At 36.7% G+C, this 72089-nt stretch overlaps 2 protein-coding genes across 13 annotated transcripts; both read right to left on the minus strand.

Moving 5' to 3' along the window:
- Positions 1–1385: 1385 nt before the first annotated feature.
- LOC131164490 (uncharacterized) lies at positions 1386–30279 on the minus strand. 9 transcript variants are annotated; one of them, XM_058121726.1, is made up of 11 exons: positions 29929–30273; positions 29472–29622; positions 23780–23942; positions 21135–21193; positions 18035–18847; positions 4312–4449; positions 3025–3315; positions 2864–2920; positions 2165–2275; positions 1734–1791; positions 1386–1590 (listed from the first exon to the last, which is right to left on the minus strand). In XM_058121726.1, the coding sequence occupies exons 2-10, from the start codon at positions 29586–29588 to the stop codon at positions 1780–1782; spliced, it is 1761 nt and encodes a 586-aa protein (XP_057977709.1). In that variant the 5' UTR covers positions 29589–29622; positions 29929–30273; the 3' UTR covers positions 1386–1590; positions 1734–1779. The 9 variants fall into 9 exon arrangements, 8 of the variants coding, with proteins under 8 accessions (XP_057977709.1, XP_057977711.1, XP_057977708.1 ...); XR_009139268.1 differs by having other exon boundaries at positions 1734–2275; XM_058121728.1 differs by lacking the exon at positions 2165–2275.
- Positions 30280–35007: 4728 nt separating this feature from the next.
- On the minus strand, positions 35008–54628 carry LOC131164491 (uncharacterized). Of its 4 annotated transcripts, XR_009139269.1 has the most exons (10): positions 54256–54590; positions 53946–54032; positions 53795–53853; positions 38257–38352; positions 38044–38121; positions 37614–37676; positions 37174–37347; positions 36069–36164; positions 35138–35367; positions 35008–35037 (listed from the first exon to the last, which is right to left on the minus strand). XR_009139269.1 is itself a non-coding variant. In XM_058121731.1 (9 exons), the coding sequence occupies exons 1-9, from the start codon at positions 54431–54433 to the stop codon at positions 35293–35295; spliced, it is 906 nt and encodes a 301-aa protein (XP_057977714.1). In that variant the 5' UTR covers positions 54434–54628; the 3' UTR covers positions 35043–35292. The 4 variants fall into 4 exon arrangements, 3 of the variants coding, with proteins under 3 accessions (XP_057977714.1, XP_057977715.1, XP_057977716.1); XM_058121731.1 differs by lacking the exon at positions 35008–35037 and having other exon boundaries at positions 35043–35367; positions 54256–54628; XM_058121732.1 differs by lacking the exon at positions 35008–35037 and having other exon boundaries at positions 35043–35367; positions 38257–38310.
- Positions 54629–72089: the final 17461 nt, after the last annotated feature.

Raw genomic sequence — 72089 nt, forward strand, 5'->3', positions numbered from 1 at the left:
GGCAACTTTAGGTTTCATCCTAAGTACAAACCCTTTGTGTGATTTACGTTACCACATAATTTATTTTATTTAACTTAAACTTTTCATATAAGTTTAGACATTAAGTTGTGATTCAAAAAAAAAAGTGTATATTTAACATTAATGTTATCCATGTAACTTTCTAAAGTTAAAGTCTTCCACATAAGTCTAGGAATCAAATCATGTTCATTTTGTTGTTCTCTTTTTACTTCTTTCAATTTAAACATTTTAAATTGCCTTAAGCTTCCGAGTCATTGGTATATATACGATAATTTTTTGTGAATATGTTGTTTTTATTATTATATAATTTGTGCAAATTTGTTAATAATGTTTCATTAACATTTTATTAAGGTATATATATTTTAAATTGAGCGTTTGAATATTGTTCATTAATTGATTAAAATTTTAATTTGCCATATAAAGAAAAATAAAAAGAAAATTGAATTATTTAGCAAAACTTTTCTAAAGTTCATTAACTTTTTCAATATGTAACTTGGAGCTTAAGGTTTTTGTAAGATGTTTGTATTGGAGTACAATGTTTTATTTTTTACTTATTTTTTCTTAAATTATTAAAATAGAGACTTCGATCCAAATTTCCTACTACCTCAAAATAGTGTGAATTTGTAATGACAACCACTATCAATGTTTCTATCATAGCTTACATATTTGAAGAGATAATGGTTAATTAAGATTTTTATTATTTTTGTAGGTAGCCCATATTTGAATTTTACCATTTTGTTTTCATAAACTATGATGGAAATTCAAACAATGAGTTAATTACTCTTATATCCACTTCTATTTTTATGCATTTACCGCTATAAAAATAATGTCTGTCAACTTTCACTGCGTGGATGGTGTCATGACAAGAAAAATAAAATGTAGAAGACGAAAAAAAACACAAAAGGTCTTCATAAAATCAACTAGAAGTATTGAAAATGTATATTTTCATTATATTTTCTTTTAACATCAAATAGTATTAAAAATATTTTTTTGACCTATGATTAAAAAAAATTAAATATTAATCATATATAAAATCAAAATTCTATTCATTAATTTGCTAAATATTTATTTTCCTTCACTTTCCTTCATAATTAAACTTGAAAATTTGAATTTTTCATATTCCACTTTCATTTTCCTCATATTTGCAGCACTTGTTTTTTTTTTTTTTTTTTCTAATCTTTACAAATATTAATCTAAACATGAATTGTGCTAATTATAATACAATTCAGTCCAATAATATTAATTCAATCCCATAAAATTTAGCCACCACGCCAAATTATCATCATTTCCACCAACTGTGAGCACGAATCGGAGCTCCACAGCTCTATATAATCTAATTTTTAATTTGAAGAAATAAAAAAAATATAAAGATTGAAAGACATTTCAGTTTCATTAGGAGAACAGCTATGAGTAATTATAGAAGTGTACGGGAATACAAAAACCAAACCAAATTTGAAAACCCACACCCCCTCCTCTTGTTTTAGTAACTACTCCTACAAACACAAGTTTCCAACTATTTCATCATGGAAAGCAATCTCTCTCTCCCTTGCCAACCACATTTCACCACATGAACTACAGATAAGTGCATATAATAAGAAGTTAGCCTCGTGCCTAAGGAGGAAAAAAACACACAAAACAAAGACAGCATTGAATATCTTTTCTGATTTTTTTTTGTTGGGAAAGCAGATCCCAGAAGAACTGATAGGTTTAATTACCCGCAACTTTTGATTCTCAGATCAGTATATTTTTCCTTCCCAAGCTTTAGGCACAATCCTAAACAAAGAAACAAGAGAGGGCGTTCAAAATTGGCCTCTAGAATCTTGTGAAATTTACAAACATCAAGCACAGAAAAATTTATTTGGAACCATAAAACTACATTGACATTATGCTGGTTGGATGGTAAAAAATGCAGACATCAGCTAGGAAGTTCCTCGATTCGACTGTGTTAATGCTTACCAGTTTAATATCCACATGATGCGGCAACTGACTATACAACGAGGGTGTTTAAAAAGACTGAAATCATTAGACGACTCTGTAGGGTACACAGGTTTGGTGTTTCATTTTCAAATCTAGACAAAAGCTATATTTACAGTGTTACAGGTACCCTGATTTTTTTATGTACACTCTTCACAGTAGACCCACCCACCTTGTTTGAACTAAAATTTGGTGGAGCTTGTGCGTGCAGTTCCGCAAGCTCTCTTACTCGTAGCAAGATCGGTGCAGGGATGGGCACTGAAGAATGTTTCCGTGAATTCATCTGCTTTATTGGCAGGCAAAAGAAACTATAAATGATGAAATAACCATAAAAGCCAACAAAAACTACAATGATTTAATGCAACTGGATGAGAAACATCCAATCTTGTTCACATTGATCATTTTTCTTTTCATAGGTGATGAGACAATCAGAACCATCCTTTCAGCAGAAAAATGCATTGAACAGAAATTTGCGAGTTATCAAGTACATTACATATCTGGATGATTTAGTGAATTCTAACATGTATTTTCACTCCTAGTAGAAATAAGGATATGCTACATAAGTTGCATTGCATGGACACTAACCATAGAACTCAAAGCATGTGTATTAGAAGAGGATGCAAAAGCAAGTCATTGCAATTTCATTAGGCAATGACAATATGAAAAACAATGGCCTCTGATCAAGCAGCTTGTGTCAAGAATTTTTATTTTATAAGTTTATTGACAACAAATTCTATGTCTAACATCTATTACTAGGGAGTCAATTCATCATCCTGATATAGCAGATCCAATCATAAATGAAAACCTAAGAATGAGGAGAACCACAAATAGACCCAGACATGTACACATTGGCAAAAAAGAAATTGCTCACCCCTGTTTCTGCGGGTGCATGCGCAAAGCTAGCTCGCAGAAGATTCCTCCACTTGTCCTACAATATGATCATGCTTAACAAGCTGAAAACATTTGCAAAAGCAAGAACTAGTTCTTTATCTAAATTCTTTTTCCCAGCACCATTTCAAAGCCAGTGCATACCTTGAGATCAACTGATGTACGGTAAGTATAAGATGCAAAGGCAAGCCGTTTTATCTCAGACCATCTACCAGCTCCATACCTAGATACACCTTCAACAAGCTTCATAACCTCACCAATAGTCCAAGCTCGATGATGTTTCCTTCTCATTCCACCTTTTGCCGTTGGTACAGTTACAACATTATCATCTGAGTTATCCCCAGATGAATTCAAGCATTTTGCATCCATGTCATGCTCTCTGGAAATTATTCCTATTCCAGTTTCCTCCTTATTTATCACTGGTTCACCAATAGGCTGAAAAGGGTAGAGGAAGGGAGGCTTCCATTAGCAACGCAAAATCATTGCCAGGAGTTTACAAAACAACATAGGGATGGCATTATATATGTGACAGAGACACGGACACTGACAAGTCAAAACAAAAAATCTTAATTCGTGAAACCTCAGCATCCCCCATAATTCATACATTGAAGTCCTGAAACAACATATGTGCTGTGTTAACATATCTTATTTTCTACCCTGCTGAACCTGGCCCCAGATGACAAGAATTTTAAAAAAATAGGGAAAAGGAGAGTGGGGTTGTATTATGTAAATAATCAATGCAAAGAATATAGTCAGCAATCAAAGCCTATGAAAGTTTGCAATGTTATACATATGCAAAGGTGGGAGATCAGGAAGAAACTAAGCACGTTATAGGCTCACTATAGATGGCTATCACCCTAGATAAAGTCAAAATGCCAAATAGTGTTTATTGTGTTGACAGAATCTGTGCAGCAAATTCCTAGTAATTTGCTTTGAGTTGGATTATATGTGTATGTCCCCCTTTAATGAAGAATACTATCATGAACATGAATCTTAAAAGGAGAAAAACACATGCAGTTGCTTCTCTTTACTTAATTCAACTATGGGGACTACTCCATAAATATGCCCAATTCTTTAAATATGCTCAATTATTTTCCAGGTCTTACACTGTTACAAACCCAATGAATACACATGCTTCTAAGTTGCTAAAAATTAATGCTTTGCCTATAGGTTATGCACTATCAGAAATATATCCAGCCAGAATAAGTATATTGTGTTTATGCCTCCCAGTAACATCGGAGGAATGATGGCATCAGACTGTAGAGAAGACTTAAAATTTGCAAACTCTAGAAAATGAAAATACTTTTGGCCATTCATTAAAGTCAAGTCCAGGAGAATTTGCTCCCATAGGAAGGGTACCATAGCCAAAATGTCAAACTCAGACATCATGAGAAATTAAAAATTTGACATGGTGAACATAAGGTGGCTTACCACTTGATGAATATGTCTAGGAGTAGATGTAGCTTTCAAGACTCTGTTCCCAATTTCATCATCTGGTCGAGAACTACGCACACAAAGGGCCTTCTTTACCAGCTTAGCTGCCATGCCCATTCCACTTTGATGGAATTTCTATCAAATTTCAATTCAAACAAGTGAAAAATCAAATAAGATCAGTTATTGCATCAATTAAATAATTTCCAGTAGCACTCTTTGTCATAAGAAAGTAGTCATGCAATAAAACAAACTAATAAAATAAGAATTAAAATTTTGTATCAAACATAAATCTTAATAACAAAATTAGCTTTACACTTTCCCCATTCATATCAAGGATGGACATCATAATACACACATATACACACAAAGACACACACACAAAGAACTAAATTAAAAGAGAGACAAATAGTACAAAAGAAGAAGACAAGTTATCCTTTGCTAGATGGAAACAACAAGATAAAAGGAAAAAAAACATAACACAGCTGCACCAGAAAACAAATAAAGAATTACTCTCCAATCCCTCTACAAAACAGTTGATGAAATCTGTCTAAAGAAATCGTTTGCAGAACGCTAAGAGATGCTAAAAACACAAACCCATATCTATTCAACAAGAATAAAAAAAACCCTCAAGATTCTTGCATTACACTCCAACCAAATACACCAACTATAAACATAGCACTTCTTTTACAGAACTTTTCTTCCCTTTAATTTACCCACACACTTGGAAAAAATAGAAAAGGTAATGTCAAACGCTAAATCTGATGCTCCTCACAATACACAACAAGTTTTTCCATATTTCCCATGAAAAGAGGAAATGTAAGAACAAATGAGCAACATTCTCCCCATTCCAGTGGCAAAGCATGCACACACCAGGAGACAAAAGTTCTCTTTGGTCTTATTCTCTTTAAAAGAATATTAACGCTAGTTCTTTGAAGGACTACACGGCTTGATTAGAGGATAGCTTGGACTTCCAAATACAAGAGTTAAGGTGAAAGATGTACACTGGGATTATGATTTAGATGAGTACAAAAATACTTACAAGAAAAAGAGAACCCAGGAGAGTCCAAAGTCAACTCCCTACTATCACTCTCCATAGAAAGACAAAATGAATCAAGGGCATTCAACAAGAAGTAAGATCATAGGTCCCCCTCTCATTCATGTTTTTAGCAAAATGATAATTCCAAGAACTCAAAGTACCCTAACCAAGAAAGAACTCATTAACACGAAAATTGTGAAGAACAGAAAAACAATAAAGACAGGCCAATACTTGAACAAAAAGAGTACCCCAACCAAAGATCCCCTGGCAAGCAATCCCTCTCACCATTTCCTAATCTATACATGTGTGAAAGAAATTTGAGAAACAAATTTCCAAGGACTACATGGCTAACATTAGCACTACCTCTGCCAGTCTACCATCTCACCTCTAAGCTCAAGCACATATAGGCAAAGAATTATTTTGCACAAAGGAGATTAGTCTCTAAAAAGAGCTGCCGTACCCATTTTTCCACTAAAGAGATATTTTGGCACCAATTCCCTAGGCCAAAACCCCCTTCGTTCTATGACTTACTGGCTTACATACTACTTCCCAACTAACAAACTGATATCCCCAGCTATCACCAACCCCAGCCAAGAAAAAATCCTCTAATTAGTTTCTCTAACCTACGAGCAACAGACACTAGAATCCTAAACGAAGACAAATAATGCAATGGAATAGAAGCACATGGGTGTGGATACGAGGGATTTAACCCCTAAAGTGAAGTAAGCACCACCTCCAACCATGCAATCTTTAGAGACCTCAACTACTGGTCCTAAAAACGAATTAGAATTACCATCTTTGGGAACAGAAAAATACAGAAGAGGCCACTCCAAAAGTACCACACCTTGACGCATAGTGTGAAAGAACACTAGAATCAACATTAACCAACAATCTCACTCTTTATAAAAATTAACTCTCACTGCCAAAACCTTTTTAAAATTTGCACAATACTCAGCACATTAGAAAAACCATCCATATCCTTAGACAGGGGGAAAAGACCTGCTGCAAACTTTGAGAGAGATGCATATCATCCAACCCTACCCCACCCTAATCTCCATCACAACACAGCTAACAACTAATAAACTCAACTACCCATCATCCTACTCAACACATCCACAACCAAGGGAAGAAGAAAAGGAAGTAATAGGTCTCTTGCCAAACACTCCAAGAAGCTCTACCCAACTTATGCTTGCCTACTCCCAAGACCCTCTTTTTCTAACAGAACAGTCAAATCAAGAAACTTCCAACAGCTTGACCACAGGCCTTCTCAAAATATAACTTCAAGATCACACTTCCCTGCATGTTGTTCAAGCATCATCTGCAACCTCATTAGTTACAAAAGCATTCTGGATGCAACATATCAGCTTGCACAAAATACAATCTATTCTTAGTAAAAAATCTATAACTTTGAAATCTGTCCTTCAACGAAAGATAATAGGAATTAATTCTCCTCCCAAACACCCATTAGCACAAAATTCATTGAACAATTTTTTTTTTTCTTTTGGATAGGAAAGAAATTCATTAGATAAAGATAGAATTTACAAGCAGGAAATAGGACATCTCCTTAACAAAGTCTGATAATCCTCAGAAAAACCAAAAAAGAAAATTGCAAAAATAAAAAATGACAAAAGAAACTCAAGGCACCCCAAGAAGAGACTTCAAATCACACGGAACTTTTGAAACACACATTCCCTTGAAATTTCCATAGCCCATACACCATAAAGAAGCCATTAAAAGAATCTTTTCCTGCACTAACCAATATGGTAACTTCTTCTCAGCAAATATACGCACATTACATTCCTTCCAAGAGCCCCAGAACACTGCAAATATAGCACAATTCCATAATGAAATTCCTCCCTTCCTCCCAAACCCCACAAAAGAAATTGCCAAGAACTACTACACTGTTCTAGGACAAACCCAGCTTTCTTCAAAGTAATTGAATAACTAGTTCCAAACCTATGTTGCATAATCACAGTGCAGGAAAAGGTGTGAAACAGACTCTGAACAATTAATGCAAAGCATACAAATATCAGGAAGAAGAGCCTTTAAAGGTCTCCTAATCTACAACAAGTCATTAGCATTTATCCTATTAAGCACAACCAACCAAAGAAATGCTTTGAACCTAGGGGGAATTTTGGCCTCCCATATAACCTTGTAAAGAGGAAAAGAGAAATTTGTCCCAACCAAAAATTCAAAGAAAGATTAACAATAGACTCCCGAAGAATCTAACAACCAATATCGGCTATCATTTTCAGAAGATACCCTACAATTTATTCAACATAATCAATACAGTAGAAAACTCAATGAACACTCATACAAGTACACCCTTTACTACATTTCAACAACCTTAGAAGAAAGCTATTCTAAACTCATAAGACTTGAGAGCCTTAACCCCCTCCATAAACACAACCCTCCCACTTCCACTTCCTCGAAAGGCCTCCCCAACCATTAAGAACAAGCCTCAGAAATCGAGCACCAGTTCAGCCCTTCACTCATGGGTCTACCTACATCCTCCTCTGGTAAAGATTTCCATAAAAATCAGTGGTCTCCCCTGCAATGACCACATGATCCATAACACCACCACCCCTCTCCACCTCCAATTCCTCCCCCAGCTAGACACCCAAGGAAATAGTCTAGCATTCCAGTTCCTTTTCCTAATCAACTTATCAAACTCATTCAAAAACCGAACTCTTATTTTGCACAAATCCACAGGAAAAAAGCGCACCCCACCCCCACCCACCAAAAAAAAAACCTATCCAGCCTACCTATTTCCTACAAAATATCCCTCTTTTTAACTCTCACATCCCCAAACAATTCCCAATTCTGCGCCTTCAAATCCTTAACATACTTTAATTTCTTCATGAAACAATATCCCTCCCACCCCTCAACAACACACTTTTCCCACCAAGACTTTACCAAATCCACAAAATCAAAATAAGACAGCCACATATGTTCAAACCTAAAAGGTGCAGGCCCATTTAACAAGACTACACTCAATGACGAATCAGCAGTAAACAAGAATTTGTCAATCCAAGTGGTAATACACCAATCAACAGAAAACCAAGTAAACTCTGCATTGGAAAACAGGATTAACACAATGAAACTATCAAAAACTCTCATGCTACCCACTGCCCTAGAAATCCAATTTCTCCTGTGAAAATCTAATGGCATTGAAGTTACCACCAATGCACGAGTTCAAAGGAACATAAACTATACAATGTAGAAAGCTCCATCCAAAACAAGTGCCTAAATATTAGATAATTAGGATCATAGACCAAAGCAAACCATCCCAAGCCCCAACCTTTCACATCCAAAAGGACTGTTGAGAAGAATTGACACCTGTTACTCATTATTTGGGTCATTTAGCATTATTAATATGTATTACTGCTACATTAGTAAGCATGAGCTAGTAAAGGTATTATGGTCATTGCTATGTACTTGACATTTATTACAAGTAGAGGAAGAGAACCGTCATGTCCTCCAATTCACCCAATTCCTCAACATGGTATCACAGCAAGATGCCACCTAAACTTCAAGTGCATAACCACCACAAACCAAATCCTAAACCTCATAATCCTATGCAAACATATCACCATAAGGAGGATCACACCACCATATACTAAAAAAAAAATCCAAAAGTCGCCCGACAACACAACTCGCCAATAATGTTAGTTGACATTCACTGCCATTTCAGAATTTTGAGAATCCTTTTAGAATTTGCAAAACCCGACCCCATATATAGCCACAGAACCTGCCAATCTATAAGCCTGCAATATTTCCATAGCTGGAGGAGCCCTTGCGCTGGCCAAAAGCTAGCAGCTCCAACTCCACACACCAGCGCATGGGAATGTTTTGAGCAGTTTTTTTGGCTCAAATTTCTTCCCAAATGCTCTAAATAGTTCCATACTCCATAATATTAAGTTGTTGGTCATGTCTTTTGATCAAAGTTCCAACCTTTTTTGGCTGTCCAGTCATATGGGGTTTTGTTAAGGTTTGTTTGGTAATATTAATCTCTCGGGGCTTTTGCACTGTTATGCTTGTTTCATTCGTGTTTATTTCAATTGTTTACCTTGTTTGCGCTTGTTCAAGTTGTCCCCAATAGTTGTCCTTGTTCATTGTTGGTCTTGTTTCTAAGTGCAGGGGTGGAGTCCATGAATCCAAAAGTGTATTTCCTTCATTATTGCCAAAGATAACAAACGAGAAGTTGGATGGAAAGAATTATGTGCATCGTCAAAGGCTGTCAAGATCTATGTGACAAGCTTAGGTAAATCCTGACAACAAAAGGAAGGAAACATGAATTCAAGAAGAAGCATTGGTTCTCTCCCTATTGTGGAACTCAATGGAAACCCAGATTGCACACATGTGCATGCATCTAGAAGTATGCAAGGAGATTTAGGATTATGATAGGCTCTTATACTCAAGTAACATTACACATATGTACAATTTATCCTTGGAGTATTTTCACTTAAGGCAAGGAGATGACTATCACAAAGTACTTTGCAAAAATGAAGCGCATCCATAAGGAACAATACATTGTGCATCCCATGACCCTCAATCTCTGAGAGATGCAAAAACTGACGAAGTAGATGACAATTCTTTAAGTTCTAGCAGGTTTGAAACTATAGTTTGAGGCAGCCCGATTCCAGATCCTTAGTAGTGTAGAGTTGTCATCTTGTACTAATGTTTGTTTGCTCATCCTTCGTTCTTTCTACAACAAACATTCCTCCTTTTTGATCTTATAGCTCAGAGAAGACTACTTTCCTTGCACAAGGTGATTATGGTTTTCCACCAAGTAATGTAATCACAAAAGTTATCAAGGTGGTTTGTCATTGTGAAAAGGATGAATATGGTAGAGGCCCCCCTTGCAAGTACACTTACGGCTCGTTTGGTTCGGCAGAAAGCTATTCATTGGAATAAGATGGAATATAGTTTTTGGGAACGAAGGGAATAGTTATTCCTTATATATTCCTAATAATTTCATTCAACAAGCAATAAGAAAGGAATAGATGTCTCCATGATGACATTTGGGAATAGTTATTCCTTGTCTATTTCTTATTATGGACTCATAAAATATTTTACATTGTTATTTGCTTTATAGTAACAAAATAATTTCTTGTATTAGTATAACTAATTGTAACTAACCTACTAAAACTAATATTCTTAGGACCAGGCAATCTGCAAACCAAATGTAACCTTATTGCGGACAAAGAGGTAATATGATTGATCAGTGTTGGTTCATGGTAATCTCTCTTATTTTGTATATATTAAGTTTCCTTTTCAAACTTAACATTCTTCCCTTATCTGTTGTTTGAAGATGGGGAAAATGATTGACGGAGGATGTCATGTTGGTGGACTTTACCACTTTGAGTTGCTATATCCTTCTCCTACAAGCATAGCTGCTACTAAACAACTCCAAATCCAACCTTGTCATCCTTTATTATACAAGTTAAAAAAACTAGTTTCCACTTTTGACTTTTGTGTCTAGTTTTAAGCGTGTTTCTTGTCACTTGGGAAGCATCGTCATATTCCATTTGCTTCCCAAGTCAATAAACGGGCCGCAAGCCCTTTCATGTTAACCATTCTAGCAGATGGGGTCCTAGTTAGGTTGTGTTGGATTTACAATACTTTGTAACTTTTGTTGGATGACTTGGTTTTATTTAATGAAAGATCATTTTGAGTTGTTTCAAATATTTCATGCCTCTAGCTTTATAATAATGACTCAATTTGATTTTCCTTTTCAGGCTTATATGACTAAGTCTGATATCATTCATTAGTCATCTTGTGCCCAAACTCCAAAACAAAATAGAGTTGCAGAGAGGAAAAATAGGCATATCCTTGAAGTCAACTGTACCTTACATTATCATGTACATGTTCCTATAGTGTTTTGGAGTGGCATCGTGCTCACCCTCTCTAATCAATAGAATGCCACCCAATGTTCTTGATGGTAAAATTTGCTACTCCATTCTCTTCCCAGATGCTCTTTTTTGTTCTCTTTACCTCCTTGTGTATTTGGGTGTATGCCCTTTGTCTACCAATGAACCCCCGAGATGGGTAAGTTGGATCCTTGTGCTACAAAATGTATTTTTTTGGGCTGCTCATGTATTCAAAAAGGATATTGCAATTATACTCCTACCTTGCATCCTTTTTTTTTCTTTTTTTCTTTTTTTGTCTTTGCTGATTTTACCTTCTTTGAGTTTACACCAAACTACTCTAAGTCCTTGAGCACTTCTAACCTCGATGAGTCCCTTAATCCTCTACCTAAGCTTCCTAATTCTAGCTTATTATCTCTAACTAGTCATCCACCTACAACTTCATCTAGTTTGAGTCCCCATCACCTCAATAGTCCAACTGTGCAGGTAGGTGACTTAAGGGAGGAGTTTCTACTGCTACGCCTTTGATTTCCTCATCTTATGACCCCATTTTCCCAAGGCATTGATCTTCCCATTGCTGTCCAGAAATGTAAACACACCTGTACACAACATCCAATCTCTAACTTTTTCTACTATGATTTCATGTATTGTTTTGTAAAAACTATCTTTTGGTGCTCTTCCTAAATCTGTTTCTCAAGCCTTAGCCTATTTTGGATAGAAGACGGAAATGGTTGAAGAGACGCATGTACTACAAGATAATGATTTATGATTCTTAGGAATTGGTACCCCTTCCTCCTAGCAAGTCTATGATTGGTTGTTGCTGTGTATAGAACATGAAAGTCAATCCTAATGATTGAAGGCCCACCCTACTGCTAAGGGATACATTCAGGTGTATGGTTAGGATTATTAAGACATGTTCTCCCCTATCATGTGTGTATGGTTTAGATTATTGTGACACATTCTCCCCAATCACCAAACATGCCTCAATTTGTCTGTCCATCTCCTTAGCCACCAGGCTTCTACATTAGTTAGATGTGAAGAATGCCTTCATACAATGTGATCTTTAGGAGGAAGTCTATATGGAGCAACCACTTGGCTTTGTTGCTCAAAGGGAGTCAAATTTACTGTGTTGGCTCAAGAAATAATTGAATAGTTTAAAATAGTCTCCCCGATCATGGTTTGGTCAATTCAGTGCTATAGTACTTGACTTTTGGCCTCCATTCATGTGCAATAAGTCACTATATATTTTATTGTCATACTGCATCCAGTAGGATTCTACTTATTGTGTATGTAGATGATATTGTGATTGCTAGCAAAGACGATCAAGGTACTCAATGCCCAAAACATTTACATATTCAAATTCAAACCAAAGATTCAAGAACATTGAAATACTTCTGGAGTATAAATATAAAAGCATCCAGATATTATAGAGGAACCATTTGTCGCAGAGGAATTATGTTCTTTACCTATTAAATGAGGCTGGTTGTTAGGATCCAAATCCATTGATACACTCATGGATCCTAACAGCAAGTTAGTGCTAGACATGGGTCATTTGTCGGTCATCTCTGGATTCCGAAGATTTACTGGGATGTTGAACTATCTCACAATAACTCGACCATATATTTCATTTGCAACAAGTGTTGTGACCCAATTTTTAGATTCTCTGAAAATAATTTACATCTTGGGATACCTCAAAGTGCACCTCGGGGAAGTCTCTTATATCAACACTAAGGTAACACTTACATTTAGACGTATACATGCACAGAAGATTCACAACTAGGTCCTACATTTTTTTTATGATAATTTGTCTTTTTGGATGAGTAAGAAACAAATCGTGGTGGCTAGGTCAAGTGCTAAGTCATGCATAAGTCCATGGCTCACTGAAGTTGATCATCAATTTGTTCAAAAGAAACTTGCACACAACCTTTGAATTAAAACCTAATTTATTCACTAGATCCCTACGAGGTGCTCATATTAAATTCATTAATAATAAGCGAGGAGCATAAGATATATATGCTCCAATTTGAAGGGGAGTGTTACTAATTATTTTGGTCATTTAGCATTATTGATATGTGCTATTGCTATGTTAGTAAGCATGAGTTAGTAAGGATATTATGGTCACCATTACATAGTTGGCATATGTTATAAACAAACAGGAAAGAACTATCATTGTTTCAATTTACGTAATTCTTCAACAACCCTAAAATCCAATCGTCCTTGCCAACAAAACTAACCCCAAGCAATAAACATACCCTGAGCAAAACCACATGAAGGTAACCACTCCCAATCCTTAAAACCTAGAATGCCAAATGCTCCAAAACAACAAAGTGACAAATCGTTTAACTCCTCTAATTTAGATTTTAGACTTGGAAGTATCACTATTCGAGCTTTCACTGAAAACCAATAAGATTTAATTTGTTAATTTTTCTTTAAAATATTTTTCTTATCAGTATGGTTAATAAATTTTATTAATTGACTAACCAAATAAACCAATTTTCCCTATATATATGTATATACACCCAGAAGTGCTGAAGTGCATATGTCGTTATCGTCTTTGTGTTTTAACTCAAAGAAAGAGGATTATTATGGCAACTTGGGTTTTCATTTGAAGCCCTAGCCCCTCATTCTCACTCTATCAAGCCCTAACGAGCACAGACAAATCCTGCATCCTACCCCCTCACCCTTCTCCTCAGTTGGCAGCCGCAATCCCTCACTCCTTCCCTTTCATTGGTTGCAGCCCCAATCCTTCACCTATTAGTTCCAGCCACCACGCCCACCACACACTATAATCCATTATGACATCATCGAAACCACCATCAACCGTCAACAATCATTCGCATTACAAAATCGCCACTGTCACTACTTTCCAGCTATCTCTTTCATCTCCGCCAAGTGCTCCCTTCCATCACTTTGTGTTTCTATTGATCTATCGTATTAGAAGAAGAAGTGTTGGAAGATCTGAATTTTTAGGAGGAAGTGCTTGCAGATCTGACTTAAATTCCATGCTATTAGTGATGTTCACATTGTATACTTCATTAAAGTGTATAACAGATGAGCAAGAGTTTATTTGCATAGTTCTTTTTTTCTTTATTCATTTCTACTTTTGGCACAATAATTTACAAATTTTTTGTCCAGATTACAAAAGTAAAAAAAATTTAACACCCCGTGAACAAGGTTCCCACATCATTGAGGGTATGGGAAGGGCAAGACGTACACAATCTTACCTCTGCTTGGAGACACAGAGACTGTTTCTGTGATTTAAACTTGTATCCTTTAGGTTTTGATGCAACACCCTTACTGTTAGTCAAGGCTAACCCTCAATCCAAATTTAAACATTCTAGAGGCAAAATTAGTTCCATGGTATTAGTGATGTTCACATTCGTATACTTCATTAAAGTGTATAACAGATGAGCATGAGTTAATTTGCATATTTTTTCTGTTCTTTTTTTTATTTCTATCTTTGGCACAACAATCTACAAAAGTTATTGTTCATATTTCAACAGCTTAAAAAATGTGACACCAGGTACACAAGGACACACACATTGTTTCTCTGATTTGAACTTGTAGTTGTAACCTTCAGTTTTGGACGGAACACACTTACAGTTAGTCAAGGCTCGCACTCATTCCAACTTTCAACATTCTAGAGGCAAAATTAATTCAAAAGTGTATTGCATATGGATATGTGGCTTAAAAAGGGCATTTTTCAGCCTCTATTTCCTTGTCAGTTTAACCAATGTTTTCACCAAACCAACTAAAATAAAAAGGTTGCTCTTTGCTTATCTGTACAGTGTTTGGCTGGTTCAGCTAATGTTTGATGCTAACCAAACAATTTGGTTAATTTGGAAGCTTAATTGAAAATCAATAGCACACCCCTAATCAACCTTCCAAATTAACCAAAATTAGGGGTGGCTTTCAGCCTCTCACAAAAACCTCTTTAACCTTAACTTGAGACCTCCCAAAACCCATAAGAGTTTCTTGCCCACTCTCATTAGGATACCTTACCAACCCCCCCCCCCCCCCCCTCCTCCTTCTATCCTTATACTCCCACGGTTAACTGATGAGACAAGCTTCTGCAACTCTTCCTCTGTTCTGTTTCTCTAACGCAAGTCCTAAGACTCACTATAACACACATCTGACCATTAGGACTTACTAACCTTAACCCAACTTATCCAACAATTCCTGTGAATCCCAAGTGCCCTTTTGACCTCCTAGTGGTTCCATAGTCAAGCCATCTCCTCTTGATCCTAATTCACTTTGTCAATTCAGAAAATATGCCACTCTATCGACTTGAGCAGGCATAGGAAAGATATCTTTTCCAGCTTTAATACACCAGAGCACCTGAAATTGTTTCCTGGAAAATCAATGCCATTCTAGTGAGAGTTTGATAAACCATATAAAACTAAATCTGTCATCTGCCCATTACCATGACTACTCTGATCCTAGTCTTAATTCAGAAATCACAACCTCATCTAAGAAAAAAGTAGTTTTGGCAAAATAAGAGACGGGAGAGAAAGGACTGTGAATGTCTTCAAATCCATAACTTATCAAACAGACCTGCTTTATCCTCAGATTCCAAACCTTCCTCCCCATCTTCAGAAAGCAGGTAATCAATTCCATCATCAACAACATCCACCTTAACACCCATCCCATTCATTCTGGCTAGGAACTGCAGGCAGTTTTTCTTCATAACTACCAGAATTACAACATCCAACTCCCCCCTCCCCCCAAAAAAAAGAAAAGAAAAAGAGAACACTCATCGACACCTCCCCTCCCTACTTCAAATTACTTCTCCCAATCAGCTCTTTTTGGAATCACAAGCAAGATTCAAAGAATGTTTTCCAATCATACTCACAGCAAAGCTCAATATCACCTACTCTGGCTGGAGCTGTAAACTACCTGCACAAATATTCCCTTACTTTTCTGCCAAAACAGATTTTCCCCTTGGCTTTGAACCCAGCCCAGACCTTCAAATGTTCAAACCCCTTTCATCAATGCATTCGCCTTCATCCTCAAACCATATCATCTGATGCTGTAACCTCCATGCACAAACCCTCCCGCCACTGTCGTCCTAAACATCAGCTGGATTCACTTTTTCAGTACTTTCCAGACCCTCAGTCCTTCCCACACCCCATTTTTCACAGTGCTCATCCTTGTAAACGACTTGCACTGGATTCTACAAACTCTCCAGCTTCTCCCTTGCGCTGTGCATCCCAATCAGGCTTCTCCAAAGACAGACAACTGAACAACATCCTGGGCCTTTCTTTCCATCATGTTTCCTGACCCACACCTGCCAGCTCACCTGTTTCAGACTCTTTCACCCATAATCATGATCTGAGAATGCAGGCATAAAGCCTTTAAGCCTCAACAATGTAATGACTTGTTGGACAGCTTCTGGCCCATCTATTGCATGATTATGCATTCCTTTTCCATTCAAATTTAAATTTGATACAGTGCAGATTTTGAAGAATCAAGCCCCTCAGATCCACAGCACCATGAAAAAAAAAAACTCCACTAACTCAAAACTACCCACTCCAATAACCCTCACCGTAAGAACTCTGTTGTTCACCAGAACCAGCACCATTCTTCAGTAGATAAACAAATCTTGGCCTCTCATTCATGATGAATCTCACCAAAACAGGCTCCTGATTACCAGCAGCTGTAACATCTCCTTCATCCTGCACTTTCACTGCATTCTCAGAAAGACAATCTCCAGTCTTCTCAGTTCTCAACTCAGGCACTATAGTTCGTCTGTCCATTTGGCATTGGGCAGAAAATATTGACTATAATCTCCCTCCGTCAATGCTTCCAATGTCTGTAAGGACATTCACCATCGTATCATCTCCACCATCTAGGATACTAATAGTGTTCCTGTATGAAGGACCATCTCCATAACAGGAAAACGACCCATTGGGTTCACCAAGAGTCTCCTAAGTAACAAGTAACCTGAGGCCTTAAAAGATTTCACTCGAGGATGAGTCTCTTTTCCAAACCAAAATAACTTCAATTGCCCAGCAATCATTCTAAAAGGACTCTCTTGCAGGGAAAGAAGAGCTGATTGCCTTCAAGCAACATCAGAAATCTGAAGCAATAATATTGAATTACTCACTAACTCTAGTTGAGAATCTTCCTACCTCGACTAATCCCACAAAAACATCCTGGACTGTTTGAGTAAGGATAGCACATTGTCACTCCCAAGCTTTCATCGTCTCAGATCACCACCACTTGTACTCAACATAAGGGGTGTGATGAATCCTTATTTCCAATAGTAAATGAATTACTTAAATATTTTTCTATGGAAAACGTACTTGATGCAATGAAGTGAAAGAGTGTCAAAACCTCTGTTCATACTGCAGCCAATGATGTCATTGTAATAAACTCGCAATACCGGTCATGGCCATTGAAACCAGATGCTAAAAACTCTACGACTTTTTCAGGAGAGTTTTTGAACCCTGACCTGAACATCCCCTTCTTCAAACATTTTCAAACTTCCCACCAAATGAAGTTTAGACTTTAGATGTCTCAAAAGATCAACTAAGTAATTGTTATTCATGCACACATGTGAGTGTGCCTAAAAAGGTTCCAATAAATTCACATGCACGTTTAAAATTGACAATAAATTAACATAAACACAGTAACTGACCCCTCCCCCACCCCCCCCCCCACACAAAAGAAAACATGCATTACAACACCACCTTTGAAGGAATAAAAAACAGAAGGTTGCGAATGCTAATTTAATACAACAATGCATTGCAACTCAAAAACTAGAGAAACAAAACAAAATTTAATCTGAGAACAACATTACTATTTAATATACCGTGAATGCCATGAAATTTTTCCTCGGACGGCTTCTTCGGGCACGAGAAACATATGGCACCTGAACTCCAGATCCTCCTAAAGAATCCAGCCTGGTGACAACAGCTCTCGTATCTGAAGGGGCAATCTGAACAGGTCTGACACAAGATCTTGAAGACAATGGACCAAGCCCAGTGTTTTTAATTGAAGGTATAAATCTTCCACTATACTCCCCAGATTCCACCTCTGAAAGTTCTTCAATATACCGCCTTGTTGGCTTACGAACTCTTTTGGCTGCTCTCTGCTCATTGTGGAGAGCTTCACTTTCATGATCATGAGCTATAATTGGACTTCTAAATCTCTTGGCAGAATGCATTTGATGATCTTCTGTACTGTTATTGTAACTGACTGATGAATCCCTGTAATCATCTATTGCTCCAACTACAGAGTCCACATTTAAAGGTTGATCCACTATCTTACAGTTTTCTTCTTCACCCTTCTTCACTAATTTGTTATCTCTAATTATAAATGTTGTGGTTGAAACATCACAAGAATTTGTGAGACCCATAGCAATCCTCCTCTTCAACCACAGCTTGTCCTTGACAGAAGTTTCTCGCCCAAATGTTGCTTTAAATGTTGCATGAAGTTCTCTGATTGACAGGTTATCCAAGTTTATTTCCCCTTTTAGCTTGGAGAAATCAGGCTTCAGAGTTGTACTGACAGCAGAAGCCAACAATCCAGTTTTCATTGGCCCCTCCAGAGAGTTCAAGCATTCCCCAACAATCTGAGCCTCATTAATACAGCTCTCATTTAAACTTGATGAAGGAACACTTTCCTGCAAGGGAATTTCAGACAAGCTTCTCATCAATATAATACAACGTAACTTGCTGATCAGAACACTAGCTGTTTAAAATAACATAATCAGAAGTATGTTCAGAAAAAAATAGTTTAATTTAATGGTAGTCATTGAAAAAGTGCACAAGTTTATTTCAACAGCAGTCATTGAAAAAGTGCACACCAAATGCCAATCTTTTTTCTCAAAAAAAAAAAATATCAATTAAATAAACCAACTTAAAATTTAGTTTCTAAGCTTCAATAAAGGGGAAAGAGAGGGGAAAATGTAAAAATAGGAACTAAATAACCTGTTTTAGTCATTCACCCAGTATGTCACTGTAATGGCCTGCAACATTCCGTAATGGCCATTATGGTTGTGAATTGGTGTATTCACAACCTCCGAGATATATAACAATAACAGTCTCGGAAGCCACCGATACCATTATGTAGCATCCCTAACAGCTGTTACACACCAACTTTTAATACTATGGAAACAAATCATTAGGGGGAAGAAATTTCTCATGAAATCCATTCCAAAAAATAGCAAACCACCATGGTGAATGTTCGGACATCCAAACAACAATATAATGACCATTACCAAGCAAGACAAGAAGCAATGCCCAACAACTCAAGCAACACATTTCAAAATTCTAGCCAACTCAAATACTATTAGACAAAAAACTTTGGCATACTACCATCAATGAATCCCACATAAATATAGATAGGAATCCAAAATTTGTAAATTATCATTGTCATTTAAAGCCCATTCCTAGATCCTAACACTGTGATTCCAGGAATTGTAGAAAATTTTGTAACTAACTTGTATGTCAAGAGGGAAAAATTTTAGGATAAGAAGGATTAAACTTTTTGGAAGGAGGGCATTAAACCATCATGGCTTAGTATAGGTTGGCCCCAGTACGTGATACTGGTGATACAAGTCAACATCAGTTAAAAAATACAATATGTGGAATAGAACTTCAAAAAATATAAAAGAAAACATCTGAATAATAAAAATATATATTGCCACGACCAAGCAGTCATGACAAATTTGAATTTACAACCAAGTGCTTCATATGAAGTAGCTTACGCAGTTACACTTCACTGCTTAGAGTTTTATTATTACAACTGCACTAAACTAAGACTGCACATCCCTACAACAGCTTCATCCAGACCAAGGCTGTAAAATGAGATCCTTATAAACTAGAAAACAGGCCATCTGGGGTGAAACAACTGCACTGAAAAAAGGACAGGATCTCTATGAAGAGCACATCAAAGATATTTTCATTTGAACACAGCAAACCAGGTGCAATCTCAGTCTATAGAACCCCAGGAATCCCAGGCCCAATTACAAGAAAAGACATCAATGATTTTGGGAGATTAAAGCAAAGTCCAGTAAGAAATTTGCATGAATAATCCAGGCATCAAACTCAAACTCCTCAACCGAGAAAAACTGTGATGAAAACACTTCAGCAATCTGGATAAGATCAATGACCTCACACATCCCTACATCACTCTATACCTCTTAATTTCAGAATGACAATAAATTCTCCCAGTAAAAAGGAAAAAGATTCCAGGAAATCTTGCTTAAGGAGATTTGTCTCGATGGAAGCCTGAGGATGAGGGAAAGCAAATACGCATGATAATATTTCTTTCCAGTTTTCTGGTCCAACAAAATCAATAATCATGAAAATCCTTTGAAAAACGCATGGTCGATTTTACAATTTGCACGCAATATATTAACAACCAAAACAAGTCCAAAATAATAGATTAAAATGTCATTTGACAAGCAAAAAATGTTTCTGAAATTTTCTTCCCCAAGAAAATGATCAAAGTCAATCAAAAGATTTCATGACAACTTAGATACAAATCAAACCATTGAGTGCAAAGACAAAACAGGAGAAAATTACCGAGCAGGACTACAACAACCTCGCGCCCACCCCCCTCAAAATCCCCAGCCAAAACAATAAAAACATCACATACACACACTGAGGAAAAAAGCCAATATTTCATGACAACTCAGTTAAATTTAATCAAATGGGAGATAGGGAAAAGGTGAAGGAGCTTACCTAATTAATTGGCATTTTAGCATGCACAAACACGCATGCACGCAAAAGATGACATAAGATTATAAAAAGAGATGGGTATGCCTATGCCCAGATTTTTAAAACAAGCTGTTCTAGAGCAACTGCAGTAATAATAACTGCCATTCTATTACAATAACAACAAAAACAACTGCAACAATTCATGCAATGGAACAAAAAAAAAAAAAAAAAAGAGTCAGCCAATACCTCGTGCCGAGCATTCACTTTTTCTGCATCAACTTCTGTGTTCTCAGATTGGAATGAACCTGGAACACATTGCTCATTCAGATAAAGATAATCAGGCAGAACCAATAAAACGAAGTGAAATTTCTAGGTGCCCTATAGCGCAAAATGAAAGTGATTAAACCCATTATCTGTGCCAAAAAACATGTATTCTCCTCATATTTTCTCACACATACCACAGATGTGATTGATGGAGAGCATGTTCTTAGTGGTCTTAAATTTAGTGGGTTAACTAAAAAATCTGGTGAGCGATGCTGATATGGATAGGAATACATGGGGTACTAAACCTCCAGTAGGTTGGAGAAACAAAGAAACTATTCAACCAACAGCTAGAAGTATTTTGTTATGCATTATAAGTTAAAAAAAATTTAACCCCCCCCCCCCCCAAAAAAGGGAAGAAGAAGAAAAGAGAAGAGAAGAGAGAGACGGAGAGAGAGAGAAGACAGGAAGAAGAAGTAAAGAAAAAAAAATGATAAGTAGAAGAAGATTAAGAAAACGAAACACTAGAAGAAGTTTAAGAAAACAAAACACAAGAAGAAGAAGCCAAACCTTAAGTCCCACAAGGTGGGTCAGCTAAATGAATCCTTTCCCGCCAATTAGCACAATGATGTAGGACAAGAAGCAAGACCATGCGAAGATCCTTGGGGGCATGTTTGTAATATTTTTGTATTCTAAAGGTATTTTTGTAATGTAATATAATTTTAGAGATACATGTGTAATTTCATATGAAGAGGCTTTCTTATAAATAGTGTGTGAAAGCCATGTTGTAGGTAGTTGTTGAATTTGATTTTGAGAAGTGAACGTGAGTTCCCCACTGTATCTCCTCTCTCTCCTCCCTTCAATTCTATTAATTTTTTGACCATCTCCAATATTTTTCCTATCACTGAAATTACATTTTCATACATTTTCTCTTATATCTACTTATCCTAAAATCTCAAGATTCTAAAGCTTCTCTCCATGATTCTAACTTAAGTTCTACTTCACCCCTAGTTTCATCAATCAATACAATATCATTTGCAAACAATATGCACCAAGGAACTTCATTTTGGATACTCCTAGTAAGTTCATCCATCACTAGTGCAAAAAGATAAGGGCTCAAAGCAAATCATTGATGTACACCTATTGTGATTGGAAATTACTTAAATTCTCCACCTATAGTCCTAATACTAGTCATTGCTCCATCATACATTTCCTTGGTGACATCAATATACCTTGCAAGTACTCTTTTTTTCTAGAACACACAATAGAACTTCCCTAGGTATTCCATCATAAGTTTTCTCTAAGTCAATAAAAAAGCATATTCATGTATTTATTTTCCCTAAACTTTTCTATTAATCTTCTTAAAAGATGTATGGCTTCTATGGTTGATCTCCTCCACATAAAACCAAATAGTTTTTTCTAAGGCCCTCATTTCTACCCTTAGTCTTTGTTCAATTACCCTTTTCTACAATTTCGTAAGTTTAATTTCTCAATAATTATTACAACTTTGAATATCTCCTCTTTTTTTTGTTTATAGGTGTTAAAGTGTATTTCCTCCATTCATCTGACATTTTCTTAAGTTTTTACAACTGTGTTAAGTGATTTAATTAACCATAAAACTTTGTTATCACCTAGGCATTTCCAAACTTCAATAGGATTGTCATCATTACTATAACTTTTCCGTTTTTCATCATTTTAAATGCAAACTTAACTTCATTAACTCTAATTTTTCAAATAAATTACAAATTTTTAGTTTTTCCCTCATTTGTTATTTCTAAGTTTAAACCTTCTACTTGGTTTTCATTAAATAGCTTATTAAAGTAATTTCGTCATCTTTCCTTTATGTCTTTTTCTTTAACCAAGACACTATCATCCTCATTTTTTATACATTTTACATTATCTAAGTCCTTACTCTTTCTATCTCTAGCTCTAGCAAGTGTAAATATGTCTATTTCCCCTTCTTTTGTATCAAATCTATTACATAAATTATTATATGCTCTAATTTAGCTATGCTAATGGCCTTTTTTTATATCTTTTCTTGCCTTCTTATACTTTTCAAAGTTTTCCATGTTTCTATATTTCTGCCATGCTTCATACCAAATTTTTATTGTCTTCAAGTTCCTAGCCAAGAACTTCCCTCTAGATTCACCTAAAATCTCTTTTTGCTATCTTTTCAATAGAACAAGCTATCCCACTCCAAAGAAAATATCATGTACCAAAGAAAACAATTGCAAGAGAATGATCAATTACACAAAAGAGAGAGGCTGGAAGAAGCATATTATTGTATTTAATAAGTAGAAACTTCAATGATTGAAAAAGTTCAAAAATAAAAAGAATATACACACAAAATATACCAAGACCTTAAACTATGATCTACACACAGCCGTGAATGATGGGATTTTTAAGCCCCATGGTTGAGGAGGTTACATGATTCAAAATGTTTAAAGTCAAAACACATATCAAGGGAATTTAATCTTAGAAAAAAAACACTTCAAGTGTAAATTCATCAAAATGAATAGAAAAATGACCTACACTAGATGACAAGATGGGTGCATAAAATTCTTCCATAAGCACAATAACAATTAATACGGAAGCAGCAGCACTATATGAGAAAACAGAAAAGTACTGACCTAAGTCTTCTAACCGAGCCTTCTCAGAGCAGAAATCTTCATTGTGCGTGCATCCTCGTTCAGTGTCTGCAAAGCGCAATTCGCTTTTGTCATATTCAAGCAATTCCTCAACCTCCATAAGTTCATCATCTGTTGCAGGTACTAATCTCCCATCACCTTCAACCTACAACAGCAGATAAAGCATAAGGACTGCAGAATACCCATTGAAACCCAAGAATTAAAATGCTAAATCAAAGCCAAGATCTTTAACATATCTTCTTTATGGAAAGGAAATTTTATTATGAAAGATCAGAGAGACTAAAATATTTATGTATTAGAATTTGGAAGCTGCAAAAGTTAATCACTTCAATAAGAAAATTGGGCTCCAGCAAACATTTCAAGATCAAGAAACATTATGATTTATGTACAGTGTTTGACTGGTGTCCCTATAAGCATTTATAATGGCTCACCATGGTCTAAGATTTATACAGATCCAATAAAATGAGAGTAAAGATTAAATCCCAAATTAATCCTGTCATTACTGCTGAGATATGTATTTCACCACATATGCTGTATTTTCACATAAAATTATGTGTTACGAGTGCTTAGGATAGGAAAAGGAAAATCCAATAAATGAGACCAAATTCATTGACCACTGCAGTGAACCAGATTACAAAAAGCCAGTTACCACTGGTAACAAAAAATAAGAGCAGTGGTAGAACAGTAGATGTAGATTTCGCACAATAAACAACAAAATCTAAAATCATCAACAAACACCGGAAAGGATAATTGTTGCAAAAGCAATAAATGAACAGTAGATACTCTTTAAAAAAAAAAGTAGCTGCTCTTCACAGATTAGAAAATTTTGCCAAATTTTAGTTTTTAGTTCATTTTTAGAGAATTTTATTGCAGATTTCCAAAAAAAAATCAATAACTACAAACCATTTCAAATATAAAATGACTGGGCTTATTGAAAGCTCAAATTTGGTCTACAGATACATTTATATCCATTATAAATTTACAATAAAATCAAGAATCACATTTCCAATATGCTTCTAAGTACACATGGATATAGAACAATTAACTTGTAATCTAGTGATAGACTCATTATCAATAACCTAAAACCAAAATTAACAGGTTCACAATGGCATTTTTCCAGGATGTTTGGGATTTTTTGAATGAAGATCTTCTCAAATTTTTTCATGAATTTTTTCATAATGAGATAGTGGATTGGAGCATTAATCCAACTTTTAAACTTTAATATTACCCTAGTGATTAAAAAATATTGTGCTGCTAGAATTAGGGACTTCAGGTCAATTAGTCCAGTGTGTAAAAAATATTTCCTAAAGTGTTATATAAGAGATTGGCTAGTGCTTTGGTGAATGCTATTTTCCCACAGTCAGAATGCAGCTCTGGTAGCAAATGAGGTTGTTGAAGGTGCTGTCAGGAAAAAAAGGGGGCCGGGGGGGGGGGGGTGCGGGGGGGGTGGATTGGCTTTGAAATTAGACTTTAAAAAAGCTTATGATCACGTTAGTTGGGGTTTTTTAGGTAGAGTGATGGACAGGAAAAGGTTTGGAGCGAGATGGAGGGAATGGATTAACAGGTGCATTTCATAAGTGGCTTTTTCTGTAATGGGGAACAGAGAAGCTAAACCTTGGTTTCAAACTTCTAGGGGTCTAAGATGGGGAGATCCTCTATACAATTTCCTTCTCACTATTGTGGCAGATGTTTTGAATAGAATGATTGATAGAGGGATGATAGAGAGTTGGTGGAACGTATAAAGGTGGACCATGAGAACTTACCCATATCAGATTTGCAATTTAAAGATGAGAACATTCTTTTACTTTAGAAGGATATTGGTAGGTTTTCCAATATGTTAACAATTTTGCAGGTGTTTGAGGAAGAGTGTGATCATAGGACCAACTTCTCAGAGAATGACATTGCAGGAACTTGGGTCAACGGCTTTTTCTAGGTTAGCTGATTATGGTGCCCTGAGTTGGCCTATTACACTATTGCCTATTTAGGGGCTAGCAACCTGATTCTTTTTGGGACCCACTTTTTGAAAGAGTAGCTAGGCGGTTATTAGAGGGGTGCAAAGGATCTTTCACTATTGGGACGTGTATTACTTTATTCATGCTTGTCTGTCTTCTATCCCCCCATATTACCTGTCCCATTTCAAAATTCCTAAGGGTGGCTCAAGGCTCAAATACTGAAGAAATTGATGAGGGATTTCTTGTAATCAGGAGTAGGTCAGCATGAAAAAGATCATCTTGCTAGTTGGCAACTGTGAATAGGTCCCAAAAGGGAGGGAGGTGCAGGTTTTGGTAATTTAGTGTCCAAAAACATTTACTTGGTGGGAAATTGGTTGTTGCACTTCCCTTTAGAACCTAACTCTCTTTGGCACAAGGTGATCCGCACTAAATTTGGACTTCTTCAAAACGGGTGAAATGCCATATTTGGGATTAATATTATAATTTCAAATCTTTGGAAATTTATGTCTCATATTTATCACTCCTTTAACCTTTTTCCCTCACATTCAGTTTGGTGTTGTTAATGGGGAAAGAACTCGCTTTTGGAAAGATAATTGGATTGGGGAGGCTCCTCTCTTCTCTCACTTATCGCCCTTTCATGACACGCATATTTCTGCTTCCTTGCTCCCACAAGAGAATGAGTATTCTTAGTATTTGCATTGTGGGGGTAACTTTAATGAGAGAGAGACCATCGAGTTTGCCCCTTCGACTAATGTACTTTATTCTTTTCAATTCAATGTCAGAAGAGCATGTGGTTTAGACTCCTCCAGGATTTTTTTATTAAAAATATTTCTTTTCTTGCTTGACTCGTGTTCCTAATGCAACTCCTTTTGCCCCCTTCTATTTAATTTAGAAAGATTCCCTTCTAAGATTAAGGCCTTTATGACTTGGAAAATATTAGTACTAATGACTTGCTTCAGAAATGAAGACCCAATAAGATTATGTTGCCTCCTGGTGTGTATGTCCTTTGTTTTAAAAGTGGGGAGACTTCTTTTTTTTTAATAAACAAATACTTGAATTAGAAGAGAGAATAATATACAACAAAAAATATAAAAGGAGGAAAATAGAAAAAACAAGGAGGATAAGAAATCCTCCCTTTACATCAAAAGAAACTAGCTACAAAGATCACACCAAAAACAGAAAACAATTCAATGAAGCAGAGCCAACAAATCCTGCTGCAAGTCTTCCAAACCATTTGCCACAGCAATGCAAGATAAACCATACTACTGCAAAGAAAATTGTTAATAGCGCACAAAATACACCAAATAACAGTCATAATAGTGCACCACCACAAAGCTTTACTATCCTTGCCCTTGTCAAAACCCCTAAATGTAACAGTACAAAAAGCCTTCCCCTAAACATAAGAATGGGGAGACTTAATCGCCCTTGTTTTTAATTGTCACTTATTTTGGTCCCCATGGACCGAAGTAATTGTTTGGCATTTTTCTAATAGAATTGGGTGTGCTTTTCCACTTTGGAGGTGTTTTGTGCTATATATTTTAGGGGGTTTGGGAGGGGGAAGGAGAGAGAGGTTTTGTGGTGGTATTCATTTTTGGCTATCTTTTAGTGTATATGGATGGAAAGAAATGCCAGAATTTTCAAGAATTTTAGTGAGAAGCAATAAAGGGGTAGAGTTAGACCTAAAATAACTTTGAATGAGATAGTAAGGATTTAATAGCCCAGAATTTGTGAAAGGAAATTGTCCATGATTGCATAAATTGGCGGAAAAGGATTTATGTAGCAGACCCCACCTAGTGGGACTTAAGACTTGGTTTGTTGTTATTGTTGTATGGATATTGCTATTAATTTGATTTGGAATTTAGTGGCGTTCCTTACATTGTTGCGCGTTTCAGCGAATGGGTTCTTTCGGCATTTATCATTGGAAGATCTGTAGCAGGGATGGGCTGCTTTACTCTAGCAGAGCTGTTGTTTTGAATTTTTTGTGTTGTTTTTATTCTTTTCCCTTAGATTAACTTTCTTTGGAATAGAGTGTTGTTCCCTGCCTTGGGCTTTTTGGTGCAAGGGTTCTGTCAGATTTATCATCGGCAGGTTTTTGTAGCGGAATTGGTTGGTTTAACCTAGCAGAGCTGTTCTGTGATTATTTGCTTTTGAATTTTTTATGTTGTTTTTCTACTAGACCCTTGAAGGATATCTTATACCCCCCCCCCCTTTTTTCTTTCTTTTTTCTTGTGTACTTTTTTTGTCTCTCTAATAAAATTATTTGTTTATCAAAAAACCTTTGTGGATACATTAACCGATTGTGTGGACAATAAATATCAAACACAAAGAGAATGATGGAGCTACTAATGCACAAGATTCTCCCCCAACAATACCAAGGAGATTACCATGTGTTTAGTGTCAACACCATCATGCACTTAAGCTGTCATACAAAAAGTAGATGTTCACCCAAAAAAAATTGCAAGCATGTTCATTTGGACATGTTTAATCAAGTCAAGCAAGCATGATATGGTATGAATCATGATATCATAAATGACTTCTCAAAGTATGTTTGACCATTTTTTTGAAAGACACATTTAAAAAGGAGGGGAACTCACAAATACAGAGAAGTTCATACAAGGCCCAAGGCAAAAATCAACAAAATATTTGGTGCATAAGAAAAGAAATTTTAGCACGAGAGAGCATATCCCAGATTTAATCATAGCATATCAAAGAGAATTCAAAACAGTTTTCCAAGTCGAATTAAAAAACAAACACAAAAATTATGGAAGAGGTTTGGCACTCCCTTGTAAGCAAAAAAAGCCACAGGAGACAAGTGTGAATTTTGTCTTCTCAAGTAAGTGCGTGACACACAACGTCCTTAAATGTGACAGAGCTGTACAAGTGTGGAGAATGTACGTGCAACCAAAGGCTCATGTCATGTACAAGTCAGCATAAATAATCTATTTTTTTATAAAAAAATTAATAAAATAGGAAGTCTCCTTGTGCTTGTTTACAGCACATAGAGAGCTTATTCAAGATTGAAAGCAGAACTTTTAGTGATTAAGCACGGATAGTGCAAGAGTAAGTGACACTTGCATGTCCAATGACTCCAATTGCTGAAATATTTAAGAGATGGCAGAAGAATTTTTAGAAGCATGAATTTGCTGCAGTAATTTCCCCACCTACTCTGCAGATGATGGTATGCTCATTAAATTTAACTAAAGAAAAGAGAGAATAAGTGAATAACATACAAGAGTTCCATCACACTTGTCAACTTCTTTTTGCAGTACTATGAGCTCTGTTAGCATAGGCTCCATTCATTTAGATATTAAACAGGTCACGTGATACTATCTTCAAACAATTTCCTATCATTTCTTCCCAATTAATTTTATTCATGAAGATGACATACAAAACATTAATAGTATACTTTCAGGGAACCCAGGGGCTATATTTCTGCTTTCCAAAAAGTAACATAAATCAAATATGGCAAAACAGTTTACTTAAGTTACTACATAAGATTTTTAGAACTAATTTATGCTAAGAAATATGGAATCTAAATTTAAATTGAATATTTTTTTTTGGGGGGGCTAAATTTAAACCAGATGAGAAATTCCTTGCTCTAACTCGACCACTGCCCCATCTTTCTTTTTCTTTTTCTTTTTTTTTTTCAAAATGGTAATCCAAATTTTCATCCTAATCAACACAGACGAAATTCAAAGATGATGCTTATCTGAAATTTTTACCCGAACAAGCTTGTATACAACTGGATCCGCAATCTGCTTGGGCAAACTACTCTGCCCAACCGTGCTCTCCTCAAACTGACCTTCACCATTCCCCTCAACTCCAACCACTGTGTCCATGTAAAATCCACCACATGCAACTCAAATACACAAACTGAACAGAAAAAAAAAAACAAATAAAACAAATGAAGTTTAGTTCTTTTTCTCTTCGGAAAACTAAAACATCATACATACATTCCAATTCACCCACACGACACACACTTAAACCCCTAACATCACATTCAAGAACAACCTCCCAAAAATATCAAATTCAAGAACTAAATTCACAGCTAAATCACATACCCAACATTAAATTTCAGGATTCCGTTCCTCGAAACTAAACAATTCAACTCAAATACGCAAGCTCGACAGCCAAACAAAATGATAGAAATAAATAAATAGATACATAAACAAAGTTCACCTTTTGTTCTTTTTTTCGATCAATACTTCATTTTACGCTGCAATTCAAATCCTTCACTAAGCTGTAAAAAACCTAACATCCAATAAAAAAAATGTATCGGGAGACAAAGCCAAATCAAAAGACTCTCCGCACTTCAGCTTCCTGATAATCGAGTCAAAGACGTTTGGCAGAAGCACATTTCAGGCAAATCCGTAGTCTTGATTGAAAACGCTGAGGTGTAGAGAATCGGTGTCTTGGACTCCGTATCGAGCTAACAAACAGAATTCCATTATCGTCCCGCCGTCTTCCGTCCAATAGACGGTGTGTTATTTGTTTGGTCTCCCTCTCGGGCTCACCCGACCACATTAGAATGGGTCTAGTAATTGACTCCTATCCTATTTTCACTTCGGGTGGCAAAACGGGTCAAGATGGTGATCCTTAAATTTGGGAGGACACTATTCGTTTATAAACGGTTGACCTAAATTCAACCCATTTAATAAACAAATTATGCGAATTTGGACTTGGGTCATCCATTTAATTAGAAATTAATATTTTATTAATTTTTACTTTAAATTTTTAGATAAATAATATTTTATAGGCACAAGTTATATAATTAGATTAATTGAAAATTCGAAAAATAAAAAGATTCATAGCAAAATTGATAGATTATATTTGTATTTGTATTGTTTTAAAATTTTTAAATCATATTTTTTAAACAAAAGTAAAAGATGTACTGTTTTTTAAATTTTAAGTTTTTTAATAAATAGTAATAAATAAAATAAATGACTAAATTAGTGTTATTTTCTAAAAAATAATTAAGTAAAAATTGGAAAAATATTAGAAAAAAAGGTGCTTAACAAATTCTTATTTATGACAAGTTTAATAAATGGTCAGGTTTCAGTCTATAAGTTATTTACTCATTAGCAATGGGTTCACTCAAATCCAAACCCATTTAATTCTCACATGTTTATGTTCCGCCTATTATTCGACTCATGAACTCATTTTGCCACCCCTTTTTTACCCTATGTACTATTAATATGTGGGCTTATAATGATACACACTATGACATTAAATTATTTATTTTTTATTTTTGGCAAGAGGAGAGTAGATAAAGCATTATGCCTATGCCAAAAATATTGTGACTTGTATTATTTATATTTTTTTATACACAAACTCATAATGATTTTTTTTAAAACTGTTGACTCTCTTTAACAAATTTTTATATAAAATCAAAAAAACGAAGTATGACCTTTTTCACATAAAAAGTGTGGTAAAAAAAAAAATATATATATATATATATATATATATGAATTTTTTAGACATTTCAAATGCACAAATATAAAATTTTATTTTATATAAAGCTGATATTGCATAATATGATGAGTGACGCTATAGCATAATTAATCTAGTAAAGCGCTTCTAAAATCATAATTAAAAGTGTTCGTGCTAATTATTACATTCATACATTTTGAGATTTACTATAATTATAAAAGTCTTGTTATTTTCTTCTACATTGTAGGGGTGAGCGAGATCGTCATGTTATTAGATTTATTAATTTTTACTAAATTTTAAAATAATATTGGCATAATAAATAAAAATCATATATACATAATTTGATTTTACTTCCCTTCTATAGGTTGAATTCTTTAGACTTTTGAAATGCACATACATAAAATTCCAATTTATATATAATTAATATCACATAATATGATATGAGTGCACTAGTGATGGATAAATTCACCAACACTGCATTTTAGAGCATGAATTTTAGATTTTTAATGGACTTAGGTAAATTTGGATAAAATTCAATATAGTTTTATATTACATTTTTTCTAAATTTACACAAATCCAAATGTAGAGCATTTCTTAAATATAGGGTGAAAGTATTCAAAATGAAATTCTATGGTGTGTATGTTGTTCATAATGATATAGTCTTGATTGATGATATTAGGAATGGAGTAAAATTTATGTTAAAATTCTTCATAGAGAATTTAGAATCTATAGATTTTATAATAACTAAAAATAAGACGAATTATAGTAAGAGGAATATTGAAAAAACATTAAACTTGGTGGTCAATAAATTAATAGTAATAGTAGATTTCGATGCATTAGATCTATCATGTAAGTTGAAGGAAAAATAAAAGAAGATCTAGTATTTCGAATTAAAGTAAGTTGGGTAAAATGGAGAAATGTTTCGAGTGGGGTGTGACTGTGTAATGGTAGAATATCCTTAAAATTAAAATAAAAATTTTATAAGACGATCATAAGGCATTAAGATCAATTATATCTTACTTGGTCACAATGTTGGACAACAAAGAAATAGCACATTCAAAAAGTAAAAAGGAATTGAAATGAGAATGTTTAGGTGGGTGAGTAGTATAATAGTAAATAACTTTGACATTGTCAGAGGAAAGTATCCATAATCACTAAAATTAGCAAACAAAAAACTCATATAATTGACCCCATAATGTGAGACTTAAGATTTAGATCGTTGTTATTTACTATAATTATTGAAGCCTTACTATTTTCTTATGTATATGTATATGTGTGTGTGTGTTTTTTTTTCCTTTTTCTTTTTGTATATGTTCATGAGATCATTGCGTCATTGGATTTATAATAATAATGATGATAACAACAACAACAACCTTGTACCTTAAAAAATCTTAAATCGTCAAGACAAAATATATATTAATGTTAGGTTGTTAGCAATTGTTAGAAATACTAATAATATAAAATGATAAAATTTACAAATTAAATGAAAAATTAAATCACGATTCACAAATAGACTAAGATACGGATATCTTACTCTCTTTAAGGAGATTCAAGCCCTCTGCTGTTTATTGGCTTAGCCCACGAACCGGTGCAGCAAAACTCTTCAAAACTTGTCTCCCCTAGGATGCAGCAGCCCGATTTGAATCGTATGACTCCCTCCAATTCCGCAAAAGCGGAGGAGTCAAAAGCTCCAAAAAGAAACACATTTCTTTGCTTGTCAAATTCTCTAGACTTAAAAAAAGAATGATAAGATGAGAATGAGGTGAGTTGTTGATGTCTTGTGCTAATGCCTCAAGGGTCTATTTATAGGCACAAAATGACCTTTCATTTTCTATATACTTAATAAATAAGTTATGCATATATTAAGTAAATACAACCATAAATTCAGGTACATTCATCTAATTAACCTTATACATTTATGAGATACATGAATAAATGACCATAACTTAATCTAAGATATATCTTCATTTTTTTCAAGATAAAATAATAATATACATCTTCTTTTCCAAGATATTAAAATAATATTAAAATACACTAACAACAATGAATTTTTTCATTTCTTTAATATAATTATATAAATATATGATGTAAGAAATTAGCTTGATATTATTTTCATTTTTCAATGCAAAATTTACTAATTTTTTAAAATAATATGGCACAATAATTTTAATCATATTAATTTAATTTGATTGTAATTTCCTGGTATATAATTGTCAATACTAAAGCATTTTATAGCAAATAGCTGGTTTAAATGCACTTAACTGCTTGTTTATCTTATAAAGGGCAAAATATCAATAAAGAAGACCTTATCCACTAATAAAGATTGTGCATGTGCTTAATATTTTTATTGATTTGGTATATCAAATTGAATAGTATACCCAATGCACTTAATATTTTCTCATACATGAGAGTAAAAATTGCTTGTTATGGTGAGAAATCAACAGCAAAAGTACCAAAGTCGTCATTAGTTGCCAAGTAGTATCAAGCACTAATAGTCAAGTGTGATACCTCTAGCACACAAACTCAAAAAGTGATGACAAACCCTAACGGTTCACCTCCTTATTTTATAATGAATCAAAATAGGAAGTAAACTATTTGTAAGAAAATGAAATAAATTCCCTTCATGTCAAATTCACATTAAAAAAAAACTGTTCTCATTTTTTTGTCAAATCTTGTCTAATATTTATATTCCAAGAGAAGACAATATACAAGATAGGTAACAAGATGAGATCATTCACTAATTTCTTGACTAAATCAGCCTTTACTGAATATATGAACTTTCGATTAGGACCCATCTATACACAATACCTGCTGAAGAGATTAGCTACTAGCAGTCAATTTGGCCACAGACCATAGTAATCTACAAGTCGAGCAAACTTGTGGAGATGTTAATCTCTAGATTCAGACAACTTAAAGAAGATAAATAAGACTTACCTTTCAGAAAATGAATGTGCAAGTTTCACTCCAATGACTTCAACTTCCCTCAAGAGCATACTTTTAAGGTCATGACTTCACTAACCTTGTATATTTGGCTTCTAGAGCCACCAACAGTAGAAGATCCCTTATGTTAACGGAGATAAAAAGGATTTATTCTAAGGCAACTTGCTATAAAAACATGTTAAAGGGTCTCTAATGCGGATTGGACTCAGAGAATTTAGACTTGAAAAATGTGTGCGTAACTTGTCAAAGGACAACCTTATGGGTGCCCAGCACTAAACAAACATAAATTTGTCTAAGAAGTTGTGATGAGTGATAGGAAGCACAAGCTACCACTTTGACATTGGTTGACTAATCTCTTTTGACATCAATGAGGTCGATGCCGTTTTTTTACTGGTAAAAGAATGCCCAGATCAAACTACAAGAAGGTAATCTCCTCCCTCTCCTCAAGTATGAAGTATTGTATAATATGTACGTGCCACAACTATTGAAGCCACCTCACGACCAATTTTCTACTGCGTAATATTTAGGAACCATGTGACCTTGGGCGGAAGATAAAATTTTCTAGAGAAAAAACAGAACACCAACGTTAGTGAATAATTAAGGACCCTTCCCTATGAGGGGGTCTATCTTCTGCCTTCAATTACAAAGAACAATAATTACCAAAATTTCAACACGGAGAAAGATCGAGCTCCTGGCTTACTCGATTGTATAACATAAACAGAATAGCAGAATAAAATATTTCATTATTTTTCTTCAAATTTTAGTACTCTAAGAACATCCATGCTTGAAGAGCTCGTGCATGGCCATGTGTTTGGTGGATACCCTTGAGTTGTTTGAACGTCAAATTGTTGGGTGTGTTGGTTTTGCTTTAATCATGTTGCAATTGGATTAAACATGAGGCACTACTTAAAAGCCGCCCTGCATGTTTATAAATATGTATATATTGATTAGGCTTGTTCTAAATCCAATTGGGTACACTGCATATTGAAGAAATTACATGAAAAAGTAGAAAACCGACATTGCCATCAAGAGGAGATCAAAGCTTGTGTGCAATGGTCTGCGACTACTCATGCATTGTGGTCGTTGCCAAGAGAGCCAATCCAGAATTAGACTCAAGAAATATTACAGTAAATGTGGAATTGCTGCTGTGCCTAATTTGATTAGTCATTGAAGCTACTGTTCTGCTTTCTCCATCAATGCCGTGAAACACTTCTTCCAATCTGAAATCTTCTTTTCACCATTGACCACCTGTTACCATGCAAAGGGGGGAATGTGAATTAAACAGCTGAAAAATAGAATATATATTGGGAAAAATGAAGAAAAAACATGAACAAAATGCAGAAAGACTTCATTTTGATTTTTTTTTTACCCCTTTTACTGCTACATGTAAAAGATAGAGATTTTTGAAAAAAGAAAATATCTACAATGAAAACAACTTCCTTGAAGAAAAATTGGGGGTAGATCCTTTTTAATTGTAATTAGTTTTCCTATTTTTCATATTGTCCGTTCAAATAAACAGAGCCTTAGGGCTACTTTTCAATGGCCACCAGTAAATGACTAAAAACAAATAAAAACTCTAGGTCATACACTAAAATAGGTTTTTTTTTTTTTCCCTCAGGCTAGGGCTCGATCATTACTTTGAAAGACTCGAAACATTGCTTTGAATCACATTATGCAACAAAATAAGGGTACATATAGTTCGCATAAAATATAATTAATTGAACACTAAAACCACCGATAGATAGTACTTGCACAAGTATGAATAAGTAGGATATATAATATGAATTAAGAGGGAAAAGAGCACATTAATCTTTGACCAGCCCACCTTGCAATCAATCCCATACCCAAAGAGGACCAAAAAAAACTTCGAAATGTCAAAGCAGAGCAGGTGGAAATATTCACTAATTGATAATTTCTCTATAATTTCACAGGTATTTGTCTTGACCAACCTCGAATATCAATCCTGTTCGTGGGACTGTATCAAGCGCTTCTACACATATAAAGGCAGCATCCTCCTTGCTAAGCCTTCCTTTGGCTGCACCCCCCTGTTGTGATGATAAGACCAATTTTCAGACGTCATAAACACAAAACTAACTCTATACTCCATAGTATTTTGTATGTTTGCTCATCAAATCCACCAAAACAATAAGCTAGCACCAGAATTTAATCCAGTGAGTTTTGCCAGCAAAGTAATGAGGAAGAGGTAACTAATAGGAAATGCATTCCATTTTGTTTCTTCAAGCATTTATGCTGTCTATCTTCAAATCACTCAGCATATAACACAAGTTTGTCTTGTTTCAAGGCAATTAACAATTTCGAATAAGATAATCTTGCGCTTCTAAAAAATAGAATAATTTCAAATATTACGTACATTAGTTTTATTCCCATGTCTTTTTCCAACATGCTAAAGCATTGCTTAATCAGTAAATATTGCACATCATTTTACCTATCCAAACACACACACACACAAGTGTGCATGTGTATATACTTTTAATTGAGGGAAGAGGAAATTGTTTCCTCATTATTCATAAAATGCCTTCAACCTTATAAGTTATATATCATCTAGTCAAAGCATTTACAAAACCATGGTTACATAAGTAATTTAACAAAATAATTTCAATTTTTAAATTTAAAAATATCTCTAACTCTCCATTATCTCCATAACTTCCATTCTTCTCTCAAAAATAGTAGATTAGTGCTTTGTGTGCATGTGCGCGTGTGGAGGCGTAATTTACATCATTTAAAACTCAAAACTTTCCATAAGCAAATTTTCAGGTTATGAGTGTTTTGACCTGTTGAGGAAGTCATGCAGCAATTGATTTCAACTGCATTAAGAGCATGTGGCCTTTATAAAGCTTATCCCCAGTCTACTCCCTTACTGACTAGATATGCATACTTTCATCCTAAATTTTTATTCACACAACTGCAGAAGCTCCAAACCATCATTATATGCACATCCCCATTAGTAAACCCACTATCTCAAAGTAATCAAGCGCCAAAGGTTCAGTTTTCTGGGCCCAGTGTAAGGAAAAGATACATAAGATTGAATAATACCTCTTTAAAGCTGAAACCTTGCTTTCCACCCAGTGTATTTTCTAATAAGCCAACTCTGATAACGGTGTAAGGGATCCCTGAAGCCATCACAATTGATTCGTCTTCCTCAGCCAATTTTCTTGCATTGCTTTTTATGAGAGCTTGAACACCAGCGGTACCTCTATAAACGGACAACTGCAACCTCATTAAACCAAAATAACATTAAAACAATGCAACACTAAGCACAGGCTCCCATGCCAAATTGAGAGTCTCAGGAGGGCAATGACAAATGCAGCCTCACCTCCATATTTGGAGAGACTGTTTCTGTATCTTGAATGTGTGACCTTCAGGTTTACGAGTAATAAAAAGTATATCAAAATTTGTGGCACTTCCATGGATTCACACATCATTTCTTTTCTTTTTTTTTTCTCTTTTTTTTCTCCTCTTACAGGAATAGATACCTGCGATAAGAGAATCACATGCTGTACTCCATCCAAACTCCCAACTTTAGAAAAGAATCCTTCCTGTAGAACAAGTAGGTGGCATATATAAACCCCATTTATTTGGAATGCCTTAGGAAATATAAAAATAATCAATAGATTCTCATGAGAAAAGTATAAACAAATAATATTGACAAAATTTTTCTATTCAGGATTTGAGTTTAACATGAATAATATAATTCTTTTTTAACAAAATAAGAAATTTGATCAAGGATAAAATAACATACTTAAGTTTAGTCAACCGAAGGCTGTACATAAGGATATGGAAGAAAAAACATAAAGCAATGTGTAGACAATATGTAGACATATGTAGTCTTCGGAGATGTATTTAGACACAATATGGTTTTTGTGACAATAAGAAAATAAAGTGGTGGATTCCCAACATGCTTACATTTGAACATATAATTGCGCGGACACCTCTTAGAGCCTTCTTTAGGAACAGCCTATCATTTGCTTCTCCAGTCATTGACTTTGCATACAAACCACAACCATGTGAGAATGGAGATTGTGAATGCAATTCAAATAGAAAGAAAATGCAAGGAATAAAACTCAAAGAATAGCTATTGATAAGTAACTTGAAAATTGAAACTTAAATCTGTTCTACCTCAACATAAGTTCCAAAGGCTTCAACTGCAGCCCGCTTATCCTTCACCAGTGCCTTGACTCGAATTCTTTTCACAATCAGTGATAATACTACCATCTACACAAGCTAGAGGATCAAAAAGCTCAGAACTAATCTAGTTCATGGAAATATAACAGTTGTATACCATAATGCAGATTGCAATTACTTGGAGCTTGAAAGATGATCTGAGGCTTAAATATTAATCGAGTGAATCCATGCAGATGCTCACAGCCTCGTGCAAGACCATAAGCTGTACCCTAGCAGACCATTTATTGGTATGAACATTCCAAAACATGGTATATTTTCGTTTTGGAATGCTAAATCTAACTATTCAAAATTTAGTTTTTCACGTAACTTTTATTAGTTAAAAGTTGGAAACAAGACATTTTAGTTTTATTTCTGTCATTATTGGTCTATTTCACAACAGAAAATCTCTTCTAAATTTAGAAACACCTCAACCCAATGATCTCCTTGGAGAGAATATCCTGAATAAGACAAAACGTGGGATAAATGAGCACAACACAATTCAGGTCTTTAGTAACTTGACTCACGAATAGTAACTTGTGAGAAAGAGAAGGCACGGGTAAAGTATTAGACAGTGGTAGGGCTAGTGACAACATCACAATCCCAGCCCCAGTTACCGAAGAGATAACTCCATTAGTATTGACGATGCTAGTTTGCCGAGGAGGGAAGTACTGAGAAAAATCATTTGCATCAAATGTCATATGGTCCATTGCTCCGGAATCAAGTATCCAAGCACTGCAGTTAGGTTCTCTATTTGAACCGAGGAGAGCATTACCTGGGTTAGAATTTGAATTATCTGCTAGAATTAGAGAAAGATGTGGTTCAGCTGCAGCCACCGCAGCCTTGCCTGTGCTTTCATCATTCCCAACTGCATCACGACGCTTCCGAGCCTAGAGGTCGTGCCACCAATTGGGATACCCGTGTAGCTTGAAGCATGTCTCATGAGTATGCTTTGTATTCCCACAGTGAGAGGACTTAGATCCATCGGGGGTGGCTCATGATTTGGAGCCGGATTTGCCACCATGCAGAGAGAGAGACCTGGAGGGTGCGAGAGAATGTGAGCTGTGTTTGAAGCTCTTGGACGCCATAATCGCTCCTGGTGTATCATCGGGACTACCAGTCGTCATCACTGCTTGACGAAGAACTTCCTTACGAACGTGTGCATAGGCTTGCTCCACTGTTGGGAATGGTTTTATCTGTAGGACAGCACTTCGGATACGGTCTAGGCGGTCATCGAGACTATCCAAGAACACATATACTCGATCTTCTTGAACTAGAATATTGTGGTGTTGAATATCAATTGGGCATTCCATTGGGTTTGGGTGGCGGAAGTCTATTTCACGTTAGAAGCCTTGGACATCATTGCAGAATTTTTCATGAGAGCCGCCGGCCTGTTTGGGGCGGGTCACACGTCGCCAAGGATCATACACCTAGGAGGTGTCACCGCCATCAAAATACGTAGTAGCAATTATATCCCAAACCATCTAGGCTGTCGGGAATCGAATGAAGTTACTGATAAGAGAGGAGTCTATGGAATTAATCAATCAACCTTTAACAATAGCGTTGTCTATGTGTCATCGTCTAAAGGTAGAGTCCGTCTGAGAAGGTTGAGGGAAATCGCCGTTTATATACCCAAGTTTGTCTTTACCTGAGATATACATCTCAACAACCCGGGAGCAAAGAACATAGTTGGTGCCATCCAACTTGATACCGATCGGTGCAGTAGCAGTATCGATGGTCTGGGTCAAGGATGAAGCTTTGCTCAAAATTTCAGTCATTTTTGTGGTCAACTAAGCTAGGATGGAGGAAGGCAGAGAATCATTAGCATGGGAGTCTATATCGGCCATGGAGGGAGGAACTCAGCCCACGCTTGCAAGAGTGCGTGTGCGGCTACTGAGTCAGACAGAAATCCAAAGGCTGTTTTTTTTTCTCCAAAGTCAGACCTTCCAGAATTTTTCTAATGATGGGTAGATCTGTTCTTGGTTTTTTTTGGTTCTGGCTCGGATTTTGACAACCCAAGCAATGGCGGACCGATTCAACGTCGGTTCAGAGACGAATATGGCACAAATGGTGTAGGTGCCAAAGGGGGTTGTGGGTCAGGTTGCGGATCCCTCGACTTCAAGCAGAGAAGAGTCACCAAAAAGCGAGGAAGAAGAGTCATGCTTGGGCTGTTCGTGGTAGTTGCGGTTGTCTTTTTGCGCTCCGAATCAAAGGAAAATGGATTACTTAGTACTGGGTCTTCGATTTTTAGCTCAAAAAATGGAATTCGAGCTATCCAATCAATAGCAAATATCATGCGAGAAAGATTGGATTAAAGAACAGAGAGAGAGACGCAGGTAGCTTTGCGATCAGTGATCAGCGATCGGCGAATGTTTCTTCATTTTCAAGAATTGGCGTGTTTGAGGCCGAAGATATTCAAGACCGGGAGAAGAAGAGAAAGAGGATGATGATGATGGTGAGAGCCATTCGTGCACAAGGCTAACGGTGATGAACAAAAAAAATAATAATAATAATCACCAGAAAATTGGAGCAGAGGTCCTACGACCTTGCTCTGATATATATAACAGACAAAATTTACTTACAATTAGCTATCCATATATCAAGCCTCAATTGACGATTGTCCCTATAATTGAGATGAAGCATATAGAAAAATTCTGTATATTCCATCTCCTTATTACAAGGATGAATGGGTATTTATAACAGACAAATTTAGCTACAATTAGCTATCCATATATCAACCCTCAATTGACGGTTGTCCCTATAATTAAGGGATGACTTTCCCAAAATTCCCTCCTACAATCACGCCAACACTCCATCTCAAGTTGGTACATATATATCTCTAATGCCCAACTTGCCAAGTGAGTTGTAAAAGCTTTTGCTGCATACAGCTTTTGTAAGTATATCTGTCAATTGATCTTCGGACTTAATGAATGGAAATTGAATTGTCTTGGCCTTAAGATTTTGTTTGATGAAGTGTCGATCTACTTCCACATGTTTGGTCCGATTACTCTGCACTGGATCATGAGAAATGTCAATATCAACCTTGTTATCACAAAATAAGTTCATCACGTAGCTTAGGGCAAAGCCAATTTCAGTTAATAGTCTATGTAGCCAGAGAAGCTCATATAGACCCTTAGCCATCCCACGAAACTCGGCTTCGGCACTTGATAATGCTACCAACTTTTGCTTCTTACTTCTCCATGTGACCAAGTTCCCTCCAACAAACGTGAAATAGCATGAGGTGGATTTTCTATCTGAAATATTCTCTGCCTAGTCAGCATCTGTATAACCTTCAACCCTCAAGTGGATGTTTCTTGAGAACATAAGTCCTTTTCCAGGGGAGGACTTTAGGAATCAGAGAATCCAAATCACAGCATTCATATGATCTTCACTTGGATAATGCATGAATTGGTTTACTACACCCACTGCATAGGCGATGTTAGGCCGAGTATGGGACAGATAAATAAGTTTCCCAACCAATTTATGGTACCTTCCTTTGTCTGTTGGCACTTGGTCTGGGTATTCTCCAAGCTTGTGATCCTGAATTATAGGTGTATCTGTAGGCTTACAATCCAGTAACCCAACTTCTGATAATACATCTAAGATATATTTTCATCGGGAAAGGAATATGCCTTGCTCAAACCTAGTAACTTCAATTCCCAGAAAATATTTGAGTCCTCCTGGATTTTTCATTTCAAAATTTGTCGCCAATTGCTCTTGAAGTCTTGCTATTTCTTTTGGATCATCTCCTATAACGATCATACCTTCTACATAGACTATCAAAGATGTTATCTTACCCCGTTGACATTTTAAGAATAGCGTATGATCTGAGTTGCTTTGTTGAAAACCATATTTCTTCATTGCCAAACTCAATCGCCTAAACCACACTTTAGTTGATTGCTTTAAGCAATACAAAGTTCGCCATAGCCTGTACACAATTTTAGTTTCAGAGTTTGCCATATATCCTAGAGGAACATCCATATATATTTCTTCTTCAAGATCTTCATGGAGAAAGGCATTTTTAACATCAAACTGGTGCAATGGTCACTCAAGGTTTGCTGCAAGAGATAGCAAAACCTTGACAGTACTCAACTTTGCCACCGGTGAAAACGTCTCTTGATAGTCTATGTCATAGGTCTGCATATAGCCCTTTGCTACTAGTCTTGCTTAGTACCATTCAACTAATCCATCGGCTTTGTACTTGATGGAGAATACCCATTTACACCCCACTATTTTTTTACCTTTAGATAGGGGAACAAGAATCCACGTCTCATTTTCCAGTAATGCCTCTATTTCTTCCTTCATAGCTTGAACCCACCTAGGATCTTTCAAAGTCTCATCAACACTTATGGGAACATGGTGTGAGAAGAGTTCATTTACAAAGTTCTTGAGGGGTTCAGACAGCTTCTTTGTAGAGACATAATTGGCAATCGGATATTTCAATCTTTGTTCCTCCACTTCTGGAGAATATTTGTTCGGTGGTTTGCCCCGATTATGCCTGGAAGGTAATTTATAGCCAACATGAGTATCCACATCATTAGAAATGTGAGGTGTGACAGGAGAGCATACCTCAATGATATTCTCAGGAGATGGGTCGTTGGATACTGAGGAGTGGGGGGATACTGCTACTTCAGCTTTTGGAGATGTCAGCTTTGGATTAGGCTCCTCAATGATCAATTGAGAGGCATTAAGCGATGTATCAGTGTCCTTGAACTAGTCAAATGTCAACCAATTCAACTCTTCTTCTCGTGTCTCCCCCTAAAGAGAAGAATTAGATGCGGCACGAGAATAGAATGTGTCGAATTCAAGGAACGTATCCCTAGTCATATAGGTGCGTCGAGTAGTTGGATCATAGCAGAATTACCCTTTTTGATGTACAGCGCATCCCAAAAAGAGAAATTAAATGGCACAAGGATCAAGTTTTGTGCGCTAGTTCTTGTGGACGTGAACAAACGAAACGCAACCAAAGATTCGAGGTGGAAGCATTAGCATCATGGGCAATGAAACACAGGTTGACAAGGCCTATATTAAAGTCTTAAACTCAAGGACTTTGGAGGGCATGCAGTTAATGAGATGGACGGTTGTGGCAACAGTAGCATCCCAATGGTGGTTAGGCACGTGAGCTCCAAGTAAAAGAGCTCGAGCAGTTTCAAGGATGTGGCGATTTTTGCGCTCCACAATACCATTTGGCTGAGGGGTCTGGGGGCATGAGGTCTCATGAATCAAGCCATGGTGTTGAAAATAATCACGGAACCATTAATTCACATATTCTCCACAATTATCGCAACGAAGGATTCGAATCTTAACGGAGAACTAAGTTTGAATCATTTTATGAAAGGATTGAAATACATGGAAGACTTTGTCTTTATGTTTCAACAAGTATCTCCAAGTCATTCAAGTGCAATCATCAACAAATATCACAAACCAGCGGAAACCATACAAAGTAGATTTTGGGGAAGGACCCCATACATCAGAGTAAATCAAAGCAAAAGGAACATCACTCTTATTCATACTTAACGGATACGTGACTCGATGACATTAAGCTAAAATGCAAGCCTCACATTTAAATTCCAAAATTGACAAATCCGAAAAAAATATCAGGAAACACATGCTGCAGATAACCAAACGAAGGATGGCCTTACCAATGGTGCCAAAGCCAAATATGTTCTAATTTGAGGTTATGCGGGAGGTGCATGTGATGTGCTCTGCCTACACTAAAATCTTTCATATAATAGAGCCCCCCCCCCCCCCCTCTCTCTCTCTCTCTCTCTTAGTACCACACCCAATGCTCTCCTGGTGAGAAAATCCTGCATAAGACAAAGCGTAGGATAAATGAGTACAACACAATGCAAGTCTTTAGTAACTTGACTCATAGATAGTAAGTACTTGTGAGAAAGAAAAGACACGAGTAAAGTATTAGATAGTGATAGGGCTGGTGACAACATCACAGTCCCAACCTCGGTTACGGAAGAGATAACTCTATTAGCATTGGTAATGCTAGTTCGTCGAGGAGGGGAGTGCTGAGAAAAATCATTTGCATCAAACGTCATATGGTCCATTGCTCCAAAATCAAGTATCCAAGCGTTGCAGTTAGCCTCTTTATTAGAACCGAGGAGAGCATCACCTAGGTTAAAATTTGAATTATTGGCTAGAATGAGAGAAAGATGTGGTTCGGCTGCAACCACTGCAGCCTTGCATGTGCTTTCATCATTCCCAACTGCATCACGACACTTACGAGCCTGGAGGTCATGCCACTAATCAGGACACCTGTGTATCTTGAAGGATGTCTCACGAGTATGCTTTGTAATCCCACAATGAGAGCACTTAGCTCCATCGGGGGTGGCTCAAGATTCGGAACCGGATTTACCACCATGTAGAGAGAGAGACCTAGAGGGTGCTGAAGGATGCAAGCCATGTTTGAAGCTCTTAGATGCTAGAACCGCTCCTGGTGTATCATCAGGATTACCAGTCGTCATCACTGCTTGACGAAGAGCTTCCCTACGAACGTGTGCATAGGCTTGCTCCACTGTTGGGAATGGTTTTATCTGTAGGACAGCACTTCGGATATGGTCTAGGCGGTCATTGAGACCATCCAAGAACACATATACCCGATCTTCTTGAACTAGAGTGTTGTAGTGTTGAATATCGATTGGGCATTCCTTCAGGTTTGGGCGGTGGAAGTATATTTCACGCCAGAGGCCTTGGAGATCATTGTAGAATTTTTCAAGAGAGCTGTCGGCCTTTTTGAGGCAGGTCAGGTGTTGCCGAAGATCATACACCTAGGCGGTGTAGCTGCCATCAAAATACGCAATAGCAATTGCATCCCAGACCATCTTGGCTGTCAAGAAACGAATGAAGTTACTGATAAGGGAGGAGTCCATGGAATTAATTAACCAACATTTAACAATAGCATTGTCTATGCGCCATCGTCTAAAGGTAGAGTCCGTCTGAGGAGGTTGAGGGAGATCGCCGTTTATATACCTCAATTTGTCTTTGCCCAAGATATACATCTCAATAACCTGAGACCAAAGAGCATAGTTGGTGTCATCCAACTTGATACTGATCGGTGCAATAGCAGTATTGGTGGTCTAGGTCGGGGGTGAAGCTTTGCTCAAAACTTTAGTCATTTTTGTGGTCAACTCGCTATGATGGAGGAAGGCAGAGAATCATCGGCATGGGAGTCTGTATCGGCCATGGAGAGAGGAACTCAACCCACGCCTGCGAGAGTGGGTGTGCGGCTACTGAGTTAGACAGAAATCCAAAGACCGTTTTTTTTTCTCCAAAGTCAGGCCTTCCGAAATTTTTCTAATGATGGGTAGATTTGTTCTGGTTTTTTCTGGTTCTGGCTAGGATCTTGACGACCCAAGCAATGGTGGACCGATCTGATGTCGGTTCAAAGACAAATACGCCACAGATGGTGCAAGTGCAGAGGGGGGTTGTGGGTCGGGTTGCGGATCCCTCGGCTTCGAGCAGAGAAGAGTCACGTTTGGGCTGTTCATGGCGGTTGCAATCGTCTTTTTGCACTCCGACTCGAAGGAAAGTGGATTACTTAGTACTGGGTCTTCGATTTCAAGCTCGAAAAATGGAATTCGAGCTATCCAATCAGTAACAAATATCAGGCGAGAATGATTGGATTGAAGAACAGAGAGAGAGAGGTGCAAGTGGCTTTGTGGTCGGCGATCAGTGATCAACGATCGACAATCAATGTTTTGTCATTTTCAGGAGGCCAAAGATATTGAAGACTAGGAGAAGAAGAGAAAGAGGATGATGATGGTGACAGCTGTTCGTGCACAAGGCTCTTAGTGATGAACAGAAATTTTTTTTTTAATCACCAGATAATTGGAGTAGAGGCCCTACAACCTTGCTCTGATACCAAGATAGCATACAGAAAAATTCCGTATATTCCATCTCTTTCTTACAAGGATGAATGGGTATATATAACAGACAAATTTACCAATACTTAGCTATCCATATATCAAGCCTCAATTGACGATTGTCCCTATAATTGAGATGACAGCATCTAGAAAAATTCCGTATATTCCATCTCCTTCTTACAAGGATGAATGGATATATATAATAGACAAATTAACCTACAATTAGCTAATCATATATCAAGCCTAAATTGACGGCTGTCCCTATAATTGAGGGATGACTTTCCAAAAATTCCCTCCTACAATCACGCCAACACTCCCCCTCAAGTTGGTCCACATACATCTCTAATGCCCAACTTGCCAAGTAAGTTGTAGAATCTCTTGCTGCATACAGATTTTGTAAGTATATCTGTTAACTGGTCTTCGGAGTTAACGAATGGAAATCGAATTGTCTTGGCCTCAAGATTTTGTTTGATGAAGTGTCGATCTACTTCCACATGTTTGGTCCGATCATGTTTGATTGGATTATGAGAAATGTCAATAACAGCCTTGTTATCACAGACTAAGTTCATCACATAGCTTGGGGCAAAGCCAATTTCGGTTAATGTCTACGTAGCTAGAAAAGCTCACACAAACCTTTAGCCATCCCACGAAACTCAGCCTCGACACTTGATAATGTTACCACCTTTTGTTTCTTACTTCTACATGTAACCAGGTTCCCTCCAACAAACGTGAAATAGCATGAGGTGGATTTTCTATCTGAAATATTCCCTACCCAGTCAGCATATGTATAACCTTCAACCCTCAAGTGGTTGTTTCTTGAGCACATAAGTTTCCATGGGTGGACTTTAGGTATTGAAGAATCTGAATCACCGCATTCATATGATCTTCACTTGGATAATGCATGAATTGGCTTACTACGAACACTGCATAGGCGATGTCAAGCCGTGTAAGGGAAGATAAATAAATTTCCCAACCAATTTCTGGTACCTTCCTTTGTCTGTTGACACTTGGTCTGGGTATTCTCCAAGCTTGTGATTATGGATTATTGGTGTATCTGCAGGCTTACAATCCAGTAATCCAACTTCTGATAATAAATCTAGGATATATTTTTGTTGGGAAAGGAATATGCCTTGCTCAGACCTAGCAACTTCAATTCCCAGAAAATATTTGAGTCCTCCTAGATTTTTCATCTCAAATTCTGTCGCCCTCTTGAAGCCAGACCTTCCAGAATTTTTCTAATGATGAATAGATCTGTTCTGATTTTTTCTAGTTCTGGCCGGGATCTTGACAACCCAAGCAATGGCGGACCGATCCGATAAGCGCGAAGACTAGTTGGCAGATATACTTACAAAAGTTGTATGCATGAAAAGCTTCTACAATTCACTTGACAAGTTGGGCATTAGAGATGTATATGCACCAACTTAAGGGGGAGTGTTGGTGAGATTATAGGAGGGACTTTTCAAAAGTCATCCCTCAATTATAAGAATAGCCGTCAATTGAGGCTTGATATATATGTATAGCTAATTATAGGTAAATTTGTCTACTATAAGGATGAATGGGTATATATAACAGACAAATTTACCTACAATTAGCTATCCATTTATCAAGCCTCAATTGACAGTTGTCACTACAATTGTAAGTGTTGGTGTGATTGTAGGAGGGAATTTTGGAAAGTCATCCCTCAATTATAGGGACAGCCGTCAATTGAGGCTTGATATATAGATAGCTAATTGTAGGTAAATTTGCCTATTACATATACCTATTCATCCTTGTAAGAAGTAGGTTGAATATACAGATTTTTCTATATGCTGTCATGGTATCAGAGCAAGGTCGTAAGACCTCTACTCCAATTATCTGGTGATTAAAAAAAAAATTTGTTCATCACCGAGAGTCGTGTGCATGGGCATCTCTCGCCAAACAACGACGACGGCAACGCTTCCCCTTGCCTCTCGGACCTCATTCACAACTTCTTGGAACCCGATCAGACGAGCTTGATCCTAAACCTCCGATCTCGATCCCTGCCCTCGATCACTGCAACGACAGAGCCACAAATTGCTCTCACCATCATCATCATCCTCTTCCTTTTATTCTCCTAGTCTTCAATATCTTCGGCCTCGAACACGCCGATTCCTCAAATCAACGAAACATTGACCGTTGATCGCCTATCGCCGATTGCTTATCGCAAAGCCACTTGTGCCTCTCTCCCTTTCTCTCTCTCTATTCTTCAATCCCATCATTCTAGCCTTATATTCACTACTGATTAGATAGCTCTAATTCCGTTTTGAAGCTTGAAATCGAAGACCCAGTACTAAGTAACCCATTTTCCTTCGAGTTGACACGCAAAAAGACTATCGTAACTGCCACGATCAGCCCAAACGCGTCTCAAACAGCTAAGCAGGTGATCGTCATCGCCACTATTGTCGTTGTCTCTGTCATTTTCCGCCGCGCGCGACTCTTCTTCCGTGCACTCCGGCGACTCTTCTCTACTCGAAGCCGGGGGATCTGCCATTGCTTGGGTCGTCAAGATCCCGGCCAGAACCACAAAAAGAACCAGAACAGATCTACCCATCATTAGAAGAATTCTGAAAGGTCCGACTTTGGAGAAAAAACAGCCTTTGGATTTCTATCAGACTCAGTAGCCGCACACCCACTCTTGCAGGTGTGGGTTGAGTTCCTCCCTTCGGGGCCAATACAAACTCCTATACCAATGAGTCTCCACCTTCCTCTATCCTAGCCGAGTTGACCACAAAAATAACTGATTGAGCAAAGCTTCACCCCTGACCTAGACCATCGATACTGCCACTACACTGATCGGTATTAAGTTGGATGGCACCAACTATGCTCTTGGGTCTCAAGTTATCGAGATGTAAATCTCGGGCAAAGACAAACTGGGGCATATAAATGGCGATCTCCCTCAACCTTCTCAGACGGATTTTACCTTTAGACAATGGCGCACAGACAACGCTATTATTAAAGGTTGGTTGATTAATTGCATGGACTCCTCCTTTATCAATAACTTCATTCAATTCCCGACAGCCAAGATGGTCTGAGATGCAATTGCTACTACGTATTTTGATGGCAGCGACACTGCCTAGGTGTATGATCTCCGGCAACGCATGACCTGCCTCAAAAAAGCCGACAGCTCTCTTAAAAAATTCTACAATGATCTCCAAGGCCTCTAGCATGAAATAGACTTCCGCCACCCAAACCCGATGGAATGCCCAATCGATATTCAACACTACAACACTCTAATTCAAGAAGATCGGGTATATGTGTTCTTGGAAGCTCTCAATGACCGCCTAGACCATATCCGAAGTGTTGTCCTGCAGATGAAACTATTTCCAACAGTGGAGCAAGCCTACGCACATGTCCCTAGAGAAGCTCTTCGTCAAGCAGTGATGACGACTAGTAGTCCCGATGATATACCAGGAGCGGTTCTGGTGTCCAAGAGCTTTAAACATGGCTCGCATCCTCCAACACCCTCTAAGTCTCTCTCTCTGCATGGTGGTAAATTCGGTTCCAAATCCCGAGCCACAACCGATGGAGATAAGTGCTTTCACTGTAGGATTACAAAGCATAAGTTACACGGGTATCCCGATTGGTAGCACAACCTCTAGGCTCGGAAGCGTCGTGATGCCGTTAGGAATTAGGAAAGCACAGGTAAGGTTGCAGTGGCTGCAGCCGAACCACATCTTTCTCTCATTCCAACCGATAATTCAAATTCTAACCCAAGTAATGCTCTGCTCGGTTCTAATAGAGAAGCTAACTGCAGCGCTTGGAGACTTGATTCCGGAGCAACGTACCATATGACGTTTGATGCAAATGATTTTTCTCAGCGCTCTCCTCCTCGGCGAACTAGCATCGCCAATGCTAATGGAGTTATCTCTTCGGTAACCGGGGCTAAGACTGTGATGTTGTCACCAGCCCTACCACTATCTAATTATTTATTCGTGCCTTCTTTTTCTCATAAGTTACTATTTGTGAGTCAAGTTACTAAAGACCTGCATTGTGTTGTGCTCATTTATCCTACGTTTTGTCTTATTCAAGATATTCTCACCAAAGAGATCATTGGGCGTGGTACTAAGAGGGGGGGAGCTCTATTACATGGAAGATTTCAATGTAGGCAGAGCACATCAGATGCACTGCCCGTGTAACCTCAGAGTAGAATAGATTTGGCCTTAGCACCGTCGATTAGGCCATCCTTCATTTGGTTATCTGCAGCATGTGTTTCCTGATTTATTTTCGGATTTATCAATTTTGGACTTTAAATGTGAGGCTTGCATTTTAGCTAAAAGTCATTAAGTCACGTATCCGTTAAATATGAATAAGAGTGACGTTCCTTTTGCTTTGATTTACTCTGATGTATGGGGTCCTTCCCCAAAATCTACTATGTCTGGTTTCTGCTAGTTTGTGATATTTGATGATGATTGCACTCAAATGATTTGGAAATACTTGTTGAAACATAAACATAAAGTCTTCTGTGTATTTCAATCCTTTCATAAAATGATAACAACTCAGTTCTCCGCTAATATTCGAATCCTTCGTTCCGATAATGGTGGAGAATATGTGAATCAACAGTACCGTGATTATTTCCAACACCATTTCCCAATTCATGAGACCTCATGCCCCAAACCCCTCAGCAAAATGGTATTGCAGAACGAAAAAACCGCCACATCCTTGAAACTGCTTAAGCTCTTTTACTTGGAGCTCACGTGCCTAACCACCACTGGGATGCTACTTTTGCCATGGCCGTCCATCTCATTAACCGCATGCCCTCCAAAATCCTTGAGTTTAAGACTCCGCTATAGGCCTTGTCAACCTACGTTTCATTGCCCACGATGCTAATGCTTCCACCTCGAATCTTTGGCTGCATTGCGTTTGTTCACCTCCACAAGAACTAGAGCACTAAACTTGATCCTTGTGCCATTCAATGTCTCTTTTTGGGATACGTTGTACATCAAAAAGGGTACCGCTGCTACAATTCAACTACTCAGCGCGCCTATGTGATTATGGATGTCACGTTCCTTGAATCCGACACTTTCTATTCTCCAGCCGCATCCAATTCTTCTCTTCAAGGGGAGACACGAGAAGAAGATCTGAATTGGTTGACATTTAACTGGTTCAAGGACACTGATACAACGCTTAATGTCCCTCAATCGATCGTTGAGGAGCCTAATCTAGAGCCGACATCTCTAGAAGTTGAAGTAGCAGTATCCCCCCACTCCTCAGTATCCAACGACCCATCCCCAGAGAATGTCATTGAGGTAAGCCCTCCTACCACACCTCACATTTCTAATGATGTGGATACTCCTGTTGGCTATAAATTACCTTTCAGGAACAATCGCGGCAAACCATAACATATATTCTCCGAAATTGGAGGAACAAAGATCGAAATATCTGAATGCCAATTATGTCTCTACAAGGGAGTTGTTCGAACCCCTCAAAAACTTTGTGAATGAACTCTCCTCACACCATATTCCCATAAGTGTTGATGAGACTCTGAAAGATCCTAGGTAGGTTCAAACAATGAAGGAAGAAATGGAGGCATTACTAGAAAATGAGACGTGGATTCTTGTTCCCCTACTTGAAGGTGAAAAAACAGTGGGGTGTAAATGGGTATTCTCCATCAAGTATAAAGTCGATGGATAAGTTGAACGGTACAAAGCAAGACTAGTAGCAAAGGGCTATGCGTAGACATATGGCATAGACTATCAAGAGACGTTCTCACCGGTGGCAAAGTTGAGTACTGTCGGGGTTTTGCTCTCTCTTGCAGCAAACCTTGAGTGGCCATTGCACCAGTTTGATGTTAAAAACGCCTTTCTCCATGGAGATCTTGAAGAAGAAACATACATGGATGTTCCTTTAGGATCTATGGCAAACTCTAAAACTAAAATTGTGTGCAAGCTACAACGAACTTTGTATGGCTTAAAGCAATCTCCTAGAGCATGGTTTGGGTGATTGAGCTTGGCAATGAAGAAATATGGTTTTCAACAAAGCAACTCATATCATGCACTATTCTTAAAACGTCAATGGGGTAAGATAACATCTTTGACGGTCTATGTAGACGATATAATCATTACGAGAGATGATCTAAAAGAAATAGCAAGACTTCAAGAGCAATTGGCTACGGAATTTGAGATGAAAAATCTAGGAGGACTCAATATATTTTCTGGGAATTGAAGTTGCTAGGTCTGAGCAAGGCATATCCCTTTCCCAACGAAAATAAAACCTACATTTATTATTAGAAGTTGGATTACTGGATTGTAAGCGTGCGGATACACCAATAGTCTAGAATCACAAGCTTGGAGAATACCCAAACCAAGTGCCAACAGACAAAGGAAGGTACTATAAATTGGTTGGGAAACTTATTTATCTCTCCCATACACGGCCTGACATCATCTATGCAGTGGGTATAGTAAGCCAATTCATGCATTGTCCAAGTGAAGATCATATGAATGCAATGATTCGGATTCTCCGATACCTAAAGTCCTCCCCTAGAAAAGGACTTATGTTCTCAAGAAACAACCACTTGAGGGTTGAAGGTTATACAGATGCTGACTAGGTAGGGAATATTTCAGATAGAAAATCTACCTCGGGCTATTTCACGTTTGTTGGAGGGAACTTGGTTACATGGAGAAGTAAGAAGCAAAAGGTGTAGCATATTATCAAGTGTCGACGCCGAGTTTCGTGGGATGACTAAGGGTCTGTGTGAGCTTCTCTGACTGCGAAAACTATTAACAGAAATTGGCTTTGCCCCAAGCTACGAGATGAACTTATTCTGTGATAACAAGACTGCTATTGACATTTTTCATAATCTAGTCCAACATGATCGGACCAAATATGTGGAAGTAGATCGACACTTCATCAAACAAAATCTTGAGGCCAAGACAATTCAATTTCCAGTCGTTAAGTCCGAAGACCAATTGGCAAATATACTTACAAAATTTGTATGCAGCAAGAGCTTCTACAACTCACTTGGCAAGTTGAGCATTAGAGATGTATATGCACCAACTTGAGGGGGGGTGTTGGCATGATTGTAGGAGGGAATTTTGGAAAGTCATCCCTCAATTATAGGGACAGCCATCAATTGAGGCTTGCTATATGAATAGCTAATTGTAGGTAAATTTGTCCATTATATATACCCATTCATCCTTGTAAGAAGTAGATTGAATATACGGAATTTTTATATTCAAGTATGCCCCTCACTTCCACATATTAGAGCATGCTCTGTACCACGATCTCAATCCCATTCTGCGAGCCAGAAGTTCCAAATTGTAGGTAACATTGTGCAAGACAAATCCAAAGATGTTAATTTTGAAATATAACACATTTATACTTTCAGAAACATAAATCCTCTGCGAAAGGAACTTTATAGTTAGACATGTCTGCAAGTGGCACCAAAATGACATATTAACAATTTCAACCTCATAGTTTTTGTTTCATTTTAGCTTATTTTATTTTTCTTTGTTTCGGCCATGTAAAACTGCAAACGTGCTGACATCAGGCCAAATTCTCCAATATGCATATGCTATAAGCTCCTTAAGTACTAATGAACTAATCATTGACAAATTGAAAAATTGGAAATGCACAACAATTGGTGATGATTAAAGTATAAAACACACCTGACCAATCTCACCATCTCCATCAGTTACTAGAACAGCATCCCTTGCTTCTTCTACATCTGTGTTCCAAAAGCAGAGGCAAAAATTCTCTGAAGACCTCAAGATTAAGATAAATAAACATAAACATCCAAAATTTCCATGACGAAAATACCCGAGGATTCATCCTCTTCTTCCACTGCTGATCCATCTTTTGGGAGGAGATCAGGTGCCCCATACCATTTTCTTAACTTTGGCCCCCCTGCAAACACACGCACGCCCAACACACGAATTAAAGCACGAGAATTGAGAATTTGAACCACATAGTTATTGCTTGTTTGAATAATAATCTTTCAAAGGGCCTAACTATGGAGCATTAACAATACTTCTCAATGCTTCTTTTGATTTCAAAAGAACTTGAAAGCTAAAGCGTCATACCTACATGATTCAAATGCACTGGTTCTCAGAGTAAAGGCGAGTGTTACCTTCAATATAGTCAAGGATTTGGTCCACGAAACTGGCTTTCTTCTTGGAGCAGCAGATGAGAGAGGGCTTGTCGTCAATATTGAAGGTGGAAAAGGAACTTGGAGTCGTCTGTGATTTCTGAGGAGAAGAGAGGAACGATGTGCAGAGGGCTAGAGTGGACGATAGAGAACCCGCCATTGATGAATTGTTCAAAGTACCACAGATTCTTTACGCTCCCTGTCCGTCTCCCTCTAACCCAATCCAGGCATCCAACAGTCCCTCCGTAACTGAGGATAATGTTTTGATTGACTTCAGAAGAGTGTGCAAATGATGCGGTCCAACTCGTTTTGATCAATGCTCGCGAAAAATTATGAAAACAAAAAATAAAAAATCAACAGTAGTCTTAATTATGTTATAAAAGATGCAAGAAATAAATAGAAAACTAAAAAAAATAAATAGAAATTTTACACGTAACTGACCTTGTACGAGATATTTTTCTCACTTTCTTTTATATTTCTTCTTTTTCTTCCCACTTCTTTCTTTCTTTCTTTCTTCTTTTATACTACACTAATTATGTGGGAGAAGGTATTTATAATCTTCACAAACTAGCTCATGCTGACTTTATTAGTACAAACGTATGAGATAAGTTCACATAGGGACATAATTAGTGCAGACATATAGGGTAAGTTCATAGAGACATTAATTAGTGCAGATATATTAGACAAGTTCATGGAGACATGAAAAGGTAAACAAGATATGGATAAATGACAGTCACACTCATCCATTCATAACACTCCCCCTTGCCTGTCATTCATTCATTAACTCCTTCTAAAATCTTTACAATGCTTCATTCCGATAAGATGAACTAATTTCTTGAATGTTGTAGTAGGTAAAATTTTAATGAACAAATATGTTAGATTATCACTTGATCAGATTTGTTAAACATCTACATCATTATTCTTCTGGAGTTTATGTGTATAGAAAATTTAGGAGAGATATGCTTCGTTTTGTCACCCTTTATGTATCCTTCTCTTAGTTGAGTTATACATGCAACGTTGTCTTCATATAAAATTGTTGGGATATTCTTAATTGATTGAAGACCGCAATTTACTTGGATATGAGAAATCATTTATCTAAGACACACGCATTCTCTATTAGCTTCATGGATAGTTAGTATTTCAGAATGATTGGAGGATGTTGATGTAATCGCTTGCTTTACTGGCTTTCAAGATATAGCAGTTTTTTTCGTAAAGAAATACATATCCAGTTCGAGATTTAGCATTGTGAGAATTGAATAGATATTCATCATCAACATATCCTACTAATTGAGATTTGAAATCAAATGAGTAGAATGGACCCAAATTAGATGCACATTTTCAATAGCGTAGAATGTACTTAATTCCATTCCAGTGTCGTTAAGTAGGAGCCGAGCTATATCTTACTAGTAGATTTACAACAAATGCAATGTCGAGTCTTGTACAATTGGCCAGATACATTAGAGAGCTGATAGCACTTAAATATGGTACTTCAAGACCAAGTAATTCCTCCCCCTCATCATGAGGTTGAAATTGATCTTTTTTAACATCAAGTAATCACACCATCATTGGAGATCCAAAAGGATAAATTTTGTCCATATAGAATTACCTTAATACCTTTTCGGTATATTTAGATTGATGAACAAAAATTTCACCATTTACATATTCAATCTGTAGGCCAAGATAATATTTTTTCTTTCCTAAATCTTTCATCTCAAATTTTTTTATTAAATAATTAGCAACTTTATTGAGTTATTCAGGAGTCCCAACCAAATTTAAATCAACATAAACATCAATAATAGCAAATTCGGTTTCTGATTTTTTAATAAAAACACATGGACAAATTGGATCATTTAAGAAACCTTATTTCACAAGGTACTTACTTAATCGATTGTACCACATGCTTCTAGATTGTTTTAGTCCATATAAAGAACATTAGAGTTTAATTGAATATAAATTTCCGGGTTTTGCTTCAGGCAATTTAAATCTTTCGGGGATTTTCATATAAATTTCATTATCCAACGATCCATATAGATATGTTGTTACTACGTCCACAAGACGCATGCTCAATCGTTCAGCAATTGCTAGCCCAATTAAGAATTCGAAAGTGATTCCATCCATTACGAGAGAATATGCTTCCTCATAATCAATTTCAAGTTTCTACGAGAAACCTTGTGCCACAAGTCTTACTTTATAATTTCATTATTTTCATTTCGCTTAAGCACAAATACCCATTTGAATCCAACGGGTTAAATATCTTCTGGTGCCTGAACTATAGGTCCAAAAACTTCACTTTTTGATAAAAAGTTTAATTCTGATGTGATAGCCTCTTTTCATTTTGACCAATCACTACTATATTGACATTCATTAATAGATTTGGGTTCAGGATTCTCATTACTTCTGGTAATATCAGTAGCTACTGCACATGTAAATTTGTTGTTGACAACAACTTTATTTCTATCTCACATTTCTTCTACGCAATGAATTGAGATCTCATTATTATTTCTAAGTACCTGTCCATTTTCAAAGGATGTCTCTTCAAGAGTTTTCTCTTCAGGGGATTCCTCTTCAGGAGGTTCTTCTTCAGAAGGTTCCATAATAGGGATTTCAATTTCAGGAGAAATGAGTTTGTGAATGTCGAATGGATTATCCACCTCTATAACCTCTTCTGGAGTGTTTATAAATTTTAATTTTCTCCTTCTAGGAGTTTTATCTTTTGCACCAACAGGCCTTCTATATTGCTGTTTAGGTTCATTGGTCGGCTGTTGTCCTTCAGGGACATCAATACATGCTGGAATATTTGCAGCAGGTATATGAGATTTTAGTATGGCCTTCATATCTGCAAAAGAATTCAGTAATTGATTTGCAACCCCTTACAAATGTATAATTTTCTGAACTTCAAGTTTACCTTGATTTGTATGAGAATCTAAATGAGATAAACTTATGGCATTACATGTGATTTCATGTTGTGCTTCAGGCACTGATTTTTCTCCCCCTAGTATAGGGAATACTGTTTCATTAAAATGACAATCTTGAAACCGTGTTTTAAATAAATTATTTGTCAAAGGTTCAAGATATCTAATCATAGAAGGGGAATCAAGACCAATATAGATATCAAGCTTACATTGATAACCCATTTTAGTTCTTTGAGGAGGGGCAATAGGAACATATACTGTGCAACCAAAAGTTCTTAAATAAGAAATATCAGGTTGTTACTTAAAAACTAATTGCATGGGTGAGAGATCATTATAAGCAATTGGCTTGATACGAACTAAACATACACCATGAAGAATAACATGTCCTTAAATAGATAAAGGCAATTTGGTTCTTATAATGATATGCCTAGAAATGAATTGAAGTCACTTAATAAAAGATTCAGTTAGACCATTTTGTGTATGAATATGAGCAACGACATGTTCAACATCTATTCCAAGTGATATGCAATACTTATCAAAAGTTTGGGATGTAAATTTACTAGTATTATCAAAAAGAATTGATTTAATTGGATAATGGGGAAAATGAGCTCGTAATGTAAGAACTCGATTTGGTATAGCACCAAACCATTGACGGTTTCGTAAGACTTAGGAAAATCGTTGACGGTTTCAGAAATTTTTGGAAAACCATCGACGGTTTCATCTCGAGCTGAGAGGTTATAAATAGAACTTAAGTCATTTTAAATTCATTTCATTTAAATTCTCTCCTCTCCCACCATCTCTCTTTGCTAGGGTACCACTCTCCCGGTCATCTCTCTCTCTCTCCCACGTGTCTCTCTTCCTTCTAAGGCCTCCTGGGGCTCCAACACGGCCTCCGGTCATCTCTCTCGCTTTTCTCGGCTTATCGGCAGTCTTCTCCTCATCACATTAAGGAACCCGAGATTCGTTCTAGGGAGCGTGGTAGGCATATTTTTTAGGAACAGGTAAGGGGAATAGATTATGTCATTTTTTTCTCGAATTTGAACTAATTAAACTTGAGTATATGGACTCATGAATGTTGTATATGATTTTCTGAATGATTCAGGCATATGAAATTGACGATTTTGATTATTATATGTATTTGGGGAAAACTAAAGTGAGTATGTTAATCATCTCTATTTCCCGAAAAATATATATATTGAGTTAAATAAAATTATGGAGATGATCATATCTAGTTTTTAGCAAAAATATATTTTTCCCGAGCAGTTTATTGTATTACAAATTAACGTTCAAATCGTGTGGCATGAGAATGATTTATTTTTATTGCATAATTGAATCTAAGAATTTTTATGGTATTATATAGTGAGAATGTGGTTTTATACTTATTTATGGAAATATTGGGAATGTAATGGAATTGTGAAATGACGGTTTTATACCGAGTTGTGAAATGAAGATTTTATACTAAGCTGTGAAATGTGAAATGACGATTATATACTGGGTTGTGAATGGATGGAAATACTGATGTGAGATGTATGTTGAGAAAATGAGATAATGATACTGTTTTTATTACTTAAATTGTATTATATGGTTTAAGAACCCTGAGGACCAGATGTAATGAGAGCAGGGTACCGTAGCTAGTAAATGAGTTAATGTAGCTACACTGTTTTGAGAGTGTTAGTAATGGAAAGTCGATTTGGCCACAGAAGGGTTGTGTACCCTCCTGGAGTTCGGACTAGGTTGCTGTAGGCAAATCAAACTTGCAGACAAAGTATTTTGACTTAGCTTGGTGGTAGGCCAATCAAGGCTAAGTCTAATCTTCAGACCGCACAACCCGATCATGGGAGTTATACACGATGATGTTGTTAGTCCAAAAGGGTGGTTCGAATTTATGTAAATAGTGTTATTTACTGAGTCGAACTATATCGTGAAGGAAAATATGTATTTTCAACTATATAGGTGTGAGTTATATTTTACAAATGTCATGTTGGTCAGATAAAGTAAATTAATGAATGTGTTTGATTTCATTGAAACTCATGTTAGTCACACACTGATAATAATCTATTACATCTTATTGAGAAGTGTCTCACCCCAATAAATGTATTAACTTTTTCAGGGCCTACAGGAAATCGAGCCTAGGAGCTCCAAGGCAGGACTTAGACGATCTCGTTGAGGGTGAGTGTTGGTGGGACACTGGTCTATTTATATTAGATGTTTTGGGTTTTCTTGGTTGTAATATGAATTTTGGGTATGGTAGATGTAATGGTTGTGAGGTAGTACTCTGGAACGTATGGAATGGATGGTCTTTTTGATTTTGTTGTATGCATTTAAATTATATTATGGAAAGAATGTACCAGAGATATTGTGTTATTATATATGAATAAATGTATTATTGTTATTATGTTAGGTGAGATTTTGGGGCATTACACATAATCTAAACAATTGAGAAAGAAGTCTAGCAAATGCAATATTACGAGCAGAAAGTAGAAAAACATGTGACCATCTAGTAGATGCATCAATTAAGACAATAAAATACCTAAATGGTCCAGATCGTGGATGTATTGGTTCGCATATATCACCATGAATTATTTGTAAGAAACTGGGAGATTCAAGACTTACTTTTGAAACAAATGATTTGATAATTAATTCCCCTTGAGAGCAAGCAGTACACATGAAATCATTTTATAAAAGAATCTTCTGGTTCTTTAGTTGATGACCATGTGAATTCTCAATGATTCTTCGCATCATTACATCTCCAGGATGCCTAAGACGATCATGTCAAAGTGTAAATAACTTTGGACCATTGTACTTCTGGTGGAAGACATTATGTGATTCAACTGCTTTAATCTTTGTATAATACAATCCAGAAGATAAAAGTTGTCAATTTTTCTAAAATTTGTTTCTTCCCAGAAACAATAGAAGTAATATAAAGGAATTCTTTACTACCTTCGTTTGTAGTTTCAATGTGATATCTATTGAATCTTAAATCTTTAAAGCTTAACAGATTTCTTCTAAATCTACTGGAATATAAAGTTTCATCAATTTATAATAAAGTATAATTGGATAACTTTATATTAGCTCTTTCGGAGCCTTTAATCAAATTTGTAGAAGCAAATATTGCATTAACATTTGTTGAGGATATATTTAAGTAATGAAAATATTTCCTATCTTAAAGAATTGTGTGTGTTGTAGCACTATCAGCTAAACAAACTTCTTCCAAAGATATCTTAGAATCAAATCAAAGTTTTAAGACAATTCACACTACAACACATATTTAAAAAATCCATTACTATAATTGATCATAACAGTAATTTATTTATTAAAATCAAAATATAATATTGTTTACTATATATCTTAAAATATTACATTATTATTTTCATCTTGATTTACAAGAAAATCAGCAACATCAAGATAAACAGAATTGGATAGTCCAACATTAAAATTTATTGGAACAACATTATTAGTAAAATTTGTTTCAACTTCTTTATTCTTTTCCTTTTCTTTTATAAATGCTCGGTATAGATCTACCAAGTGCCTAGGCTTAGAACAAGTATGTGAGTAATGACCTTTTCTTTCGCATTTGTAATATTTATTATTAACTTGCTTTTGGGGGCAATCCCTCTTCTGAGGATTATCCCTCTTCTAGGGGATTGCAGCCTCACATTGATGTTAGTGATTATTTCAACCATGGCTACGACCATGCCTACGGTGTCGTTCTCGACTATGAGATGTATTCACATTCACTTCAGGGAATGGGGTCGAACCAGTTGGACGAGTTTTGTGATTTTTCATCAAAAGCTCATTATTTTGCTTAGCAACAAGAAGACATGATATAAGTTCAGAAAATTTAGTAAATTTCTTCTCCCTATATTGTTGTTGTAGGAGCACATTAGTGGAATGGAAAGTAGTAAAAAAAATTTCTAGCTTATAGTCATCAATAATATTTTCACCGCATAATTTTAGTTTCGAGCTAATCTTAGGTAGAACTGAGTTATATTCACTGACTGCTTTAAAGTCTTGCAACCTCAGGTGCAATAATTCATATCAAGCTTTTGGTAAAATCACAGTTTTCCAGTGATCAAATCTATCCTTTAAATTTTTTCGTAAGATAAGTGGGTCTTTAATAGTGAAGTATTCAGTTTTAATTTTTTATCTAAATGATGATGGAGGAAGATTATAACTTTTACGCAATCCTGCAGGGATGTGGTATTTCCATCTATAATACTGTTTCCCAAGTTCATTACATTTAGATGGATATCAACATAAAAAATCTATAAAAAAAAAATAATTGTTGCATTTGATATTAAGGGGAACAAATTCAAATTTACTTAGGTTCGACATCTGAATAAATTAACAATAATAAGGCAATTTAGAAAATAAAATATAAAAATTGAAATAAAACTGAGATAATAATATAATATTATTTCTACCCATGTGGGGTATTTAAATATGTTTCTTCGGGAACTTTATTTTATTTTTCTCAATTTGTATTCTTCAAGAATATGATTCCAATGTACAACATTAAATTGGGTAATAATTTACCACCTCTTTTGGAGGTTAAATGTACTAACTCTTCTTTAGGATAAATGTTTCACCTCTTTAGGAGGTCGAATTTAACATCTCTTCGAGAGGTTAAAAATATACCCTCTTTAGGAGGTAAATATATATCATCTTTTACGAAGATTAGATACATAGCCTCTTCAGGATGTCTATCTTTTCGGAAAATTTAAATATATAGCATTTTCAGGAGGACTATCTTACCATCTCTTCTGGAAATTAGTACTCTCTAAACTTTGAAAGACATATTCTCTTATGGAGAATATTATGTTCTTGTGGAGTAAAATTTACAAGAAATAAATAAACTAAATAAGAATTAAAGAAATAATTCAGTTAGTTAGAGTCTCGTGCTGATAAAGTGTTATAAAAGATTCAAGAAATAAATAGAAATTTAAATAAGACGAGACAGAAATTTTACGTAGTTCAAATCTACCTACTCCATGAGCGGATGAGATTAGAACTTCACTATTACGAGAGAAATTACAATATGATATGAAACTGACCTTGTACAAGATATCTCTCCCACTTTATTTTATATCTCTCTTCTCTTCTTTCCACTTCTTTCTTTTTCTCTTCTTCTTTTTTCTACTATTCTATTCTTACTACACTGGCCACGTGGGAGGAGATATTTATAGCCTTCCCAAGCTAACTAATGCTGACTTTATTAGTTAAAACATATGGGGTTGTGTAACGCCCCAACTTGAGTTTGTTAGGGAGCACTGCGACTCTCCTCCTCCACCTAAACTAGACAACAAGGGACGGGCCTTATCGAACTAATGACTAGACCCACAGACCAACACGTGTCCTTTTCAGTGTGTTTTGTCCTCACTCACACACTTCCTGAGAAAACTTCATAGGAGGTCACCCATCCCAAGATTACTCCAAGTCGAGCACGCTTAATTGTGAAGTTCTTATGGGAAGGCTCTTGAAAAGAAATGTGCACCTTGTTGATATGAGTACTAACATCTAATCCTTTTAAACCTTTCTTCCACGAGGTATCACATTTTCCCTCACTTCTAGAATGCAATGTCCTCGTTGTGAACCCACATTTCCAAACTCAGTCGATATGAATCTCATCACACTTTCGGCTGGGTAATTGCTCTGATATCATTTTGTGACGCCCCAACCTTGGTCTGTGAGGGAGCACTACGTCTCTTGTCCTCCATCTGGACCAAACAATAGGGGGTGTGCCTTATTAGACTAATGATTGGCCCCACAGACCAACACGTGTCCTTTTCAATGTATTTTGTTCTCACGTACACACTTCTAGAGAAAATTTCCCAAAAGGTCACTCATCCCAAGATTACTCCAAGCCACGCACACTTAACCGTGGAGTTCTTAGGGGAAGGCTCCCGAAAAGAAACATGCACCTTGTTGATATGGGTAGTAACATCAATCTTTTTTAAGCCTCTCTTCCATGGGGTATCACACGTATCATATCTGTCATAACTGGCTCGGTAAAAATTGGCATTTCATAAACTTGGCATTTAGCCGTTATATCTCGTCTCTTGGCATATAGCCATCATATCTCATATCTTGGTTTATAGCTGTTCCATTTCAGTATCACACAAAACCTGCTCATTTAATGTCAATTAAAATTATACTCATGCCACACAATATTTCATTTGGTAACTCATAAATAAATCATCTGCTTGGGAAAGTAATTACTACTGCTAAAACTGGGGTATGAATATCTCCATGTTGTTATTTTACTAAATATAGATATATAACTAAATACAGGAAAAATGGAGATAATCAACTGTATCGTTTTTGATTGATTTGAAAACAGGCTTATGGTTTGAAATAACAATTCTCCAACTAGTGAAAACATTCAGAAAGTCCAATACTATACTTCAAAAATACCATCTTTAAATTTAAACGATTGGTTTCGAAAATAAAGTAGGTTAACCGAACCCTGGGCTCGGAAACCTTAAAAAAGTCGTAACTGTATATCTAAAAACCGTTTTAACATTTCATTCCTTTAGAACTCATAAACATAACTAACATAATATAATCTCCTTACCTATTTCTTGAAAAACAACTCGAGACGCTCGAAAACCGAACCCTAGCTTTTTCCCGAAATCAAGAATCCACTTTGCTAAACTTGTAGATATTCACTCTGTGATACTTGTGGTAACTTTCAATCATTAAAACGGGCAACGAACGGCAAACGATCGAAGAAAGAGATAGTGTGGGCTCAGGTTCTAGAGAGAGAGAGAGAGAGAGAGAGAGATAATTTAGTTTTCTTAATGAAGAAACAAACCAAAATCCTATTTATAACCCCCTTGACCCAGTCAAATTCATCGACGAAATGACACCTTTGTTGATGAACCACTATAGGTCATTCGTCGACGAAAGAAGGGCTTCGTTGACGATCTCTAAACTTGATATTTTCAGACGTTTTGGATCTTTTCGTCGATGATGCTTTGAATTTTGGCGACGAACCTCAGAATGGCCTTCGTCGACGAGAACATGGACTTCGTCAACGAAGCTTACTGAAATCCCCTTTTTCCTTTTCTTATTTAATTTCCTTATTTTCCTAGTTCAAGTCTCAACATTTTGGGAGAGTTTTGATTTGGTTTATTGTAATCTCCTAGAGTCTTATATGTAACCACAGTATTCCTCCGCCATAAGTGAGGGTGATTAATAAAATTTCGGTGGTTTCTTTTAAAAGAGGACAAAAGCACTTGATAGCAAATTTTGAGGACGAAATTTTTATAAGGAGGGGAGAATGTAGAGACTTGGAAAATAGTAAGCAATGAAATAATAAAGGAAAAGAGGAAATTGGTTTGGCACAAGCCATACCGTCGACGGTTTTGATAGGGTTCAGAAAATCGTTGACAATTTTGAGTTACCGCGGCCAAGTAAGGGTAAAATAGTGAAAAAGGGGTTTCGTTAAAAATCAAACCGTCAACGGTTTCATCTAGCAATAGCTTATATATAAGGATCCGGCAGCTCATTTTTTTAAAGAAAATTAAATCTCTCTCTCTCTCTCTCTCTCTCTCTCTCTCACTCTCACTCACTCACTCACTTACTCACTCACCTAGGGCTGCGACCTCTCTACTCTCTCTCTTTGATTTTTGGCCCGATTTCAGGCTGAATTGAAGGAGGAACATCGTTTCGGGAACCTGGCGACGTTCTTTGCAATTTAATCAGGGCGGATTAGTTGGTAGAGGATTCCAAGCACCACTCCAAAATAAGGGTAAAGATGATGTTTTTTAAAAGTTTAATCAATTATTTGAAATGGGTGAGCCTAAGAATGTTAAAATGGATGTTATTCTAGGGTTGAGTTGATTAAATTAGGATATATGGATACAAGGTTTGTGTGAGCGCCGCATGCATAGTTTTGGGATCCCTGCAGGCATAGCTCCAAGGATAAGGTAAGGGAAATAAGTTATGTCAGTTATTTTAGATAATTGTACCGATTAAAATATAGCATGCGATTATAGGATTATAAAGTATGATTGTTTGGATGATACAAAGTATGAAAGTTATGGGTATGAAAATTTTAGTTTTACATATATGTACGTATTTTGGGGAAAAACCTGGTATTTGGGATTCAGATAAACCTTAGAGATGAGTATATTATTATTTTACAGTAGAGAATTATAGTTTATCCCATATAGCAGGGAAATACAATGTTCCCATACAAATTATTATATTATGAATATCACTCAAATTGTGTGGCATGAAAAATGATAGTTTTAAATATAGAGTTTATATACAGTATTTTACAGAGCCATGAAATTACAATTTATTCAGAACCATGATTTACAGTTTATATAGATTCATAGTATTACAATTTTATACAAATTTATAGTATTACAGTTTTATACAGATTCATAGTATTGCAGTTTTATACAGAACCATGATATTACCAATTTATATAGAACCATGATATTACAGATTTATGCAGAATCATGGTATTACAGTTTATGCAGAATCATGGTATTACAATTTATACAGAATCATAATATTACAGTTTATACAGAATCATGGTATTACAGTTTACACAGAATCATGATAACACAGTAATATTTATAAATAGTATTATATAGTATCAGAACCCTAATGGACCAGAGATTTATAGAGAGCACGGTATCGTTGCTATACAGTTATAGTAGTGCAACCACACTTTCAAATAAAGTGTTGGTAAATCAGTCGATTGGGCCAGAGGAGAGTAGATGATCCCCCTGGAGTCCGGACTAGGCTAGATAGGCCAATCATACTCACAGTTACAGTTATAGATACAGATACAGTTTGACTTAGCCTGGTAGGCCAGCCACGATTAAGTCGAGCCTACGGGATGCACAACTCGATCATGCGAGGTTAATTAATGATGATTATAGTTATCCATCCAGGGAAGTTTTCACAGTTATATAGCTATGTTTTGATTTTATAAAACTCATGTGCCACACTAATATTAACTTATTCCGTCTTACTGAGAGGTGTTTCACTCCAATAAATATTTCAATATTTTAGGACCACGAGGGGATCGAGCCTAGAGCTACAGGACAGGACATAGATAGTAGTATTAAAGTAAGTGTTTGTGCCTTCGTGGGAACAGTTATGTATATAGAAATGTTTTGTGCACCTGGGGTTACAGTATGGTTTTGGAGAGTTACTTATGTATTTATGATGGTATTAGTACTCTGATAATGTATATGAGGTTTGTGTATATTATGTTTCCACTGTGTTGTAGTATGAATTATGAACAGTTGTACCTAGTATCCCACTTGGGGGTTGAGTGGTGATGTATGGTACCAGAGTTTAATATGTAAATATATATATATATATATAGCAGAATTTTTGGATTGTCACAAGAATTATAGGTTTGACCAAACTCTTTATTTTAGTTTAGAGTTGGAAGTATTTGCCTTATCCTAGTTTAGAGTTTTCTTTGGATTAATTTCTATTCTAGCAAGCCTAACATCAGCTAGGTGGACTTCATTCAAAATTTTTACTTGTGTTAATGTTTGTATTTATAGGGTGTTAAGTACACTCGTTGAGCTAAAATTAAGGACATTGATGCATTAACTGGGCGATTTTACAAAGTTTGCTCCAACTATAAAAAGATTTTGCAATACCAAGTTCGGGCGGTCATAAATGGGTTTAGCTTCGAATTGACCTGTTTATTAACAAGTGACTAATAGGTAAACCTAAATCCGCTTATTTAATAAATGGATCACAAACTAGTCACTCGTTTAAAAATATAATTTATTTATTTTAAAATTTTTAAAACATTTCATATAAATGAATTTTTTTTTTAAAAGTACTCCTGAGTCCGCAGCAGGGGGAGGGGGTGAGGGTCGTGCTTATGCCAATCTTCTCATCTGGATAGCACCGTAACGGGGGCTAGGGGGAGGGTTGGAGGGGGCCAGGTCATGAGGCTTCTGTTCTGCCAAGCCGACTGCCTCTGGGTAGTGTTTGTGGTCATGCCCTATGCATGAGGCCATAAGGATCCTGAGGCAGTAAGGCACAGAGGTAGTGAGGGACCTGGGGGTGACTGGGTGAGGCTGAGACTGAGAGTGAGGGAGAATCGAGACTCGGGAGATGAGAGATCAGCGATTCAGCAGCCAGCAGTAGCGATTCACCGTCGGCGGCAATCGGCATTGCCGATTATCACCACTTCATTAGCTTGGCCATCGCGGCGTAGCCGTCACTGTTAGGACTGATGACCCTTGTCTCAACCTCTGCTCAATCTTTTTTCAGAATTCAGACAAGGAGATGGACTCAATCTCTCCCATTCATAGAGAAAGAGAAACGAAGATATAGAATCGAGGATTCTACATTCAGGGCTTGGGATAATGGAGACTGGCAGACTGGGAAGATGGAGATGGCAGCGGCAGGCAGTGAGGCTGAGGTATAAACGGGTCATCCGCTGAGTGACTGGATCCGAACTTGTATAACTCATTTAATAAATGATTCGGATTGACCCATTTATAAGCGGGTCAGATTGTATCAAATCCAAACCCGATTTAAACCAACAACTTGTTACAAATTGTCATGGGCTGCCAATTTAAACTTAATTAATAGGCCGCGTGGGACTCGTCGAGGCATTCCCTTGACAAAGTCAACCAACAACTACACAGTCATTCTGACTATCATGAACACTCGAGAGGTTTTCAAAAGTCATCATAGGCATAGAATATTAGTTTCAACAATAATGAATTCTTGAAGACAAGTGACTTTCATACTCAATGACATGTGGAACTAGTTGTTATATTCAATCAACAAGACAACCCCACAAGCCATCATCCAAATAATTCAACATCCAGTATAAAAATCTTTGGTGAGAGAAAGTGAAGACATCTCTCATCCCCATTTAAACGAGGTCACATTATCAAGCCCTAACACATGACTTTATCTTTGAGACAAACATATGACTACTGGCAAGATCAATCAGGTAACATTCCTTATTGATACTGACACTGTATGAGGCTAAAAGGCAATCAAAACAATTTTCGTCGTCATGTATTGCATCAAGTGATAAACATTTATATTGCGAACAGTTTTCCCACCATTAGTTGCACAAATCATAGGTCAACACACTTCTTTCAGATTATTGTCAGTTCAAAAATTTTTGAAACATAAAACTTGAGCTTTAAAGTTATAAATGTGTTTGATGATGAACTGACTATCAATCATAAAGAACATATTCTACCAACTACAATTATGAACGCATCATCTTTAGTTAACAATGAATCTCAAACTCAACCATCATACTCACCAACCAGTATTGATTTGAAAGAAAACTTATTTTCGTATAAATCACCTTCCAAAAAATATTGCCTTTGGTACATCCATTTTTAATGCAATATTCTCATTCTCCCCCACCCTTTATAATTATGCTTAAATTTACCTTCATAGGTATGCACAAATTTATGCATGATCGCTAAATTTAAACATGTTATTTTATGCATTTGTAGCGATGAAAGGAGTATGGCAGCAGATAAGACTTGAGCAAGAGAAAGAAAACTTTTCTATTATTTTCCTCAACTACATTACAAATTGAAGCCTCTGTATATATAGCCAAAGGAAGAAGATGAGAAGAAATAGAAAACAAAAAAAACAGAAAAAGAACAACTAAAAAAACTAAACTAACAGTTGCATTGTGTTGTAATAGTCCCCCTCAAGATAATGTGTAGATATTATATATGCACATTCATCTTGGATAAAAGTACTGCAAAAGCTTGATAACCTAAAGGCTTGGTCATTAAATATGCAATATGATGAGCAGAAGATATATGTAAAGTAGTAATAAGACCCTCCTGTAATGTCACGCCCCGAACCTGGAAATGGGACCCGGGGGTGAGAAAGTAACCTAACTTGTCCCTGTATCTAATAAAACATCCCAAGATACTGTACAAAGGATGAGGGTCCGACCCCGTGGGGTTCCCAGCCACCCTAAACACATCCAAACACAATCATATTCGCAGCGGAAAAGTCATACATACATATGCAGTACCATACCAGAGTCTAAACAAGAGCAAAACATGGCTAAATTAAAATGTACAAATGGGTGCCCAAATACATCTCAAAATGGCAACCCACCAAAAATACAGTCCTAGCACTTACCCAAGCGCTAAACGTAGTACACCGGCCACTACGCTCCCTACACCAGGACACTAGTTCCGATTACTCGAAGGACCTGTAAAAATGTACATACAGCAGAGGTGAGACACCTCTCAGTGAGGAAGAACATAGGTTATATCGATGTGTGGCATTTGAGTGTTATCATGATACAACATACATGCAATTAAATGCATTCCAGTTCTAGTTTCCACAGTGCATATACTCACCCATACACATACACATAATCAGCAATCCCGGTGTTGTCACACCCTTCGGCCCGAAGTCAGCCCACGACATACGGCATTGGCCTGTAGCCAATCCGTGAACACGGCACCACCGACACATGGCTAGTCCCCGACTCCCATGACATCGTACCGGCGCATAACTGGTGGATCCACACCCTTCGGCCTAATATGCCAAAATAGGCTCACACCCTCGGATATAGAGTCAGACACTCTTACCCACATGGTAGGCGGTAAAATACATGCCCTCAGATATAGAGCTGAACACTCTCAGTACCTGGAACAATTTCGGAACCACGTTCCTACTAGCATTTCAACATATCACACATACATGCATGCTCATATAACCAAACAAACCACACCCATTTAGTAATCTAAATCATGGGTTTTCAAACAAATACAGTTTAAACAACTCAAGGTACGACCATCCCAATATCACAGTATAAATCAACATATACGCACGGTTTTCAAAAAAATTAGGGATGCAGCCTGTCGCCCCCTTTTCCCAAAACTATAATACTGAAAAACTCATAGTTTTCCCTATTAGATCCACTTAAATGAGTAGCCAAAACACACACACAGGTCCGTGGATCACAGTTCCACCAAGTCCGATTTCAAAAATAACCAATATAAACATAGTTCCCCTTACCTTTTCCCCGAAAAGCAATTCCCAAACTCCATGGCCCCTAAACAGCGAACCGAGTTCCAAAACCTACAAATCACAATACAGAATATGCTTACAAGACAGTTACCTACAAAGTTATCGGATCATAATTGAAAACCGAGCCTTACCTCATTTTTTCGCCAAAACCCAAAAATCTCCGAAACGAGATTCCGATCTGTAGAAATTGTAGAGAATCCTTCCACAATTCTTATGGTAACTTTAAATTTCTGATTCCATCAACGATCGGTGAAGAAATTTAGAGAGAGAGAGAGAGAGAGAGAGAGAGTAGGGAGAGTTGTAAAGAGAGAGAGAGAGATATTTGAAGTTACTTAGTGAGGAAGTAAAGGAAATTCCTATTTATAGCCTCTTTGACCCAGCCCAATTCGTTGACGAAATGGCACACTCGTCGACGAATATTTCATTGCCTTCGTCGACGAATCGGTGGCCTCGTCAACGAGTCTGGGATCTCCAATTTTTTCGAGACTCCTCGGCTTCTCCTTGTCGACGAATCCCTAAATTTTGTCGACGAGAAGAACAAAGGCTTCGTCGACGAAATCTGGCTTCGTTGATGAAATATACCAAATTCCCATTTTGCCCCTCTCTTATTTATTTAAACCCAGTTATCACGGTTCGGGTTCTTACATGTAATTTCTCTCGAACCAATTGGAAATCAATTTCAATATGTTTAGTACGCTCATGATAGACTGGATTAGCTGCTATGTGAAGGGCTGCTTGGTTATCATAAAATAAGAGAGCTGGTTGAGGATGGGAGTGATGCAAGTCAGCTAGTAAAGCTTTGATCCAAATAATCTCACAGACTGTGAATGCCATTGATCTATGTTAAGCTTTTGTTGAAGAACGTGAGATGGTTGGTTGCTTTTTAGACTTCCATGATACAAGAGAATCCCCAATGAAAACACAATATCCATGGATGGATCTGCTAGTATCCAAACAGTAATCCTTGGCCACGAGAAGATTTGAGATAACACAAGATTCGCATGGCAGCTTGTAAATGGGGAATGTGAGGGGTATCTAAAAATTGACTAAGATGATGCACATCAAAGGTAATGTCAGGTCTAGTGTGAGTTAAATACAATAACCTACCAATAAGTCTTCTGTAAGCTGAAACATCATTACCAAGTCACCAATATCTTTAGATAATTTTGTATGAGGATCCATAGGAAATAAAACTGATTTAGCAGCAAGCAATCCAAAATCTGAAATAAGCTCCAAACAATATTTTCTTTGAGATAAAGATATGCCCTTGTTCGATCAAGCTATCTCCATACCAAAAAAGAATTTTGCAGGCCCCAAAATCCTTCAACTTAAACTCAGCACTTAGTGAGCTTTTAACATGTTCAAGAGTAGCTATATCACTGCTAGCTACGAGTATATCATCAACATACAACAGCAAAGCAACAAAATAATTTCCTTCTTTCTTAGTGAACAATGAATAATTAGCCTTTGATTATGAAAAACCCATTGTAAACAACACAGAAGTAAATTTGAAATTCCACTGCCTTGAAGCTTGCTTTAAGTCATATAAAGATTTTTGCAATTTGCATACTCTTTTGTCCCCCTTACTAAGATAACCTGGAGGTGGCTTCATAAAAACTTCCTCATACAGAAATGCATTATTAACATCGAGATGAAAGATATGCCAATTGTGTATCACAACAAGTGATAAGATACACCTGACAGTAACCATCTTTGCAACAGGTGAGAAAGTCTAAAAAAAATCCAAGCCTTCCAATTGAGTATAACCTTTAGCAACAAGTCATGCCTTGTGTCTCTCTGTTGAACCATCAGAATTGTATTTTGTTTTATAAACCCATTTACACCCTATAGGAGTTTTATTAGGTGCTAGTGTTG

Source organism: Malania oleifera, chromosome 9, assembly GCF_029873635.1.
Source record: "Malania oleifera isolate guangnan ecotype guangnan chromosome 9, ASM2987363v1, whole genome shotgun sequence".
NCBI lineage: Eukaryota > Viridiplantae > Streptophyta > Magnoliopsida > Santalales > Ximeniaceae > Malania > Malania oleifera.

What these genes read in the sequence shown, in the direction of transcription:
- LOC131164490 (XM_058121722.1), bottom strand. Translation starts at nt 29,588, where the DNA reads ATGGACACAGTGGTTGGAGTTGAGGGGAATGGTGAAGGTCAGTTTGAG. An exon ending in AAAATTTCATGGCATTCACG is followed by an intron (nt 4,450 to 18,034) that starts GTATATTAAATA and finishes GAAATTTGATAG; the next exon opens with AAATTCCATCAAAGTGGAAT. An exon ending in CTAGACATATTCATCAAGTG is followed by an intron (nt 3,316 to 4,311) that starts GTAAGCCACCTT and finishes TACCCTTTTCAG; the next exon opens with CCTATTGGTGAACCAGTGAT.
- LOC131164491 (XM_058121731.1), bottom strand. Translation starts at nt 54,433, where the DNA reads ATGGCGGGTTCTCTATCGTCCACTCTAGCCCTCTGCACATCGTTCCTC. An exon ending in AATCCTTGACTATATTGAAG is followed by an intron (nt 54,033 to 54,255) that starts GTAACACTCGCC and finishes GTGTGTTTGCAG; the next exon opens with GGGGGCCAAAGTTAAGAAAA. An exon ending in GAGATGGTGAGATTGGTCAG is followed by an intron (nt 38,353 to 53,794) that starts GTGTGTTTTATA and finishes TAGCTTGTGTAG; the next exon opens with ATGGTAGTATTATCACTGAT.